At 44.9% G+C, this 70,509-nt stretch overlaps 3 protein-coding genes and 1 long non-coding RNA gene across 9 annotated transcripts; 2 read left to right on the top strand and 2 right to left on the bottom strand.

Moving 5' to 3' along the window:
* Nucleotides 1-28,190: 28,190 nt before the first annotated feature.
* On the bottom strand, nt 28,191-33,171 carry LOC122681357. Of its 2 annotated transcripts, XR_006336947.1 has the most exons (4): nt 32,940-33,171; nt 32,448-32,648; nt 30,788-31,080; nt 28,191-30,277 (listed from the first exon to the last, which is right to left on the bottom strand). It is a non-coding gene; the product is annotated as an uncharacterized LOC122681357 (long non-coding RNA). The 2 variants fall into 2 exon arrangements; XR_006336948.1 differs by lacking the exons at nt 32,448-32,648; nt 32,940-33,171 and adding an exon at nt 31,170-31,375.
* On the top strand, nt 30,477-41,313 carry FAM210B (family with sequence similarity 210 member B). The gene is made up of 3 exons (XM_043883356.1): nt 30,477-30,730; nt 38,495-38,670; nt 38,899-41,313. Exons 1-3 carry the CDS (start codon nt 30,545-30,547, stop codon nt 39,113-39,115), a joined length of 579 nt encoding a protein of 192 aa, XP_043739291.1. The 5' UTR covers nt 30,477-30,544; the 3' UTR covers nt 39,116-41,313.
* A 1,847-nt stretch (nt 41,314-43,160) lies between these two features.
* Nucleotides 43,161-58,440, bottom strand: AURKA (aurora kinase A). Of its 2 annotated transcripts, XM_043883354.1 has the most exons (9): nt 58,226-58,440; nt 54,936-54,979; nt 53,807-54,086; nt 52,304-52,358; nt 51,088-51,279; nt 50,205-50,343; nt 45,963-46,111; nt 43,955-44,129; nt 43,161-43,813 (listed from the first exon to the last, which is right to left on the bottom strand). In XM_043883354.1, exons 2-9 carry the CDS (start codon nt 54,972-54,974, stop codon nt 43,634-43,636), a joined length of 1,209 nt encoding a protein of 402 aa, XP_043739289.1. In that variant the 5' UTR covers nt 54,975-54,979; nt 58,226-58,440; the 3' UTR covers nt 43,161-43,633. The 2 variants fall into 2 exon arrangements, with proteins under 2 accessions (XP_043739289.1, XP_043739290.1); XM_043883355.1 differs by lacking the exons at nt 54,936-54,979; nt 58,226-58,440 and having other exon boundaries at nt 52,300-52,358; nt 53,807-53,944.
* Nucleotides 58,441-58,446: 6 nt separating this feature from the next.
* On the top strand, nt 58,447-69,406 carry CSTF1 (cleavage stimulation factor subunit 1). 4 transcript variants are annotated; one of them, XM_043883353.1, is made up of 7 exons: nt 58,468-58,582; nt 58,996-59,066; nt 61,125-61,325; nt 62,754-63,031; nt 63,135-63,332; nt 64,419-64,809; nt 67,221-69,406. In XM_043883353.1, the coding sequence occupies exons 3-7, from the start codon at nt 61,157-61,159 to the stop codon at nt 67,478-67,480; spliced, it is 1,296 nt and encodes a 431-aa protein (XP_043739288.1). In that variant the 5' UTR covers nt 58,468-58,582; nt 58,996-59,066; nt 61,125-61,156; the 3' UTR covers nt 67,481-69,406. The 4 variants fall into 4 exon arrangements, with proteins under 4 accessions (XP_043739286.1, XP_043739288.1, XP_043739285.1 ...); XM_043883352.1 differs by lacking the exon at nt 58,468-58,582 and adding an exon at nt 58,713-58,787; XM_043883351.1 differs by lacking the exon at nt 58,996-59,066 and having other exon boundaries at nt 58,447-58,582.
* Nucleotides 69,407-70,509: the final 1,103 nt, after the last annotated feature.

Raw genomic sequence — 70,509 nt, 5'->3', positions numbered from 1 at the left:
TCCTAATCACAAAAATGTCATGTGTTCAAGAGAAAAGAATGATAATTCAAGTAGCTTCCCGGATAGACTCACTAGAATAATAGGAAATGGACTTGAGGAGGGAATGCTGATGCCAAGGGCTTTTGGCAGCAGGCACTTTTCTAGAAGGGTTTTACTTTGATCACATGTAAGTAGCTGGGCCAGGCAATCGGACCCATGAGGTAAACTTAAGAATGAAAGGCCAGCATCTGTGAGTCTTAGTTTGGTTTACTTATTTTTCATTGCAGAATGCGGGATCTTTAGTGGGAGCATGTGAACCCTTAGTTTTGTCATGTGGGATCCAGTTCCCTGACCAGGGATGGAAGCCAGGACCTTTGCATTAGGAGCACGGGAGTCTTAGCCAGTGGACCACCAGGGAGGTCTCTCAATTCTTTGAATTAATAAAACATTACAGCTATAGCTAATGCCTCACTCCACACCCGTTCCTCAATGGATATGGGTTTGGGTGGACTCTGGGAGTTGGTGATGGACAAGGAGGCCTGGTGTGCTGTGGTTCATGGGGTCGCAAAGAGTCGGACATGACTGAGCGACTGAACTGAACTGAACACCCATTCCATCCCCACCTCCCTCAGAGATGACCACCAACATATGTGTCTGTGTGTGTCCTTTGAGGAAAGTTTACTCTGCTCATTTTACAAACATAGCAATCTTGATATCTCAGCTTTCTGCTTCAGGGAGGAAAAATGAGAAAACATTATGCTCTTACACTTTTCTTCTACAAAAAGAGGATTTGTGACATTAACTACCCTTTCCCTTTATCCATTTTTCCCCTTCTTTCTCTTGGTTTGCAAAACTATTTTAAGGTAAGAAATATGTGATCACTTTATTTTTAAACACCAGCCTCTTAAATCAAGGATATTTTGCTAGTTTCAATTTTTTGAGGAGAAAAAAATAACGTTTTTTTGTTTTAGTTTTAGATTTTAGTGAAACCCCTATTTAGCTTCTGTTCTAATCCTCACATGGCCTTCTATGAGCTGGGTAACCTTGACCAATGTTCCTCACCTTTTTGTGCTTCAGCTCTCCTACATATCACTCAAGGTCCAGGATGAATAAAATGGCACACTCGAGAGAGACCACTGAAAAGAATTTCATAAACAATCAACTTACAGGGGCACAGGCATGACTAAGAGAAATCAATAACAAGGAGCTGATAACTGCAGAAAACTGTCATCAGCCTGGACCAGAGGGGCAAGGGGAGGTGGTAGGGGCCAGAATCCAGGTAGACCCCCAGCTGGAGGAGAGGACCACTTGCTAGGAACTGTGGCTTAGGTGAGGAACTCAGCCTCTGCCCTCCTCTGACATTATGGCTTAACCTTCAATCTCCCGATGGCTCCACTGGACAAACTCAACTGGAATCCAGAGGACAAAGGAACATGGTGGATGCAGCTCACAGACCATCCTGCCAGGGCACCAAGCGTGGTGAGGAAGACCTGAAAATCTAGCACACAGAAAATCTAGCACAGCCCATCTATACAACCAGGGTAATAACTGCACCGTTGTTGCAGAACTATTTTGATGATTATATATATATATATATATATATATATATTCCTGTGTGTATATGTATGTACATATAAAACATACATAGACTTCCCTGGTGGTACAGTGAATGGGAATTTGCCTGCTAATACAGGGCACATGGGTTCAGTCCTTGGTCCAGGAGGATTCCATAACCTTAGAGCAACTGAGCCTGTGAGCCACAACTAGTGAGCCTGCATGCTGCAACTACTGAAGTCCATGTGCCTACAGCTTGTGCTCCACAGTGAGAGAAGCCTGTGCATCGCAACTAGAGAGTACTGCTTGCTCTCTGCATCTAGAGGAAGTCCATGTTCAGCAACAAAGACCCAGTGCAGCCAAAAATAAATAACAAATATTAAAAAACATACAAAAGACAGTTTCTGGCACATATAAAAGCTCCATAAACGTTACCTTATAGCAAGATTATTAATTACTCCATATAATCAAACTGCCCCTGAAGTACTGAATATGCCTACTGATGTTAAATAACTATAGGAGTGAATTCTTTCTGAAAACCCATCTTATCAGAGCCTGGCAGGTTTGCATTCATTTATCTATATGTTTACTTGTCTACTTATGTAGTTGTAGCAAGAAATTTGCCGAAGAAGTCATTTCCAAGCTGAATGTTTTCACCACACCCTCAAAAAGAAAATCTTCATTTATTTTCACAAGGTCTGTGCCGCTCAGGAAAAAAAAAAAAAAAGCTCTTACAAAATGGAAATGATTTTTCTTCAAAGAAATAGCCACTCCAGATTGGTTGAAAGTGATTCAATATCTGGTTCAATATTTATCCCCACACCTGTGTCGAAATCTGGTCAAAAGAGAAGTTTCAGGTTTAACTATGGCCTGAGGAATGCAGTGCTGAGAAGCATTTCAGTATAAAGGATTCCTGCAGGAAATTTCACTTGGTCTTCTCCCCTTGAAAGCCAAGGATGAGTTTTCAAAAACCAAAATACTGATCAAAATCCAAACTCTAAAATGCAAAATGGAAGACTGCTATCAATATCAATATACTGTGTTATACTATCTATACAAATATACAAAATCTATAATCCAGTATGTATTATATCTTGTTGTTATCTTAGTCACTAACTCGTGTCTGACTCTTTGTGACCCCATGGACTGTAGCCCATCAGACTCCTCTGTCCATGGAATTTTTTTCCATGCAAGAATACTGGAGTGGGTTGCCATTTCCTCCTCCAGGAAATCTTCCTGACCCAGAGATCGAACCCACATCTCCTGCACCAGGGCAGGAAATTCTTTACCAGCTGAGCCACTGGAGAAGCCCATATATAATACAAAATCCATATTAAATATTGGAGGTTCTTCTTTTCTTATGGCCAATACCTTCGTACTAGGGATAACCAGTAATTTGCGTAAGCCTTTGGCAATTCTGGTTATACAGCAAGAGTGTGAGAGAAATTCCTAGCACTCAAACTCTACTTGCATAACTTTCCTAAGTCTGTTCTTGTCCTTGGGCAAACTACTGCAATTCTCTGCACCTCCCTCCAGATCAGGGTGCCCACTTCAAACTGTAGTTCTACCACTTATTAATTAAGTGAGCTAGAAAATTATTTAAATTTGAAATGTGCATAAAAGAGGAATTGGAAGGATTCTGAGGGCTTTGTCCTGAATAAATAAAAGCATGGTGCTGCCCTTTCCTGGGTCAATGAGTCACAGGCCTATCCTTTTTTATTAGCTCACAGTGAAAACTTTCAGGCCTTGATCTGAACTCTCATCTAATGCCAAAGCCAGTGCACTTTGGTTCTTTACAGTCCATTGAGGGCTTCAATAGTTGTGGTGCCCAGGGTTAGTTGCCCTGCAGCATGTGGAATCTTCCTGGACAAGGGATCAAACCCATGTCTCCTGCCTTGGCAGGTGGATTTTTAACCACTGGATCAGCAGGGAAGTCCAAAGGAATTTTTAATATTTTCCCATAAAGAAAACACTGCCCTGGATAACCTTGAGCATCCGTGTTTGTGCTCATTTCAGAGTATACCTGTAGTGAAAGCTACTGGAAGTGGGATTGAGAGCCCAAGGGCATGTGCATTTTTACTTTATTAGATTTTCCAAGTTGCCCTCCAAAGGGATTTTACCAATTCAGTCTTACCCACAAAATTACAGAGTATTTTAATAACACTGCCACATTTTCCCCAGGACTGGAAGTATTAATTTTTCAATTTAAAAAGGAAATCCAGGACATGAGATGCTTCCTGGCTTCTCTTGATGAGTTCAAATTATTCCACAAATTATTCTCAAGAACAAAACAAATAATCTAACCCATACGTTCACATTTAGTTCAGGCCATTAAGCAAAGGCAAGCCACGGATAAGCCTTCAGAACACTTACCTATTAATGTGGGACTCTTTTTTGATAACAACCCTTTCCATCCCATAACTAGCAGATAGACAGAGCCAACGTCTTATCAGAATCAAAGTCTGTTTCAGCTCCAAAGGAAGCTCATATGAACAACTTAGAACAGAGAGAAAAAAATTTAAAAGATCAAAATCCCCAGGGAAATTAAACGAAAAAAGTTCAAGGCCAGACTCCATTCTCATTTCAGTTAGTTTCAGCAAAGAAGGACTGAATCAGAGTTCCCAGCGCTGAGAAGGAATTGCTCATTAAGGCAAATTGAGAGGAGGCTCAACCTTGCCTGTTTCCCCTTCATTCCGAGCAGACTGTCCCCTGCTTTCAGAACTGGACATATGGTACCAACTACGTTTAAAAATGAACAAGAAATTCTTTTAAGGTACAAGATGGGGGAGAAAAATCAAACTGGAAACTGAATATATGGGCCAAGATTCTGTCCATGAGGTGGAAGGGACTGAAGCTTATACTGAAGAAAAAGGAGAAAAAGTTAAAAAACTCAGAAAGAGAATGCCCCCTTCAACCCTTCATTAAGGCCCTCTGACATTGCATTGTTCCCCAGTGGGGTTTACGACTTCCTGTCTTGTCTCAAGTTTCCTTCCCTGGGATCCCTCCCGCCACGTGCCAGCCTAGTGGGACACACGCTCAGCTACCTTCCGCAGCCTCTTCTTGACCCGCTGCCAATCTGCATTGAGTTCCTCCAAGCTCAGCAAATACAGGCAGCTTCCTCAGCTGCCCTTTCTTCCCAACTCCCTGCTACTTGGAAATGCTCTAGGCAGCCCCTGCCTTCAGGCTCCTCCAGACCAGAGAGACACACCAGTCCACGCATCCAAAAGCCCACATAGCAAACTCTCCAAAATCCTCAGTCATGCTCTGCTCCAGCAGCATTCTGGGGGTTGGGGGGAATGAGGGTGATCTACAGGTTTGATTTTCTTAGGCTCCAAAATCACAGTGAACAGTGAGTGCAGTCCTGAAATTAAAAGATACTTGCTTTCTGGAAGAAAATCTATGACAGACCTAGACAGTGTATTAAAAAGCAGAGATATCACTTTGCCAACAAAGGTCTGTATAGGCAAAGCTATGGTTTTTTCCAGTAGTCATGTATGGATATGAACGTTGGACCATAAAGAAGGCTGAGCGCGGAAGGATGGATGCTTTTGAACTGTGGTGCTGGAGAAGACTCTTTAGAGTCCCTTGGACAGCAAGGAGACCAAACCAGTCAATCCTAAAGGAAATCAACCCCGAGCATTCATTGGAAGGACTGATACTGAAGCTGAAGCCCCTATACTCTGGCCGCCTGAAGTGAACAGCCAACTTACCGGAAAAGACCCTGATGGTGGGAAAAATTCAGGGCAGGAGGAGAAGGGGGCGACAGAGGATGAGATGGTTGGATGGCATTACTGACTCAATGGACATGAGTTTGAGCAAACTCTAGGAGATAGTGAAGGACAGGGGAGCCTGGCATGTTGCAGTGCGTGAGGTCGCAAAGAGTCAGACATGACTTAGTAACTCAACAAAACGACAGGTTTGAAAGCTCAGCAAGCATCCGGCGAAAATGAGATGCCTCCAGCTTCCCCCAGGATGCTCCGTTTGGCAGCTACTGTCAGTGTCCTGCATACTGCCACCCGCCTCAGCATTCCCAGATCTATGCTCTCTGGCATGACTTCCAATGACACACACGCCAAGTCTTTTCTGTGGCCATCAGAGCTTGCTCAGCCTGCACACGGCACGCTGGAAATTTATTGAAGAATTAACATCTCCAGCCTGGATCCAGGAAGGGAGTTTGGCTTGGCACCGGGGCCAGTGGGGGTGGGGGGGGTGTGGTGGTGGGGCTGGGAGGCGTGAATGCAGACATGTATATGTATGCCTGAGTCCCTTTGCTGTGCATCTGAAACTATCATAACACTGTTAATTGGCTATACCCCAATATAAAATAAAAAGTTAAAAAAAAAAAAGAATTAACATCCCTAGGAAGCAGATGCCAAGCAACTGACCGATAGGGTTTGGTGGAAAAATACCCCAGCCCCCTCAACCCTCGGGTCGATAACTCTGAGCTGCATAGTCTGGACTATCTTCCCACACTGCCCCGGAGGGTAACCTGCTTGATGATTCGCCCTGTTTTGACTGTCTTTTCTTCCTTGCTCTACCTCCCACCCCCTACCAGTGTTTTCTGAAATCACCTCTCCAACAAACTACTTGTACTTGAATCTGTGCCTGGGGGGTCTGCCTCTAGTAGAGCTGAAGCCAGGAAATTAAAACTTTCCCAGAAGACTTCATAAGTAGAATTCTGCTGATAGTATCTGAGTGCTTACAGTAGCCAGTCCCTGCCTAGCCTGGGTGGAGGAGAAGAGGGTAGAGAAATCTGGCTGGAAGAAATCTGAGGAGGTTCCAAGGCAACAGGCAGAGGAGTTCCCTCCAGAGAAAAGTGCTCCCTGAAGACTGTGGGCTCCACAGACACCAGCTTGGTCTTGTTCATGGCTGCGCCTCCAAACCTAAGAATAGTGCCTGATATGTGGTGGAAAGTGTTAGTCACTCAGTCGTGTCCGACTCTTTGCGACCCCATGGACGTTAGCCTGCCAGGCTCCTCAGTCCCTGTTATTCTCCAGGCAAGAATAATGGAGTGGGTGACCCTTCCTTTCTCCAGGGGATCTTCCTGACTCGGGGATCAAACCCAGGTCTCCTGCACTGCAGGTGGATTCTTTACTGGTCTGAGCCACCAGAGTATGTGGTAGACATTCAATAAATATGGTTGAAAGAATTTAAAATGCTGATATCAAAATGTCACAGGAGTTTACAAGTAGATACATAGCAAGGGTCTTAACTTGAGTCGAGCAGGCTTGACAAACATCTCAGTTGTGTCGGGGTTTCTCAACCTGGACGCTGTGGACACATGGGTCATTTTCTGTCGTGGGGGCTGCCCTGTGCACTATAGGAAGCTGGCAGCATCCCTGGCCTTTATGTTAGAGGCCAGCAACCCTCCCCCGCCTAGCTGTAACAACCACAATGTCTCCAGACTTTCCGAAACGTCCCCTCAGTGGGCACAACCACCTTCCTAACTCATGAGAATCACTGAGTCATATGCAGCTGAGCCTAGGCCTTACTGAAATGTGGGCTCACACATTGGATGCATGAGACAAGTGCTCGGACCTGGTGCACTGGGAAGACCCAGAGGGATCGGGTAGAGAGGGAAGTGGGAGGGGGGATCGGGATGGGGAATACATGTAAATCCATGGCTAACTCATGTCAATGTATGACAAAAACCACTACAATATTGTAAAGTAATTAGCCTCCAACTAATAAAAATAAATGAAAAAAAAAAAAGAAATGTGGGCTCAGAATCACAGAGGTTTTTGCCAGAACAAGGAAATAAGCTACCAGGGTGCTCAGCTTGCCTTTCTTTCTTATGTAAAGCTGACAAACTCTGTTACAGGAGAAATAAGGGGATGGAATTCAGAAGACCCTGCAGGTCACCATGAGGCAGTTCTGACTCCAGACACTGCTGGGGCTGGTGGAGGGGCTTGGAGCTGCAATCACGTTGGTTCCTGGAGAAGCTGCCAAGTTTAATTTTCCAAGTGTATGGCTAGGTAACATGTGGACTTGATGTGAAATGAGGTTTAACTGCCTTCACTCACCTTGGGATTTTTCAGCCCAAATTGGAGTATCTAACACTTGAAATGAGAGATTCTGGAACAGGAGTAAGTCACACCACAACCACAAAAAGATACTGGGATGGTGGTGGATTTTCCAGGCGGTCCAGTTGTTAAGACTCTGCACTTCAATTCAGAGGGACACGGGTTCGATCCCTGGTTGGGGAACTAAGGTTCCACATGCTACACAGCATGGCCAAAAAATTAAAAAATAAAATAAGATGTAATTTTTAAAAGATACTGGGAGGGGGATACTTCCTCCATCAGAAACGTGGCTGAATTAAACAGAACTACAGATCACAGCCTCTCTTACTTTGGGTGTGTGATCTTTCTAGGAATAAGCAGTGCAGAAAACAGACATAAGTTAAAGAATTTTCCAAGTGGCACATAAAAGGTCTGTACACTAAGCTTCTCATTCCCCCAAGAGTTTCTTACCTGAATTTTTAAATACACTAATCAGTCTAGCAGAACTGACACCACCTTCCTCGTGAGCCTTGAGTTACAGCACAGAATTTGAGTCCCAGACAGACTTTCCCACCTGCCCTTCCTCCACTCTTTCAAACACAAAGAGGAGTGAAGATGTTTTCATCTTAAATGTCAGGCCTGCTCCATGGGGGCATCTCCTCGCAGGACATCTGAGGAAAGGCCAGTCACAGGAGGGTTTTCTATTCCCGGCTGTGAAAGAAAAGTTCAGATTGGAGTTCAGGGCTCATTTTGCTTAAACGTGACCTATTATTACAGATAAGGGAGCAAGTGGGGGTTAGAAGGCTCTAGAGTGATTTTTAAAATAGGCTTCTAATACCTGGAACCTTTTCTTCTGGTAAAATCTTAAGGAGGTTCTCGATAAAAAGCAAGAGGAGACTTTGGGACTTGCCTGGTGGTCCAGTGGTTAGGACTCCATGCTTCCAATACAGGGGCCATGGTTCTGATCCCTATTCGGGGAGGAAATGAGCCTTTTTCAGAGAAATAGAAGGTCTAGCAATCCACCCAGGCAACACTCTGCCCTTGAAGCTGCCCCAAAACCTCACCATGACCTGCCTAGACAACCTGGAGCTCTCTGCTCTAGGGGACTGGGCTTTCCCTTTGCTCCAAAAATTTCCGTTGAACTGTCCTTGCATCTTCTCTGTCCACATGCTCGGTGGCCTGCGAGGTGATTCGAGGGACTGGCTTCCCAAAGCCCGTTTTGCTGTGGCCAATGTGAGCACCAATAGGAAGTCCAAGGGCAGCAGGAGGGAGTAGTCAGGACATTTCTTCCCCATGGGCTCCCAGGATCGGTCAGCTTGGGCTGGGATCTAACCCCGATTTTCTGAGTCTGTTTCCATTTCACACAGCCTGGTTGGGATCAGGGCTGAGAAATGTGGTACCTAATATATGTGTGGTGTGCGCGCGCGCGCGCGTGCACACACTCGCGTGCTTAGTTGTGTCCGACTTTTTGTGACCCCATGGGCGGAGGCCTGCCAGGCTCCTCTGTCCATGAAATTTTCCAGCAAGAATAATAGAATGGGTTGCCATTTCCTCCTCCAGGAGATCTTCCCAACTCAGGGATCGCACTTGCGTCTCTTGTGTCGCCTGCATTTGAAGGTGGATTCTTTACTACCGCCCCACTGGGGAAGGCCCTGATATAAAGGTCCCTGATACAAATGTGCCTTAAGTTCATTCCTTCCCTGAAGAACAGTCACTTTTTTTTTTTTTAAACCAGGAAGTGGAGTCTAGTTTGTTGGTTGCCTGAGAGACAAAATGCACTACTTTGTACCATTTAAATGTTAAGAGGGCTCAGATATTTTTCTGCAAAAAAGCCTATTTAGCCGGCACTGAGTTCCCCAGGTCTCACAGTTTCACAGGTTAGGGAGTTCTCTTTCATTAGAAAGTTCTTTAGAAAATGTTAGAGTTGGATTTCATTTTTATCAATTTCTTGCTGTGCTTTCTACTAAATTCCAAATTAATGCCAACCCTGGGTTTAATAGATCAGAGCCCCGAGGTCACTGTGACTTTAGCTTACATTAAGCCTGATTGCTATTAACTGAGCACTAGTTCTGTGTTAGGCATGTTCCATTCATCATCCTAATCCTTTTAAAGCCCCCAAGGTAAGCAGCATTCTTCTCAATGGAAAAACCGAGGCTTTGGAATAAGTGGAGTCACTTAGGAGAGCTAGAATTTGAACATTTATGGTCCCAAAGCCCAAACCTTCGTGCATCTGGAGAATGTCTGTAAAGGAGTACGAGGGTTCTCTAGGGGGTGATGAAAATATTCTGAAATCAGATCATGGTAATGACTGTACAACTTTCTACACAGATGAAAACCACTGAATTATACACTTTAAAAGACTAAATTTTATGGCATATGAATTATATCTCCAAAAAATATTTTGAACAGCACTTAGAATAATGCTTGGCTAAGTGCTAAAGAGTGGTCATTAAATAAAATAAATTGAAAAATAATAAATTATTAGGTCATATTTTTTAATCTTTATTCATCAAATCCTTTGGCCATCCCACCACATGAGTTTTTTCACAACCCTCTTCAATCCTGCAGAGCCTTCATCCTTGTCCCCAATTCTCCATATTTTCTCCTATCCGGCCCCTCCCAATTGCCTCCTTTCCAACCCAAATTTCCCTCATTCTGTTACATAAATAAATTCTCCTTTATGAAAGTTGGTGCAGCCACTGTGGAAAATAGTATGGAGGGTCCTCAGAAAACTAAATCTAGAATTACAATATGATCCAGCAATCCCACTCCTGGGCATATAACAAGACAAAACTATAATTCAAAAAAAATACATGCACCCCTATGTCCCAGCAGCACTGTTAACAAAAGCCAAGATGTGGAAAGAATCTAAATGCCCATTGACAGATGAATGGATAAAGAAGACGTGGTCCATACACAGAATGCAGAACTAGTCAATCATAAAAAAAAATAATGCCATTGGCTGCAACATGGATGCAACTAGAGATGATCATACTAAGTGAAGAAAGCCAGAAAGAGAAAGACAATTACCATATGATAACACTTATATGTGGAATCGAAAAGATGACACAAGTGAACTTATCTATGAAATAGAAACAGAATCACAGACATAGAGAGGAGATGGATGGTTGAGAAGGGGGAGAGGATTGGAGAAAGAATGAAGTGGGAGGTTGGGGTCAGCAGGTGTAAGCTTTTATATATAGAATGGATAAACAACAAGGTCCTACTGCATACCACAGAGAACTAGATTCAATATCCTGTGATAAATCACAATGGGAAAGAATATTTTTAAAAGAAATGTATATATATATAAAATATGTATAACTGAATCACCTTGCTGTATAGCAGAAATTAACACATTTTAAATCAACAATACTCAGATTAAAAATTTTTTAATTAAAAAAAAGAAATCCTGTTTTCCTGAGGTGCTTTGCTCCACTCCAGTACCACATTCATTTTTTTGTGTGTTCCCAAACCAAGAATCACAATGCTTTCCATTTAACAATATTCTACTCAGATTAAAAGGCAATTATGATTTATGTTTTTTTCTTTTTCTTACACAAGTTACTGTGATAGCAACAATACATGTCTTTTCCTTTTTGTAAGAATTCAGAGGATAGAGTGGTCAAGGAAAAATTGGTCGATAAGCCAACACTATCTTTCCTCTCCATCAATGACAGATTTCAGACACACTTTGGCCTCAGGCCTTTGAATATACTCTACCCAGATCTCCTGCATTGCAAACCAATTCTTTACCATCTGAGACACTGGGGAAGTCCCTGGTGTATATACTGTTCCCTTTAAATAGAGTGGACTTCCCAGGTGGCGTAGTGGTAAAGAATTTGCCTGCCAGTGCAGGAGACGCAGGAGATCCAGGTTAGATCCTTGGGTCAGGAAGATCCCCTGGAGAAGGAAATGGCAACCCATTCCAGTATTCTTTTTTTTTTTTCATTCCAGTATTCTTACCTGGAAAATCCCATGGACAGAGGAGCCTGGTGGGCTACAGTCCCTGGGGCTGCAAAGAGTCAGACACGACTGTGCACAGAGCACATACAATATTCTACATAGAATGTTTCTCCTGAAGGACACTACCTGCTTCATTACCATACTTCACTCAGATCTCTGATCAAATGTCCCCACTTTGTGACATTCCCAGGGTGCCCCAACTCCCAAGTGTTGCATCACATCTCATCCCTGACACCCATACTCCCTCTTCCCTGCCTTCCTTACTCTCCATAGCTTGTATTATCATTTGCCCTCCCGTATATTTCAGTATTTACTTGTCTAGGGTCTTCCCACTAAAATGTCAGCTCCCTCAAGGCAGTATTTTGTCTTTCATATTCACAGCAGTCATACACACAGCACCTAGAACACTGTCTGGTACATAGCAAGATGCCCAGTAAATATTTGTTGGGTGAATGAATGAATAAACAAATAGATGAACAACACAAGAGACTAATTTTGGACAGGTGTTCTAGACAAGGGGTCATATTTTGCATAGATGGCAGGTATTACTCTATTCTGGGTGGTATTCCAATTCATCTCTATTATTTCCTTGGGTACCATGGCGACTTCTAAGAAGCCATTGTTCTGAAATAAAATTACAGAGGAAAATTAGTCATTTAATTCAAAAGCATTCATGTTTCTGTATAATAATAGTTCGTTGTGAAAAGAAAGATGTGGAAAGGTATTAGTCCCATTGTTAGCAGCCTTTTTTTCCTTTAGGTTTATAAAAATCAAGCCTCTGTACTTGTCTTGTCACTTCATCCATCTGACTGAGAACTCCCCAAGGAAAAGGCCTAGGGGGCGGGGGCTTCAGGACGATCCTGAGTGTCTGGGGAGGGGGTGGTTGTCAGGGTTCCCTGAGTTCTATGAGCTGTTCCAGCAAGTTGTCAAACCCAAGGTGGAGGTCATGGGAGCCTTGATTTACAGCCAGTTGGTCAGAAGCACAAGTGACAACCTGGGTCTTGCGATTTGGCATCTGAAGTAGGGTCAATCTTTCTTTTTTAACTTTTTATTTTATATTGGAGTATATGGGATTAACAATGTGAGTTTCAGGTGGACAGCAAAGGGACTCAGCCATATGTATACATGTATCCATTCTCTCCCAACTCTCTCCCCTCCCATCCAGGCTGCCATGTAACATTGAACAGAGTTCCTGTGCTATACAGTAGGTTCTTGCTGGTTATCCATTTTAAGGATGGCAGTGTGTACATGTCAATCCCAAGCTCTGAAGTGGGGCCAGTCTTGTGAGACTGAACCCTGAATGTGCGGGATCTGATATTGTCTCAGAACTGAGTTGAATTCCAGGACACCCAGTTGATTTTGGAGAATTGGCTGATGTGAGGGAAAAAATACCTACACTTCTGGACACAGATGGGCTTCCCTGGTGGCTCAGTGGTCAAGAATTTGCATGCCAAGCAGGAGACTCAGGTTTGATCCCTGGGTCAGGAAGATCCCCTGGAAGAGGAAATGACAACCCACTCCAGTATCCTTGCCTGGGAAATTTCAAGGACAGAGGAGCCTGGTGAGCTACAGTCCATGGGGTCGCAGAAGAGTTGGACACAACTTAGAAACTAAATATCAACAACTGGACACAGAAGTGAGTCATAGAAGAGAAATGAGATTTTTTTTTTTTTTCTCTCTCAGACCATCCAGGACTACTGAAGCTTCCAGAAACTAGGCACAGAACCCAGCAGTCACAAGCCCAACAGGTGACTCTGATACAAATTCAGATTTGAGACCACTGCCTGCTTCCCCCAGGAAGTCCTGGAAGAGTCTAACCCTCCTCTAGTTGGCCTAACATCTACGACTCCCTCAGGGCAGAATCATCGAGTCCGGGCTCACAGCACCAACCTCAAACAACCCCAGGGCTCACCTCCAGAGCTCAAATCATATGTGTGTACCATTATTCCTGACTGAGACAGCACATATTAGCTTCCCACCAACAGATCTTGGACCATAACTTCCCCTCTCCATCTCAATTTTCAATATTTATAGCTCTATTTTTTCATCCCTCTAGGGGACTCTTTGGGCTTTCCTGGTGGCTCAGATGGTAAAGAATCTGCCTGCAATATGGGAGACCTGGGTTCGATCCCTGGGTTGGGAAGATTGCCTGGAGGAGGGCATGGCAACCCACTCCAGTATTCTTGCCTGGAGAATCCCCATGGACAGAGGAGCCTGGTGGGCTACTGTCCATGGGGTCACAAATAGTTGGACATAACTGAGCAACTAAGTATGCACTGGGACTCTTTAGAACCTTAGATGGAGTGCTCAACCCTCTATGTGTTGTTCCACCCACTTCCTGCAGGAACCTGGACCCCCTGTTTTGTAAGGTGCTCCTTAGCTCCCATCCTTTCCCCTGCCCGTCTCCTCCCTCCAATCTACTCCACAGCTTCTGCCCAAGACTCCTTTACTTGTGTTTCTAGACAAATCTTGTTTATAGTTCCTTCTGAACTCATAAGCTAAGTCTAAATATAGAAAACTGGACTTCCCTGGTGGTCCAGTGGTTGAGAATCCATCTGCCAATGCAGGGGACACCGGTTCAAGCCCTGGTCAGGGAAAATCCCACATGCCAAGGGGTAACTAAGCCCATGAAGCACAATTACTGAGCCTGCATGCTCTAGAGCCCATGCTTCACAACGAGAGAAGTCACTGAAATGAAAAGTCAGCACAACTAGGGAATAGTCCCCACTTGCCACAACTAAAGAAAGCCCAAGCGTAGCAACAAAGACCTAGAGCAGCCAAAAATAAGTAAATAAAATTTTAAATACTGAAAACCAATAAATAGACGTTATATATCACTAGGAGATTATATGTGTAAAGAGCATGGTACAGTGTGTAGCACAGAGTAAGCCCTCCAGCCATAGTAGTTATTATTTTTATGACAAATATGATTCATGTTGGTAGCCAGCCTCCAAAGGGGTCCCCAGTGAGTCTCACCTCCTGGTTTAGTCGCCTCCTGCACTGAATAGGGCTGACCTGTTTGACAAATGGGATGTTGCAGAAGTGATAGCGTGGGGGACTTCCCTGGCGGTCCAGTGGTTAAGAGTCCGCCTTGCAGTGCAGGGAACGCGGGTTTTGTCCCTGGTTGCGGAACTAAGATCTTACATGCTGTGGAGCAGCTAAACCTGTCTGCTGCAACTGGAGAGCCTGTGTGCTGCCACTAGGACCCGATGAAGTCAAATAAATGAATATTTTTTTTAAAAAGAAGAGACTGTGTGTGATTTCCAAAGCCAGGCTGCAAAGAGGATCATAACGTCTGCCTTGTTCTCCCAGGATTTCTTGGGCTGGGGAAAGCCAGCCATCATGTTGGGAGGACCCTCAAGCTGCTCTGTGGAGAAGCCCTGTGGAGAGGAACTGCCGGCTACACACAACTGGCCTGCCATGTGAGTGAGTTACTTCGGAAGTGGATCACCCAGTCCCGGTCAGATCTTCACCTCCCGAGAGCCCTGGCCCATATATTGAGAGCAACCTCATGCAAAATTTTAAGCCAGAACCACCCATTTATGAATTCCTAATCCTCAGAAACTGTAAATGATAATAAGAATTTATTGTTTTAAGCCACTAGGTGTCGGGGTCATTTGTTATGCAGTAACAGATAATTACTAAACTCTACCTAGCCCTGGTAGTCAGCCATTGTACTGAAGGACCATATTTCACAGTACATGACTAGTCCCAAAGGGCACTATCCTAACTCAGATAAAAAGACGGGTCTCTCTTAACCAGAGGTCATTCTTGTAGCCCGTGCTAAGACATGGTTTTAATTTTCTACAAAATTCTTTCTTGATTCTAATGGCAAAAATCAAAGCCAGTTCTCTATTCTAAGCTACAGGTCAGCATCTCACTGAGGGCCTTCAGCTTTGACATTTTAACAAAGAGGAAGGCTGTCCAGAGTTCAGCCTTGTACCATACTCTAATGCTCCCTCCCATCTCTAATGCACTGCAGAAAATCACCTAAGCAGCTCGCTAAACTATAGATCCCTGGATCTCATCCCCAGGGGTTCTGAATTAGTGGTTTTATTCTGTAGCCAGGAAGCTGCTTTATAAGGAAGCCATCCCCAGGTAATCCCGATGCAGGTAGTCCTGCATCTACACTCTGAAAAGAGATGCTCTAAAGTCTGGTGCCTCCTCCCCCAACCCCCACCACCCCAATCCATTAGCTGAGTGATCAGTTTATGCGATGGGAATAACGTTGAAAGCATTTTCCAGCATCATTGAGTCAGACCTTCTCCAAGTCTGAAGTTGGGGGATGGCAAGCTGAGCTTCATTGTGTAAAACATATACAATCACAATCCTTTCTCTGTCTCACAAAAAAATCTGCCAGTAAACAACTCAGAGAAAAATCCCCCTGAAAGAATCAGTGGCCATTCCTACCTCCTGCAGAATTTTAATTTTCCTTCCCCGCTTTGCAAATCTGAAAGAACTACATCTGTTTCACTCTATCAGGTGTTCAGGACCAAGATTGCTTTTCAATGGCTCCTTAGAGTCTCATGGATTTCCATGTAGGCAAAATGATTTGGGAACCTTGAGAATCTGATGTGTGAAAGAAGAGTATTTCTTTCCTGCTGCCTCGATTACCTTTCTCAGGGATGTTGATTCAAAATAGTCTTTTCCTAGCCCTGGTCAATAGCCATTGATTATTCAGCACTGCAGTTATTAGAGAAGCTTGATGTGCAGAAACTAGAGCTCAGCTGGTGGCCAGGTTCACCACACAGGGTAATGAGATGAGGACTTTGTGTGCACCGAAGCATAAAGATTCTATTTTTAAACAAGGCCAGAGATGATCTTGAACAAAGAACCCATAGATACAACAGCTGAAAGTTCATACTCCAAGAGGCAAGCCCACAGAGATGCAGGTCCTTTTAGAGTTGTTGAAATAAATCATTCTCTACATTCACCTTCAATCAGTATCTATAAATTCACTAAGATTTACATGTGCCAAGATTCCTTCAAACAGCAAAACAAGATTTGTTTCTATTCCATGGTCTTTATCACATTGTATGCAAACTAGTGATTCCTGGGGCCCCATCTGGAGCTCAGAAATATTTGTCCACACCTACAGAAGTTCTTTGTTGGTTTATTTGAATACACTGTCAACATTTTCAGTTTAGTCACTCAGTTGTGTCTGACTCTTTGTGACCCCATGACTGCAGCACGCCAGGCTTCCCTGTCCATCACCAACTCCCGGAGATGCTCAAACTCATGTCCACCAAGTCGGTGATGCCATCCAACCATCTCATCTTCTGTCATCCCCTTCTCCTCCTGCCTTCAATTTTTCCCAACATCAGGGTCTTTTCCAATGAGCCAAAGTATGGCCATTCGCATCAGGTGACCAAAGCAATGGAGTTTCAGCTTCAGCATCAGTCCTTCCAATGAATATTCAGGACTGATTTCTTTTAGAATTGACTAGTTGGATCTCCTTGCAATCCAAGGGACTCTCAAGAATCTCTCCAATATTGCAATTCAAAAGCATCAGTTCTTCGGTGCTCAGATTTCTTTATAGTCCAACTCTTATATCTATACATGATTACTGGAAAAACCACAGCTTTGACTAGACAGACCTTTGTCGGCAAAATAATGTCTCTGCTTTTTAATATGCTATCTAGGTTGGTCATAGCTTTTCCTCCAAGGAGCAAACGTCTTTTGATTTCATGGCTGCAGTCACCATCTGCAGTGATTTTGGAGCCCAAGAAAATAAAGTCTGTCATTGTTTCTACTGTTTCCCCATCTATTTGCCATGAAGTTATGGGACTGGATGCCATGATCTTAGTTTTCTGAATGTTGAGCTTTAAGCCAACTTTTTCACTCTCCTCTTTCACTTTCAACAAGAGGCTCTTTAGTTCTTCCGATTTCTGCCATAAGGCTGGTGTCATCTGTGTATCTGAGGTTATTGATATTTCTCCCAGCAATCTTGATTCCAGCTTGTGCTTCATCCAGCCTGACATTTCGCATGACATACTCTACATAGAAGTTAAATAAGCAGGGTGACAACATATAGTCTTGACATACTTCTTTCCCAATCTGAAGCCAGTCCACTGTTCCATGTCCAATTCTAACTATTGCTTCTTGACCTGCATACAGATTTCTCAGGAAGCAGGTAAGGTTGTCTGGTATTCCCATCCCTTGAAGAATTTTCCACAGTTTGTTGTGATCCACACAGTCAAAAGTTTTGGCATAGTCAATAAAGCAGAAGCAGATATTTCTCTGGAACTCTCTTGCTTTTTCGATGACCCAACAGATGTTGGCAATTTGATCTCTGGTTCCTCTGCCTTTTCTAAATCCAGCTTGAACATCTGGAAGTTCACAATTCAAGTATTATTGAAGACTGGCTTGGAGAATTTTGAGCATTACTTTGCTAGTGTGTGAGATGAGAGCATTGTGCAGTAGTCTGAACATTCTTTGGCATTGCCTTTCTTAGGGATTGGAATGAAAACTGACCTTTTCCAATCCTGTGGCCACTGGTGAGTTTTCCAAATTTGCTGGCATATTGAGTGCAGCACTTTAACAGCATATCTTTTAGGACTCTCACCACTACTATTCAACATAGTTTTGGAAGTTTTGGCCACAGCAATCAGAGTAGAAAAAGAAATAAAAGAAATCCAGATAGGAAAAGAAGAAGAAAAAGTCAACATTTTAAGTCAGGAGATTTCACACTCTTTCATGGCAAGCCTTGGTCAGTTAGCATTTTCTGCATAATACCATTGATAGTCCTATGATTCTGGGGTTCAGAAACTTGGGCTGGGCTTAGCCAGGTGGCTCTCCTGGTCTGAGAAGTCTTGGCTGATCTCTGTCCAGGCTTGTTCGTGTGTTTGTGGTCAGCTGTCAGATCAGAGGGCGGCTGGCTTGTGGAGTGCAGCCTCAACTGGGACAACAGACTCTGTTCCATCAGGTCTCCTCCCCTAGGATGCTAGCCTGGGCTTGTTCACAAGGTGACCACGGGCTCTAAAAGCAAGAACAGGGTGTGCAAGTCTTCTTGAAGCCTGGGCTCAAAACTTACACATACTATTGCTTCTGCTGCATTCTACTGGCCAAAGCAACTTCACAGACCAGCCTAGATTCGAAGGATAGAAAAAGATTCCGTCTCTGGATAGGAGGGGAAGAACTTGTGGCCAATTTTGCAAATTTACAAACAGCTTATCTTAAAAAAAAGTCAGTAGGACTTCCCTGGTAGTCTAGTGGTTAAGAATCCACCTGCCAATGCAGGGGACATGGGTTTTATCCCCAGACAGGGAACGAAGATCTCACATGCCACGGAGCAACTAAGTCCATGGGCCACAGCTACTGAGCCTGTGCTCTAGAACCCGGGAGCCGCAACTACGGAGCCAACATGCTGCAACTACTGAAAGCAGCTTGGGGGCAACTAAGCCCTTGTGCCCTCGAGCCCGAGCTCTGCAACAAGAGAAGCCATTGCTGTGATGAGCCCAAACCCTGCAATGGAGAGTAGCCCCCTCTTGCTGCAACTAGTGAAAGTCTGCACACAGCAACGAAGACCCTGTGAGCCATAAATAAATAAATAAAAATATTAATTAATTTTAAAAAGACATCAACCAAAGTGAACACATTGTGCTCTAGAGCCTAGAGGAAGCTTCTCCCTATGAGGGCGATGTCAGCACCCCTTTGCACAAGCTGTGCCCTTGGGATTCATTTACACAATCATCTGGCCCTGAGGACCTGGCAGGGTTTGCTATTCCTGATCCTAGCATAAGTTCTGAACCAGTGTATCACAAAGACCCATCCCAGCCATGACTGCTATCTCTGTCAGGAATCACTGGAATTATATACCAAACGCTGGGGCCACTTTTCACTTCTCAGGAACATCTCCCTTCGGTCCATCCTGTCTCCCTCCCCCCAATAAATATCTCACTTCCCACTATGAGAATCAGTGAGGGATGGAGCTGTGTAAGAGGGAAGGAGATGACTCTTCAGCAGATGGAAGACCCAGGAAAGAGCAGCTTTGGCGCCAATGGACTTGGCTTCTCCTCAGACCTCAAGGACCGCCATTTATTTAGTCTCTCTAAGCCTGTTTCTCTCTGTAAAACAGTACCTGCTATGTTTGCATACTTCTCCTTGAAAATTAATTATGTTAAATGATCCAAACATTTTGCATAAATATGAACCTATTTTTAGTGTAACAGAAAGTTAGCCAAAGGAAAAAAAAAAGAAAGAAAGAAAGTAACATAAGCAATAACAACTCAGAAAAACACTCAGAGAAATAAGTGGTTAAGGTCATTTTCCTGCTCAGTTTACATCAGGCTCCCTACAACAACAACAACAATTCAAGACTCCGGTGCAGAAGTGATTTGCTGAAAGATCCGGAGACCTAAGGGCCCAGGGTGCTGTTTTAGGTCCTTGAATTTAAAAACTGTAACTTGCCCCAAACCTCAGAAACACCTGCAGTGCTTGCCGCGCCTCGGTTGGCCTTGGGAGAGCCTGCAGTGCCACCTGCTGGCCGAGAACGCCGGGGACAGGGTTATCCGCCTTGGGCAGAGCAGGGTTACTGAGCTAAGTCCAGGACAAGATCTGCACCCTAAGGGACCTGCAAGCATCACTCGTGGCAAGCCAGCAAAGCCGGGGTCCCCTAACACTCACTTCAGAGACCCAGCTCTGCAGCCCCTGCCCCCTTCAGAGCCCCCAAACACCTTCCCCTTAACCTCTCTAAGCCTCAGTTCCCTCATTTGCAAAATGGAAATGATGAGAATGTTGATCCCTTGAGGTGGCTGTTAGGCGCAAATACACAGACCCAGAAGAAACCCTCAAAGCCTGGCAGCAGAGTGTGCAACAAGCAGCAGCTATTGATGTTAGGCCTGAATTTCCACTGAATCAATTAACGGAACGGGAATAACCAATAGTGCCCCGCCATCCACCAGGAGTGAGATACCCAGGAATTACTTCGGCCAGGCTCCAAGACTCTTAGATGTACTGAACATTTTTAAACCTCATGTATTCCCATAAAGGCACTTTAAAGGTGGTGCTAGTGGTAAAGAACCTTCCTGCCAATGCAAGAGAAATAAGAGACGTGAGCTTGATACCTGGGTCAGGAAGTCTGCACACAGCAATGAAGACCCTGTGAGCCATAAATAAATAAATAAAAATATTAATTAATTTTAAAAAGACATCAACCCACTCTAGTACTCTTGCCTAGAGAATCCCATGAACAGAGGAGCCTGGCAGGCTATAGTCCACAGGGTCCATAGGCAAAGAGTCAGACATGATTGAAGCAAATTAACATGCATGTATGCACTTTCATAAAGTCAGTAACATTTCACAGATAAGGAAAGCTCAGGGAGATTAAGTAACTTGGTTGAGGACAGCTAGAAGCAAGTAGCAGGACCAAAATTCAAAAGCCAGCAACCTGTATCTAGAAGTAAGACAAATTTTCTTCCTGGATGGATATTGGCAGGTCAGATCTCCCTCACCACCCCCACACATTTTTTCCTGGATAATCTATTTAAAAAGGGAAACTAAGCGAATCAAAGAGTTGGACACAACTTAGCTACTGAACAACAGCAACAGAGCGAATCAAATAGTTTTGTTTTCCCCCAAAGATACTCCCCTACACTTTTACTACCGGACAAGTTCTTCAGCCACAGGGCCTGCAACTTGGCTCTGGGGCTCAAAAGCGCGGAGTTCCGGGGTGCGGTCTGAAACTGAACTGTGTGAACCGGGCCAGGTGAAGCCTCAGAGAAGCGTACCCTCCAGATGAGTGAGTGGAGCTTCCAAAATGCAGGGAAATTATGCACGAGGCTTGTAAGATGTAACAAGCTGTTCTCCGCCCCGCGCCCAAGAATCTTAAAGGTTTATGCAGAGGCTTTAGCAGGGTTCAGTCATCCAGACGGCCTGGACAACACATCGTTCTCAAGGGTACCTCCTTGAAATTGTTCCCACTGCCCTATGGTGGGCAGAAGGTACTTTTCCAGGACAGGGGAGGAGCCTCCAGTCCTCAGGGCTTAGTTTCAGAGTCCACCGGAGGTCAGATCCTCTCCTCCAGGCTACCCACTTCCCACACCTCCCAAGTCCTCCCACTCAGCTCCCCCAGGCGCCGCCTTCTTCCCATTTGCCTCCTCCACCCACATCTTCATGCTCCACAGTTTAACATGGTCATCAGATTGTGTCGCTCCCTTCACTGAAGATGAAGACCCTTCAATGCTTACCCACCGCAGCTAGAATAAAATCGGCTGATCTGCGCCGCACCCCTTCCACCCACCCCCCGCAACTTTTTCCAGGGCCCTTCAAGCCCCTCAGTCCTTGCAGTCCCAGCCACTCAGGCCTCCTCTGAACTCCCCGACCCCAATCCACCACTTACATTGCTCTCTTCCTCCTTGGGACCTGCACCCAGCCCTCCCTCGACTTGGTGCCTTTTCCCCCAGAAGCTCTGTGTCTGCTCCTTGACACCTTTCAGTTGTCCGATGCCTCCTTCTCCTGGAAGACTTTCTGATCACCCCTTGCCCACCACGGAGTCACGATGCTGTCCTCCACTGGCGACCTGTTCTCTGTCCATCAGCCCCACCTAACTCTAAGCTCCCTAAAGGCAGGGACCATTTCCAAGCCATTCACCTGCATGATCTGGCAAATGAGAGGGCAGAAAAGTATTTGAGGAAGGAAGGGAAGGAATGAGACAACAGACACAGCCTTCATGGGTAATCAATCAGTGATTATTAACGTAATTTGTAATGATAACAGCTGATGTGATAACCAGGATGGGCCTGCTCTAAGCTCTGCACTGTTCAAACTTCATGTGTCAATGCATTTAATCTCACATTGTGCCCCCAGTATAGTATCCCCATCTTGCACGTGCAGAAACTGAGGCTCAGGTTAAGTTGCCCAATGTCTTCAGGAAGCAAGTGGTGTGCCTTGAACATGAACCTGGGCTTCCCTCCAAAGTTCATGCTCTCACCCCCCACAAAGGGGGCCCTAGATGTCCATCTCATGAGGAAAAGGACACCCCCTCTGCAGGGAATACAAGGCAGCTACTTAAAGAAGGATTTCTGTGTTTACTGACATGGACAGATGTCCTTGATGGAACAGTGGGTGAAAAAAGCAAATGACGGGCATGAGTAATGGTATATTTCCTGCCAAATCGGTGAATAAGAGATGTTACAATCATCAGCAGTTGCAGCCACCACCAATGATGAGCTGGTGAGCCCTGAAGGAACTCAGAAAGGAAAGAATACCTGCCATCTAGCCTGGTAGGCTGCCGTCTATGGGGTCGCACAGAGTCGGACATGACTGACGTGACTTAGCAGCAGCAGCAGCACCATCAGACTGCAGCCACTCCCCACAGTGAGCCCTAAGGAAATACAGGATGTGAAAACAAGGCATGTTGGCCCCAGAAAGTGGAGGTGCATATCAATGGAATGATTTCAGTGAGCCCAGACTCTTCCATCTTCCTATACAAAGAAAAGTGCCCAATTCTTTGAGATATCTGGTTTTCTTTAACAACAATATTTTCACATTCAGACTATCTGCCCTTTGATGCAAAATTTCAGTATAACCTGGCTCTTCCCCTTGCCTCCTTGAAGCAATTCTCTCAGGATTACTTGAGATGCTGACTTCCAAGTGTGAAGTCCTAAAAATTCCTGCCAAATGAAACACAGCTCTCAACTTTTAGGTGGTGAATATTTTTTAAGTCAACAAACACATGTTATAATCCCATTTTTTGGAAAACATCAAACACAACAACCACCAGATGTGATTGTTCATACATAGAAAGGTGACTGAAAGGACACGCAAACCTGGCCACTGCAGGGAGGGCATCCCCATTGTCTTACTCCAGGCTCTGGGCACATGGAATTCTCTGAGACCTAGCAAGGCTGTCTTATCCAGTCACAGCACCCAACTCCCCAGTCCCTTACTTGACTAACACCATAGGGCTCACTTATTTGTTTAATGCCTGTCTCTGTAAAGACATAAAACAATTAAGAATAAATTGAAAAAAGTTGATTTTCCCTGGTGCCAAAAAAAAAAAAAAAAAAAGATGAGAACCTTCTCATCCCCACTCTCCTTTTCTTAAAGCATTTAACTCTTCCTCTGCCCCTTTGAGTTATATGCAAATGTTTTAAAGGCAACCTAAGGCAATGGCACCCCACTCCAGTACTCTTGCCTGGAAAATCACATGGATGGAGGAGCCTGGTAGGCTGCAGTCCATTGGGTCGCTAAGAGTTGGACACGACTGAGCAACTTCATTTTCACTTTTCACTTTCATGCGTTGGAGAAGGAGATGGCAACCCACTCCAGTGTTCTTGCCTTGAGAATCCCAGGGACGGGGGAGCCTGATGGAATGCCGTCTATGGGGTTGCACAGAGTCGGACACGACTGAAGCAATTTAGCAGTAGCAGCAGCAAGCCACATGCCAGTTTTTACAACCCAGGAAAATGTTAGTTAAGAGTCTGAGAGCTGGCAGTTCTCCTGGGTTCCCTTACCTACTGCTCTCCACCTGGGTGCCCTTTCCCAATAAAATCTCTTGCTTTGTCAGCATGTGTCTCCTCAGACAATTCATTTCCGAGTGTTAGACAAGAGCCCAGTTTCGGGCCCTGGAAGGGGTCCCCCTTCCTGCAACAAATGGCGACTCTGGTGGGACTCTTCTTTGCTGAGACTGACATCCTGACCACTTGGGGTACTCAGGGTCCAGCTTGCCTGCCAATGGCCCAGACCCAGCGGCCGCAACTGGGACCCTTTTGTCCCTGGTCTCCTCCTGATGCAGACAACTGGCCAGAGTGCCCAGAGCGGTAAGAAACAAGAGACTTTATTGACCTCTCTCCCCTTCCCTCTCTCTTTCCTCTCCTTAGCCCTTCCTATCCTTCCCGTTTTTCTAGTCCCCCGGTCCTGGACACAGGAATCTGGTCAAAGGGCCTCAGCTTGAGCTGAGGATTGGAGACTGATCACCTCCTCTTGGCAGAGAACTCGAATTCTGGTTCTGTTCTGGTGGGGCCGAGTTCCAGTCCTCCCTTTTCTGGAAGCCCAGGGAAAAGTCCCGTAACGCCTGGGTGTCTGCAGGTGGCAGGAGACGTCTGTAAGGCCACCCCTTTTGCCCCCCTTTCCCGCCTCCTCCTCCTTCTTCTTTCAACCTGGCTTCCTTTCCTCCTTCTGAAATCTTTGAAGACATCTGAAGTTCTGTGTCTCTATAGAAGGTTTTCTGAGAGATTGTATTCTTATATTTAAGGGAGTGTCTGATGGGGACTGCCAGGTTTACACGTGTGTGTTTTAACTCTGTTCTGTGTTGTGATTTGTGACGGCCATTTTGCTTTGTCTGGCCACCATTTGGTTTAGACCTGCCACCATTTTGTTAGAACTTGATTTTCTTTCCCTGTGCCTTGAGACCAGGGCTCTCAGGAACACTTATCTAGACCATCTCTAACTCCTGAGACTGAGGGAAAAAGGGAAAAAGCCTTTAAAAATTTTATTTATTTCAACTTTTTTTATAAGCTAGTAAATTTTATATTGTAATATCTAATTCATGACCAAACTTAGAAAATGAAGCTAGATCTTGCACTGTGTCTGTCTAAATATGTCTTGGTATGTCTTTGTCTCTGGGTAATATTTTTTAGGTTAATTTGTAAATGAGCTCTATTTAATTGGCTTAAAGAAAGGTAAGCGCTTACAAATCAAATAATTCTAAATTAAATAATAAATTCCAGGTTCAGGTGAACTGGGAAACATTCAGTATTAAATAACCTGATATTAATGTTTGTTTGTTGACCTATCTAATATAAACATGTCTTAGAGTAATTAACATCAAGTAGAATATTTTCATTGTAGCTAGGTTTAATATAAGTTAAATATTATATCTGTTACAAGTTTGTCAACAAGGAAATTACCTCGAGTGAAGAAACTTCCAAAAAATGTAAATGAGATATGAGTTTGTATATAAATTCTATTAAGAATAATTATTCTTTAGGAATATCTGTCTACAATAGTCTCTCCAGATTGGTGTAACTTGAATTTCTAAGGGTTGTGCTAAACTAAGTATTGGAAGTCTATTGAATAATTAGGTCATTTCCAAATAAAATAAGATTTTGAAACATTTACTACTAAGCATTGATTTCCTTTTACAGAAAAACTAAAGAGATTTGGGACTATAAATGAATAATGTTTGATGCCATCCTAAAATGTTTTAAGAAAGCAAGGGTTTTATAAATTATCACTGGTATTTATGCTCACCAATCTATAAAATGCTAATATAAAATTTAGCTCTTGGTTGCTAAAGGAAAGCAGGAAGTGTGCTTTCAGTAAAAAAAAAAAAAGGAGTCTGAGAGCTGTCTCTTTGAAATGGGAATATCGAGGAAGACAGAGCCTATCTCCTAGTACAGGTGGGGGTTTAACTTCAGTGGCCAGCTCTGTGTTATGATTTCGTGTTTGTCATAGAGATGGGAGAAGTGTCTATTTCTTTGGATAGACAATTAGCAAGGACAAACGACCTCCCCAGTTACCAGTGGATTTGGGGTGAGCTGTGTGTGTGACAAATAGCCGTTAAGTCCTCTTACCTGAGAACTAGTTATTTTTTGTCTTCAGATGAAGCATAGATTCAGCTGCATAAAAGGAGGAACTTTCTTCTCATCTTGCAATCTCTAGTGAATTGCCTGCGATCTGCATCACATTCTACTATACTCTATTATTCTATTCTATAATAACTTGATGTTTATTCAATAATAAAACTCTTGTTTCTCTTATCCTTTTGTGAAAAGGTTTCTGTGTCAGCAGATTTTGTCTTGAATTCTTCCCACCACTCTTCCCTCTTGGCATCTCTTCCCTGATGCAACATAAGCTCTGTGGGACCTTGTCTTCCTACTTCACTGTTGTGTGCCCGGCACTTAGGAGGTGCTCAAAATGTATTTATTGAATGAATAAATGATGTTGCTGGCTGTGTCCTTTGAGCTTTATTTTCTACAATGAGCAAATGTTACCCATTACAATAACTAATGTATTCTTAATTATTAATTAATAACTAAGTATTCTTGCCTGGAAAATCCTATGGACAGAGGAGCCTGGTAGGCTACAGTCCATGGGGTCGCAAAGAGTCAAACATGACTGAACAACTTCATTTTCACTTTCTTTTCTTTACACTTTCTTTTGTTTTAATTAAAACAAAAACAAACAATAAAGCCTTTAAAGACTCCATAGTTGCCCATAGAACAGGCAGCAGCTGGTTTGCTTTACGGATATTGATTTTATTTCCTGTTAATCCCCATGCTTCTCAGACATGAGTCAGTAATCTTTAAATCGTTCTTACAAAGTACTTCAGGAGTTCTTATTAGCAACCCTCTAGACATCGAACAAACAAAAAGGAATCTTCAGGCATCATGGTTCCAACTAATTCAGACCTTACCCGAGTACTGAGAAGTGATCATTTCTATCTCGAAGGCAGTAGAGGGGAGATTCCTAGAAAACCAGCAACTCCATCCTCTACAGCTATTGCTTTTCTCAGTGGTGGTGTTATAAGTCGCATCTCTCTCCCCAGGTGGCCTCATTGGACTGGACAGCTCAGGTCCCACACCCTGTGCCCCCCCCACACACTCAAAGCCTTTAGTTGTGTCCAGCCCACACCATTCATCCTCTTCTTGGAATGAATGAATGAAGAGAAACAGTAATAATAATAATGATGGCCACTGTGCTTACCACGATCAGCTTTCAGGAAGGCACTGTGCCGAGCACACAACTACATGAAATTTCTCTTCTTCATAACAGCTGTGCGATATGGTTGCTATTATTATTCCCAGCTTACAGATAAGAAAACTGAGGTTCCGAGATGTTGAGTGATTTACCAGTTACATGGTCAGTGCACCTTAAAGAGGGGGACACCCCCGCCAGGCAATCTGACCCCAAGGCCCCAGCTCTTGGCCCCAAGCCATAAAATGCTATTTGTTTCCAAACAGGCTTCTGGAGGTTGGAGGTCTGATGGCAGCATGGTCAAGTTCTGCTGAGAATTCTCTTCCTGGCTTGTGAACTTCCTACTTGCTCTGCCCTCTTGCTGCAGAGAGACTGAGAGACTGGTGGCTCTTCCACTTCCTATAAGGGCACTAATACCATTACATGGACCTAACCCTTACGACCTAACCTAACGGTATTTACCTCCCAAAGGGCCCATCTCCAAACAATATTGTATTGAGGGTAAGTGCTTTAACATACGAATTTGGGGAAAGATTCCTTCGGTCTATAACATTCCTTACCAGGACATTGGATTAAATATGCCATGGAGCATCTATAGACAGAATGTTCTACAGCTTTTAAATAATATTCCACAATTATGGTTCCAACAGGAAAGACATTAATGAGAGATTAAGTGAAAAAGTCATATTATGATGTATATGCTCATCATGACCCCATTTTTACCAGTACAAGGGGTAAGGATCTCAAATCCATCCTCTGACCAGAGGGCTACTGACCACTAAGATTCATACAAACTACAGTAGAGAGGGACAGGCATCCTTATTAGAAAGAGAGAGCTGGGTAGACAAAAAAGAAAGAAACACCAGCCACATTTCCATGTCTTGAGTCTTCACTGTGCCAGACTCAGTTCTGCAAGTACTGAAATATATCTCCTTCGCAGTAACCCTTTGAGATAGGTGTTATTACTCCCACTTCTTACAAGTGAGGAAACCACCAGCTTAGACAGTTGGAATCACTTAACAGAGATTCTAAACCAGGTCTGCACCGCATCAAAGTTGTGATGCTAACCACCAGCTCACGAAACAACAGAATCTTATTTTCACTGTATAGGCACTGTTGGAACATGGCAGGTGTTCAGAATAATGAATGCTGATTGGAAATGAACAGAGAGGAGGCATGAAGCCATACGTGGGAATGAGTAGTTTGGTTTGGTTTGGAAAAGGGGACTGAAGCAGGAGGTGGAGGATGGTGGAGGGAAACAAGGAGGTGGGCTGGAGCCATTGGTTAAGACCAGGCTTCCCCTGAGAGGTAGGAGGCAAGGGTGTGTGCCAAGAGAGAAAGGCATCAGGGAAGGAGGGAGGACCCCAGGTGGGCAGAAAATGTTTAGAATAGGCACTGCAGAATCTGACAGAGAAAGAGAACTGGAATAAATACACAGGTACAATCAGAATATGTAATTGGAGAAAATGAGGCAATTTGTCCTAAATATTGTCCACTTTTTATTTTAACACAGTCTGTCTGCCAGATCTACCTTCCCACATTCCTACAGAAATGAGCCACAGTGAGTAACTCTGAGGCCCTGGACCCCCAGGCAGATTCTCCTGGAAACTGGGGCAGAGTAATTCCTCCATCAGAAGGGAAAAATCCTTTCTTCTTCCTCCAGCATTCCAGCCCCCTTTCCATTTCAACCCCCTCACATACACACACTGACTTGTTCCCCTTCGCCCTGGTACACGTGCACTTCCCATGTGACACTCACCACCATGCATGGGCACACAGCCCCATCCACTTTCTGGAATTACCATTCCCCCATACCATCCCCCCAGCCATCCTCCTCTACCTCCCTGCCAATAGAATCCCAACTGTGTTCAGGAGGACAGTGTACCTGCTCTGATCTAAGCCAAGTCTGTTTCTTTGCAGGATCCTCAAATTCCAGACTTCCCTGCAGCTAACAGTATCATGTGACTCAGTTCTACCCAGTGAGACAAGGTGGGGGCAGGTTAGAGGGCGGTCTCGGGGTACTGAATTTGGGCACATGCATTCCCATCCCTTTCTTGTGCACCTTCTGGTCAGAATGGCTATAATTTTCCTTTGCAGCTAGGTTTCTGGGTACTAATTTCTTTCTGTTAACTGGATGCACTCATAAAATATTTTGAAGGCAGAGGCATCCTCCTGTGGCTTGGGTTGTTTGCTGCTGGTCAACAAGTTGGCAGAGATGTGGGGTTTTCTGCAGCAGAATCCAGGTGTCCTGTTGCCAGCCCACGAGTGTGGACGGTTAGTGGTGACAGAAGCCTCAGCCTGACCCTGCCTTCTGGTGTCCAGTGGCCTGTTTTGTGGAAGGCAGCTGCAGTGGCAGCTTTCTGATCCTGGGGTCACTGTCTCTGGCAATGTGCTCTAAAATTCATTCTTTTCACTAGTTTGCCCCTGACACTTATCTTCCCGCTGGTGACTGAGGGGCCACTCCCCTTGCCCGCTGGTGTTGCTCTTTCCTGGGGGCCCGGTCTAATGTCCACTCCTCCACCTTTTCCAGTGGTTTTCCAAGCAACAATTCTCCATGCTATTTTTTTTTTCCCCTGCTTAAAAATAGCAAAGATCTAGAAACACTTTGGATCCTTGAAGTGAAGTATGAAGTGACTCAGTCGTGTCCAACTCTTTGCAACTCCATGGACTGTAGCCCACCAGGCTCCTCTGTCCATGGGATTCTCCAGGCAGGAATACTGGAGTGGGTTGCCATTTCCTTCTCCAGGGGATCTTCCCAACCCAGGGATCGAACCCAGGTCTCCCGCATTGCAGGCAGACGCTTTATTCTCTGAGTGCTACCAGGGGGTCAGGCAGGAGAAGAGGATGAGGATAAGAGGCCTCGGGGAAGGCTTCGTTTCTGTAAGCCTCAGTTTCTTTTTCTGCAGAATGGAGACCAAAGATTAGTATCTTTATTGCATTTAACAGTCGAAAACTGTTGTAGATTGCCGTTTCTAAAGATGGTCACAATATTTCCCACTCCACAAGCCCCGCCACCCGTGCCCTTGCCACTTCCCATCAAGTCGGAGAAATCTAACCCCTTCACTCTTGAATCTGGGCTGAGCTGGGCTGGCCTCCGACTCGCTGGAGACCAACATGATGAGTCAAGGTCCTAGGGGCTGGAATTAACCCGGTGTCAGACAGAGCTCGCGTCTCCAGCTCTCTCTTTGGGCGCTGGGTTCCAGCTCCGGCCCCGCCCACTCCGCGCGCGGCTCCAGCCCCGCCCTCGCCGCCCTCGCTGCAGCGGGGGGTAGGTGGGCGGGGCCTAGGACGGGGCACGACTCCGGCCCCGCCCCGCCGCTCCGGGCTCAGGCGCCCGCCGGCCCCGCCCACCGCGCCGCTTCCCCTGCGGTCTGCTGCCAGGGCAGCGCCCGGCTCTGCGCACCATGGCCGGGCTGCTGGCGCTGCTGAGCCCCGCGGGCCGGGTGGGCGCCCGGGTTCGATGCCGCGCCACCTGGCTCCTGGGCGCTGCTGCCCCCTGTGTCCCGCCGCCGGGGTTCCTGCCGCGGCTCGGGCCCAGGCCCGACGCCCAGCTGCTGCGCGCCGCCCGCGGGAACTACCAGGGCCGCCAGGTAAGCCTCCCCACCCCCACCCGGATCCCCGGGCACCCGGATAGCGGGTCCACCTACCTGAGAGCTTTACACGCGCAACTGCTGAGACCGAGCACCTCCAGGTCCCCAGACCCCAAATCTCTTCAAACCAAGGAAGCGATCTCCCAGTTAACAGCCGGGGAAACTGAGGCTCAGGGGGGCGTGGCGAATGCCCAAGGTCACAGCCTCCAACGGATCCCAGGTGCCCAAAGCTGGGCCTGCGCTGTGGTGGCGGCCGAGAGTATTGGAGGTGGGGCTGGACTTGGTATCGACGTTGTCATCCGGCGCTTAGAGTTGTTCCCTTTGAAGTCACGCTGGGGCCCCTCGCTGGGCTGAGGAGGAAGGCTCGGTGGGTGCTGCTGTCTCTAACACCACCAGCACCACCACCTGCCCCCGCACCCCCCCACCCCCACCCCCGTACCTCCTGCCACTCCCTTTTTATCTAACTGCGAGGAGAGGAGGCCTCCCAGTCAGACTGCGGGCGAGACTCGCGCCTGAAACGCAGGGTTACTTCTTTGTGTATATCTTCACTTGCCTTCTATGCATGGTAAGTGAAAACTGGTTTTCATTCAGAATGCAAATGCAGACTGCTCCTTTCTGTAAATATGTTTCAGTTTGATTTTGAAGTGGGTCTCCTTAAAGAAAACAGGTGGTGAGCAGTGCCTTCTGGAGATGCAGAACTCAGTTGGAAGGAGCGGTGCCTGGAGCTTTGCCGCTCTGGTCCAGCCTGCCTGCGTCCACTCACCAGGGTTGCTGTCCCACCCTGTGCTCAAGGTCTCTGAGGCCTGGTTGCTGACCTTTCAGGGGGCTAAAAATAACACCTTCCCAATAATAGTTTGGGGGACCATTCCATGAGCTGATGCAAGCCTGAGCATGGTGCCACTGGGAGCCAGTGCTTCTTGAATGTTCCATAGGCCTTTGACTCATGACCTTACCATGCCTCCACCACAGATGGAGAAACTTCCTTCTCTGCCTTGTGCTGGGCCATCTGGCAGGCAATAGATCTTGTCTTTGCCTCCTGAGCCCAGCTTGGGGATGTTCACATGTCTAGCACCCTCTGCATACACCCAGCTGTCTCCTGGTGATTCTCCATACATCAGCCTAGTGGTCCCTTCCTCCTGGAAGCCTCCCCTGACCACCAGTGATGCCTTGGAAGTCTCCACTGGCCTCTCCTCAGCCTCGTGGTAGTACATCTTCTATGCTCTCCTCATATGGAATGTCCCCCTGATTTGATCATCTGTCTTGTTAGCCTGGCACTGGTAGGGTGTGTGTGTGTGTGTGTGTGTGTAGGTTTGCTGTGTAGGGGTGTGTGTGTGTGTGTGTGTGTGTGTGTGTGTGTGTGTGTGTGTGTGTGTGTGTGTGTAGGTTTGCTGCCCTCCCCCCGTCCCCAACCCCAGCCACCACTCCTGTATTTATTAAAGTAAGGAGGCTGTATGAGAAGAGTCGAGAAGTTTTGAGGAATGAGCCAGACATCTTGCTTAAAAGGTCAGATTGTTAAGAGTGACACCTATTTTCATTCATGCGATAAATAATATTGATAAACACTATATTGTGTTTACTTTGCAACAGGCACTATTCTGAGTACTTTGAAAATATCAATTCATGTAATCCTCACAACAACCCTGAGACATAAGCAATACTATTATCTTTACGTAAGCCCAGAGAGGTTGAGTAACTCTCTGAGAAACACAGTGATTACCTGTCAGAACTGGGATCCAAACCAGTCTGGTTCCAAGGCTTTTGCTCTTAAGAACTGTTCTTCACTTCTTTGTGAGTGCTGCTCTGGGTTGGCACCGCTCTGACTCGCTGAAAGGCAGCATGTGAGGGGGAACTGGGAGATGAGGAGAAGGCTGGGGCTCGGAGAGCCAAGTCATCCACAAGTATATGAAAGCACTTTTATCTAAAAAACAGACACCAGGGGAGGTACGAAGTTATTTGCAACCAGGGCAGCAACTAAGAGTATATCACAGGTTTTTAAGGTGATATCTCAGCAAGAAATGAATGTTTGAAAGATTCCTATTCCTTGCAGGTCACCTCTTCATAAATTCCTTTTATTTTAACCTCTTTCATCTCCTCCAGGCTTAGGAAGAAAAATACATGATTCACAATGATTAAAGAGATTTCCAAAATAAAAGGAAGTAAATTGTCCATGTTGAAAAAAAAATCTAACTCTAGAAAGTTAAAAACTAACCTTGTCACCAGCCAACAGGAAATTGCCCATGTGTCTGAATATTTTGTCCCTCCCGTTGTCTGGCAATAGATACTTGTTATTCTGTAGCTGGAAGTCTGGCTGCCTTTTTATTTTTCTTTTTTGGCCAAAAGGCCATTTGCCAAAACAGAGGTTGCACAGAAGAGGGAGGGAGAGAGAGAGAGTGGCAGCTCCGCCCCGTCCTGTGAGTGGACAGATGGGGCGGAATGAGGTTCTGTCAGGCCAAGTGTCGGGGTGGGAATGAAAAGGGCTTCCACCCATCGTCATCCGCCCCAGGACATGGTTGGGCTCTGGGAGCCATCCTATCAGCGCCCGGCAGTCCTCCCATCTGGGGCACTTCCTCCGCAGCCAAAAGGCGGGTGGGGACCTGTTTATCAGAAAGAGCCTGAGCTCCCAGCGGCCATTCCGGCTGGTGAACGTTGGAGAACTGGGAGCGTGGGTGCTGGCCCAACAAGGGAGGCTGAAGACAGTTTTCCTTCTCCCCTGCAGAGTCCTGAGGTTCTGAAACAGACTTTTCCTCTAGGAATGTTCAACTCTTGGGGGACAAGAAGGGGAGTCTGTAGTGCAGAACCCAGTCTGGGCACTGCCAGCCAGCTCGCAGCTTCACCCCAAAGCCCCGGTCTCCCATCTGTCAAAGTAGAAGTGACAGAGGTACCCACATCATGAGGTCGTGAGGGTTTTTATAAAACCTTTAAAGTGCTAAGCTCGGTGGCTGGCTCAACAGAAGTGGCCTCTCCTGAGGACACTCATGGTTTTCCTAAAACCTTTCAAAACATGATAGGCTTTCCTGCCTATCAGAATCAGTATCTGGGACTCCATAAACGAATACTGGCTCAGCGGTAAAGAATCTGCCTGCAATGCAGGAGACCTAGGATTTGATACCTAGGTCAGAAAGATCTCCTGGAGGAGGAAACAGCAACCTGCTCCAGTATTCTTGCCTAGAGAAACCCATGGACAGAGAAGCCTGGCAAGCTACAGTCCATGGGGTTGCAGAAGTCAGACATAACTGAGTGACCAAACCACCCACCACCACCCCTTTTTTTAAGTGTTTGTTTTCATAAGTCTGAAAACCCCCCGCAGAAGTCAAAGCTAAAGGCTGTGAGAAAATACAGTTCATCCTTACCCTTAAGGCCTTAACGCTTAATTCCCAGGGACAGAACAGCCTTTAATGGTACTGAAATTTAATTCCAGGGTGAAAGCTTCCAGGTGTTTGGGGGGGCGCGTGTGCGAGAGTGTGTGTGTGTGTATGTGTGTGTGTTTTCAGTCCTAACTGCAGTTTGGGAAGAAAAGAGATGCTCTTTCAATTGGGAGGTAGTGAAAAGACTCTTAACTCATAAATCTGAGTTTTGTACCAGCTTTTGGGAGAAGGGGGGCAAATGAGTAGCTGTTGCGTATGATTATAAATCAAGGATGACTCTGGGCAAATTTTGTTTTCTTTTGGCCGCATGACTTGAAGGATCTTAGTTCCCCAACCAGGGATTAAGCCCTCCCCCTCAGCAGTAAAAGCAAGGTGTCCTAACCCCTGGGCCACCAGGGAAGTCCCAATTCTGAGCAAGTTTCAATCCAAGACTGAATTCCACCGCCTCATTGCCGTGCCCAGAATGTGGCTCTTCACTGAACCTTCCTTCCTTCCTCTGGGGACAATAAGATGGCCTGCTTTTGTACCTTACCTTCCACAAACCTGCAGCATGTACACTTTGTCATTCTGGCAGCTGACCCAGAGCCAGGCCCTCCTGTCCTGCATGAAGCCAGGGTGAGAGCCTGCCCCAGAGGTTTCCAGGCACAACAACACACCCAGACACAGCAGACATTCTTTGTAGAGCAAAAATGTGCTATGGCTCCTAGCTTAGCCCGCAGGCTAAATTTTAGAATCCGTACTTTGTATTTCAATTGAATCAAATTCTACTTCATAAAAAGGAATGAAGTTGGATACCTGCTACAATGTGGATGACCCTTGAAAATATGATGATAAGTGGAAAAAGCTGCGGTAGTCTGTTCAGGCTGCTATAACAAAAATACCATAGACTGGGCGGCTTAAGGGCTTCCCAGGTGGTGCTAGTGGTAAAGAACCCGCCTGCCAGTGGAGGAGACATAAGAGATAGGGGTTCGATCCCTGGGTTGGGAAGATCCCCTGAAGGAGGAATTGGCAACCCACTCCAATATTCTTGCCTGGCAAATCCCAGGGCCAGTGGAACCTGGCAGGTTACAGACCATAGGGTCGCAAAGCATCAGACATGACTGAAGTGACTGAGCACGCAAGCACAGGTGGCTTAAACAGCAAACATTCATTTCTCACAGCCCAGGAGGCTGGAAACCCAAGGTCAAGACACACAGATTCAGTGTCTGGTGAGGGTGTGCTTCCTGGTTCATTGCCAACTGTCTTCTGTCCTCTTGCCGTGTCCTCACATGTTAGAAGGGATAAAGTAGCCCTCTGGGGTCTATTTTATAAGAGCCCTGATTGCATTCATGAGGGCTTCACTCTCCTGACCTAGTCACCTCCCACCTCCAAATACCATCAGGGTGGGGATTCGGTTTCATTGTATGAATTTGGTGGAGGGGAGGTGAATTCCACAAACATTCAGTCTGTAGTGGAAGCCAGTCACAAAAGGCCCGTGTTGCATGATCCTGTTCACAATAAAAACATCCAGAATGGGCAAATCCATAGACAGAAAGGAGCTTGGGGTCTCCATTCCCCGCTGGCAAGATGGGGGAGAGGGGAATGGGGAGTAACTGCAGTCGAGTGGCGAAAATCTTCCAGAATTAGACCCTGGTGATGACTGCACAATGGCAGACACATGTTTGAACCATGCAACTGTATACTTCAAACGTTAAGGTGGACTTAACAGTTTGTAATTTCCATGTGGGCAAAACCATTTCCAAAGTGGATGGGCCCCTCCCTGGGGAGGAAGAGGAAATGCATGATGAAGTCAGGATGGAGGGAAACGCACAGGAACCACAGGCTGAGGGGCTCTTGGTTTTAAAGAGAGCAGTTCAGGAGGGCCTCCCTGCAGTGGTGCTGGATAAAGATCTGGAGGCAGCGCCATGAGGCCCTCTGGGGAAAAACTTCCTGGCAGATGGAGCAGCAGATGCCAGGGCCTGTCGGGCCTGGCCTGTCCTCCTTAAAGCAGCAAAGAAGCTAGGCAGCTGGAATGGGACGCAGGAAGGAGAAGGGTGGTGGTGGTGGGGGTTGGTGTCTGGAGGGCCAGGGGGGCTAGTGCACAGACTACTTTAGCTTCCAGGAGGCCTCTGAGGCGGGGCGGTGCTGTAATCCCACCCTGGATTTCACAGATTCTCTCTGGCCACTCTGTTGAGGGGTCAAAGGTGGGATTGGGGGACAGCTGGGAGGAAGCCATCGCAGTCACCCAGGGGTGAGGCTAGAAGCTTGGGCCAGGGTGATAGGAATGTTGGGTGGGGAGTGGAGGGGAGGGGAGGTGGGTTGAGTTTGGACTTGGTGGGGTGGGCTGATGGCTGGTTGTCGGGTGTAAACAGGGGAGTCAGTGACTTGGGTTTCGGGCAGAGCATCCGGGAGGATGAGGTTTGCTGAAACAGGGACAGCTGTGACCTGAAGAGGAGCACGTGGGTGGGAGTGGGTCAGGAACTCGTCCAGACGTGTTGTGGATGTGTGACCGTGGACATCACGGCCAAGGCAGATGCGCCAGCTCTGAGTTCAGGGAGACACACATCTGGGTCACCACCCGAGGTGAGGTGTCAGCAGGGCCCAGCTGATGTCATGCGGGGGTTTGGACCACTTCTCGCTCCCAGTGCCCTCCCTTGGACACACAGGCTGACCAGAGAGGAAACCCGGCGGCCACCTATGCCTCCAGGGCAGGGGCTGGGAGGACCGCTGCCTCGTTCGGTTTGGAGGCTGCTTCTTTGGATATCTGGGTATCCAGACATTAATTTCATTCCTGGGGTCTCCGTGATGCATGTCATTGTCCCTACCCCCCAACCCCTGCCTTGCCAGCTTTTGAGGTATGCCTGAGCCCCCGCATGTTCTAAAAATATAAGGAAATGGCCTCCACTTCAAAGTCCATAACTGGAGCTGACTGACCCAGATCCTGTCCTTGAGAAGAGCTCTGTGAGGTCTGTCGTGAGAACTGAAGCAATCCTTTGATGAAAAAGCACTCTCCACGTGGAGGAGGAGTTTTGTCTTTTTAATCCAATATTGTTGTTTTTGTTTCTCTTAAACTTTCCAGGCCTTGTAGATGCTCAATAAATGTTAATGGACACCCTACACAGTAAATAATTTCTCTGCAAACCCCCAATGCTGCATTTATGGCCTGGGAACTAGCCCTCTCCCTTTATCCATTCAGATCTCAGGGGTAAATCTTGATTCCAAAAGTAGCTTCATAGCTTCTGCTCTCATTTATTTCACACCCACTGTCTTGTAGAGTCTAGCCTGGTTGTCATGTGCATAAGACAACACCCATTTGTTTTCTTACAGTCAAGGAGGTCAGAAGCCCATGAGGTCTCATGGGGGCTAAACTCAGTGCATCAGCGGGGCTGGGTCCTTCCAACTGCTCTGGTGGTGGTGGTGTAGTCCCTAAGTCATGTCTGACTCTTGTGACCCCATGGACTCTATGTAGCCCACCAGGCTTCTCTCTGTCTATGAGATTTTCCAGGCAAGAATATTGGGTTGCCATTTCTTCTCCAGAGGATCTTCCTGACCCAGGGATTGAACCTGGGTCTTCTGCATTGCAGGCAGATTCTTTACTATCTGAGTCGCCAGGAAAGCCATTTCCTGTCTTTTCCAGCTTCTAGAGGTGCCTGCATCCCTTGGCTTGCCCCTTTCCTCCATCTTCAGAGGGAGTACCACCAACCTCTGCACATCTGACTCTGCTTCTGTCTTCATGTCAGCTTCTCTGACCCTGCTGTCTCCCTCCCTCCACTTACAAGGACCCTTGTGATCACATTGGTCCCACTCAGAAGATCCAGGATGATTTGCCCATCTTAGGATCCTTAACTGAATCCTACCTGCAAAACCGTTTTGCCACATAAGGTCACATATTCACAGGTTCCGGGGACTAGGAACTTGACATCTTTGGGGCCATCGTTTTGCCCATCACATGTGGTACCCAGCCCTTCAGTGCACTCAGTGGCGTAGCATTTGCCTCAGCTGATGCAGAAGGCAGTGGCACCCCACTCCAGTACTCTTGCCTGGCAAATCCCATGGATGGAGGAGCCTAGTGGGCTGCAGTCCATGGGGTCACTAAGAGTCAGACACGACTGAGCAACTTCACTTTCACTTTTCACTTTCATGCATTGGAGAAGGAAATGACAGCCCACTCCAGTGTTGCTGCCTGGAGAATGCCAGGGACGGCGGGGCCTGGTGGGCTGCCGTCTATGGGGTCGCACAGAGTCAGACACGACTGATGCAACTTAGCAGCAGTAGCAGTAGATGAAGAAAGAGAGGAACTCATCTCTCATTACAAGAAAGAGCAGAATATCGCGTGATTCTGAAGTTGGTGATGTGGTGATGACCACTTACATCCTTGCTCCTGCCCTCAAGTGTCTCCCTTTCTTTGGTGTGTGTGCAGGACCCCAGCAAAATCACTGCAACCACAGGCAGCAACATCAAGGGCACAGAGGAGAAAAAGCTAAGCAAGTCGCAGCAGCTGAAAAAGATTTTTCAAGAATATGGTGCCGTGGGAGTGTCACTGCACATTGGAATCTCATTAATCTCCTTGGGAATGTTTTACATGGTTATTTCAAGGTAAGATTGGGACAGTAATAGGTATTTGTTTTTTTGCTATCATGTAAGTCTTTGGGAATAAGAACTTTCTTCCTAAAACTTAGTATTCACCTAGCTACTTTTATTACATTAAAAAAAAAAAAAAACACTGTAAATCTCATAGCCAAATTGAGTGCTTAACTTAGTCTCTTGCTGTAGTAAATATCTTTTGTGTTTCTGTGTTTGTCTGTCTGCCTCTCTCCCCTCCAGTGGTGTGGACATGTCAACCGTCCTGCTTAAACTCGGCTTTAAAGAGTCACTGGTCCAGTCGAAAATGGCAGCCGGTACAAGCACGTTTGTGGTGGCCTATGCCATCCACAAGCTGTTCGCACCCGTGAGGATCAGTATTACCTTAGTTTCTGTGCCCTTGATTGTCAGATACTTTCGGAAAGTGGGAATTTTTAAACCTCCAGCGGCAAAGCCTTGATGAACTCGTCAACTGTGGGCCTGAAAACCTATTTCTTTTAAATGACACATGCTAGATTGGTTTTAGGATGTAGGTTTTGTGGTGGGTGGGTAGCAGGGGCTAATTGTTGCATTCTCATGAATAGGATTTACTTTTGCCAGCAAAAATTCAGGGTTTCAAATCATTGTAGTTTCTCTGCTTTAAAGTTTGGGTAATGCTATTCATCACAGGGCTTGTCTGCATACTCAAAAAATGTCAGCAGAACACCACCAATGAGTTGTCATCTCAGACAAAACTGTCAGCCAGGAAATGTTCCTTCCAGAAGACCATTGGTGAGGGTCTGCCTGCAAGAGCCTCAGGGGTTCCTCTTTGCTCAAATTCTGAAAGGGTAGTGATTCATTACGCTGATTTTTAAAATTCCCCTTCCTCCCATACTTGTCAGGCTGCCTGCAGTTTAATATGCAATACTGTGCAAAACGGAGTCCAGTGCTACAATTAATGGAGCAGAATTGAGGACTTCCAAACGTGTCATCAGGATCTAAGTTAGCATCAACACTTTGACATTCATTACACTTGTTTGGGGAAAAGGAACAAACAAGTATTTCTGGTATGTTTCATTGATTCCCAAACATCTTCAAATCTGGACAAGTAGAGCCTGCCTCAGCTGGTTTTTCGCAAATTTCATAATTAAAGTAGGTCAGAATCATTTGTCTCTTTAGGTAAAAAACGGAAACTTTGCCCAATTGTAATGGCATCAGTTGGCTCCGCTGCATATATACGGAAAGCTGAGACAGTCTTGGCCTAACTCACCCTGTCTCAGACTTCAGACATTCCTGAATCACTGTCACAATGTTTACACTGAGTTACTACTTCTGTTTTTTAATTGAGTTAAAATTATGTGTATAAAAAAAGATTTTGTATCACTAAAAAGGAAAGTTACTAGCAGTTGCTGTAAATAAGGCAACTACAAAATATATAATACAGTAATAATACAAGTGGGGGAGGGATGGAGCCAGTTTACCAGATAAAGGGGGTGTGACCTGAGACCCCACAGTCTCTGTTAGGGACATTTAAGAATAGAAATCAAAAAAAAAAAAAAAGAATAGAAATCAAAGCGCACACACTCAAATTGAGACTTTCTCTGCGGAATAGTCAGAAGCAGGCAACAGAGAAGCAATGTCTTCTGGTAGGCTTCAGCATCCCTGACAGCTGCCCCCCCCAGGCCAGGTTCCTGCAGGGCACCTGCTCCAAGCCCAGGAACCCCAGTGTAACCGGTCTGTCCCTCTGCCATGGATGAGGGGTTGTGTTTATCTTTCTAGCTCCCAGATTTTATTTTAGTTTTTTGGTTTGATTAACTACACTTGTGACAATCAGAAAACTAAAGCAACTGTAAACTGATCATCCTGGTTTTACTGAGCTCTGACTATTGACATTTTCCCAGTTAGACCTTAGTAATCCACATCAATCAGTTATTTCAGTTAACTTTTAAAAGTATCTTCATGGGACAGAGTCTCCAGTTGCAAGGTCTTTAAAGTGTATCGGATGTTTTCTCCCCTTTTAAAGCAATTAGCCCATTGCCAAGAAGTTTTAGCCATTTAAAGTTGGAACTGTCTTTCTGGGGCCTAATTCCAAAGACCATGGACACAGTAGAACAAAATGAAGACGCCAGGGCTAGGTAATTCCTTTTGAGGGCAGGACCAGCACTTCTGTGTTGCTGTCTCTATGGGAACAGTTAGCTTTGGGCTCCTAACCACCTTCCACATCGGCCTCCCTACCCATTCAGATCCTGAGTAATGCCTATGCAAAACAGCCCGCAGGGATTCCTCCAAGTTTAAGGGCTTAAATCTCAAACTTTGATTCTGTGTTTGGAGAAATGAGAGTGGACTGAAAGGGCAAGCAATAAATTATCATACCAAATAGCCATAGCGTTCACTTCTAAGCCCCAACGCCACTCCACTCCTGTGGCCAGTGGTCAAAACAGAACAGAGTAACTAGAGGAGAGAAAGTCAAAGGATCAGGGAACTAGAGCATTATGTGAATTCACCAGCAAGATGTACAGATCGCTTGTATTTACCTTGTTTTTATGGAACTAGGGGAATAGAACTGATGATCTATTTTAGAAATGTAAGCCATTGTTCACCTCTAATTTTTTAATCTGACAAAATGAGCAGCTTAAATTCCACGAAACAAATAAACATATTTGTAAAGTTTGTGCAGAACCTGTTACTCCTCTTGTGGTAAGCCATCACCGCTGCCAGTGACAACCCAGCACTGCATGTGACTAGTTTGCTAATGCAGCCCTGTTCCAGTGAGCTCTTTTCTGGGACTGTGTGGGATTGTCTGGGGGAAATGTGGCTTAGCTAATAGCCCTGGTGGGGTTAGTCATGTCATGTTGACCGCCACTGGGGTAGATGGATGAACTACTACTTTGGGATATAAAGCTCAAGACTATGGGAACTGGAAGTTCCTTTGTCCCAAGGCAATCAGACACTGCAGTTTTACCCACTTGTTTTGATGTTTCTATGACTACTTTGCCAACTCTGCCCTGGAAGTGTATAGCACTTCTTTCTGTGTGGACATTCCTGATCTCTGCCTGCCTCTTGCGTTGAAAATAGGCCACAAAATCTTATTTCCTTTCCTAGTTCTCAGTAAGTTCAACACTTCCACCTTTGTCTTCATCATGATCAAATTCACCATCTTGGTTGACACACAGGTGTTGGCAGCTAGAAATACATAATTTTACGTGATAGGAGCACATAGAACCTGAGACCAAAAATGGGAGAGACCAGCTCCTCACGGCAACTCATTTCTAGGCTGAGACTGAACAGCTGGTGAAAAGAATTACCCGTGGACTGCAAGCAGACTTATCTGTAGACGGGTTTCAAGTTGACACAGATGCCTGAACTCTAGGGTGTCCCATGGGGACCAGGTGACCAGGGTAAGGGGAAGCTCTAGCCAGCTGTACTGAGGGGGCAGCAGTGTCCACTTGTATGAACCACTTTAAACACTGGCAGCACCCAGACCCCAGTTCAGCTAGGGAGGGGGTCCGGCTGGGTGAACACTTCGACCACAGAATCAAGACTGAGGGCCATACTGGCAAAATTAGGTTGCCAAGAGCTGGCTCACCCAACACGTGGAACTCCTCACCATGCTGTCGAGAACACGGTCAGAGCCCAGAAGTGGGCGGGTGTGGACATGGATGGTTGACCCCTCCCCTCTGTCCAGCCAGACCACCTGCAGCTCTAGTGAACCCCCAGCAGCCCCCATGCCGTGCTGGGACCACTCACTTCTGTGAGCTGTTGCCGACTGGGCAGGTGACTCCCCAGGATGAGGACTCCAGGGGGCTGTGGTCATGCACAAGGGTGAATGTCCACTGCCCAGGACGGGGACCAAGGCCCGGGGGCACCAGGGACAGTGGAGGGTGCTGGCTGCCCTCACACCTACTCCTGGTGTTCCCCAGCAGAGCACCCCACTTCCAGTTCCCCCCACCAATGGGCCACATTTCCTGCAGGCCCCTCCCTCAGGCTGCAAGGACCTCTAGCCACACCTGCCTCTAAACTTTAAATCCTGTCTTTCAAGCCCAACTGAGATGCTCCTTCCCCTGGGCCCTGCTCCGCTTTTCTGTTCCCTAACCCATCACAACGTGCCTGCTGCTTGACTCTTCCTCCCTCCCCTGCCCCCAGGAGTGTAGGAGGAGGGATGAAGGAAGGAAGGGAATGCAGGAAGGCCCATATATCTGTATGCCTTCCAATCTCCCCCCTCCCCACCACCACCTAGTGATTAGCCCGGCATTTCTCAAAGTGTCTGTCAAATGTGAACTCCTGGGAGATGCACTGTAATGTCAAGGTTACACATGTGAGAACTTTATAAAAACACCAACACCATGAGAGAAAATAAGGCTTTACCATTTAGAAAGGGCTGAGACACCCCTGTGCCCTAAGACTGAGGCGAGCCCATGCTCCTGCCTCAATCTCACCAGATGAGTGACTGAGGACCCACAAGCAGGCCAAGTTGGGGTGCTGGACAGACACCGAACAGTCTTGAAGGGATGCTGTGGAGGTAAAGATGCAAGTCTATACAAAAGTCTTTATTTTAACATTTAAAAGGAAGAATCACATGTTCATTCTGACAGCGTTACCAGACTGGGCCACCCGATAAGTTACACACACACAGGACTGGGAAGGTTATTGCACAGTGTTTCAAGGGTCGAGGCAGGACTAGGCATGACCCCCTTCCCCACAGCCAGGCTCTGAGTCTGTCTTCCACAAGGACGCCTTACTCCAAACAGGCTGCGGGGTGGCTGCCCTCAAACCTTGCCTCCAGATTGATTCTATAACCAGTGAAGTTATTAGCACGATTTCTCATGGCTGCTCCCACTGCTAGAGAGTGTCGTGTCTATGGAAGTGGGACTCCAAGCACTGCCTGCTCATCAGCAGCATGTCCTTTAGAGTCTCGATGGCGGGCAGGCCACAGGGAGACACTCCAGCAGCCTGCTCCAGGACAAGGCAGCCCTGGCCTAAGGATCTCTGCCTGCAAAGATTAAGACTGTTTGCTAGTTGATTCTTTTTTCTGACAACTTGATGGTTTTGAGTTGGCTGTGATCCAGGGGTGTTCAAGTACTTCTTTGAGGGTGGGCCTCTGGCTGGGGTTGTGCTTCAAAAGTCTTGAAATGAGGTCCCTGGCTCCCTCGGGCACACAGTCAGGGAATGTGAATTCCACCTGGATGAGTACACAAAGTGACAAGAGTCACCAACGTGGCTCAGAGAGAACACGAGAAATACTCAGATCATAGCCTCCTGTCAAGGTTGATAAGGAAGGAATTCTAACAGAACGATGGGTCCCTTTGTAGTGAGACCTTACCCGTGATATTCTTCTGTAGGTCTCCTGGTATGTGTCTGCCTCAAAAGGAGGCTTGCCGACGAGGAACTCATAGCAAAGCACCCCAAGGCTCCAGAGGTCCACTTTCTCATCATGCATCCGGCCCTCAATCATCTCAGGGGGCAGATAGTCCAGCGTGCCGCAGAGGGTGGTCCTCCTGAAAACAGGCAGGCTCAGGTTGACGTGCTACTGTTTCTGTTATCACAACAGCTGCTCAAAGTCACCAACCATTCCTCTAACACTGAGCGCTTTTCCTAGGCTAGCTCCTGTGCTACAAAGCAGGTGGTATTATAAATCCGTTTTTAGACGGGGTGCTGTACCAGACCTCACAGCTAGCAATCATGTGGCACCCCAAATATGTCTAATTCCAGAACTTCCTTAAATGATATATAAGATTTAAAGTATCACCACTATAAAACTGTATGAACAACTAGGGAAATTTGAACATGGACGAAATAGTAGATATTAACAAGACTGGGTTTCTTCGGTGTGATAATGGTTGTGATTATACAGGACAATGTCCTTATTTTTAGGACGTGCCTACTACTGAAGCACTCAAAGGATGAAGCATGCTGTCTGTCACTTATTTTTGAAGGTTCACCAAAACGTAGACACACTCAACATGGTAAAATGTTAACAACTGTTGGGAGTGTAGGCACTGAATAGGCAGGTGATCAATTCAGCGTGTCTGTTTTTATAACAGAGGTTGGAAACAGACATCAAAACAGGAGCAAAGGCTAGGCAGATTTTGCTGCCTTGTACTAGTTATTCTTTGACGCCGCTGGTGCCCAGCAAACGCACAAATGTTCACTCGCCTAAAGGAGCTGCTGCTGTAGACTCCTAGCCTCTCATCACCACTGGATTCGGGAGAAGGCCCAGATCAAGAGCCTCAAAAGACAGCACAGTAATCTGAGAGCTCCTACAGTTAACCAGTATGGGAAGCCGGGCCAAGTGACCAACATTTTATATAATATCCTCTTTAGAAAAGGATCAACCATCTTTCCTGTTGTGATGACACCACTGGGTGGGCCAAGGTCCAGCTCAGCCCTGTGAGGCTACAGCCATTGCTGTTTGCCTCACCAGAGGCCAACAGCTCCCACTTGTGACAACCAGATTTTTTTTCCCCAAAAAACAAAAAGAGACTGCAACAGCAGATTCAGTGCCTTGCTGGAAACAATTAGGAGTGATCTGTATCAAAAACAAATCTCACACTCAACAGTACCCATTCTGGACTACACAGTTTTTTTTAACTGGCTTTAAAGTAATCTGGTTATAATTTTTTTAAGACCTACCCCAAAGCTGACAAACTCTTAGCAGTAGATGTATGCTTTGAATTGCCCTACTTCACACATGGTTTCAAAAGCTCATTGAAACCCAACTTAAAAACAGGAGAAAATTTTAGCTCTGTTTGCAAAGTTCACTTAAATTGTTTCATTAGGTTGATCTCTCTTCTTTAAGAGGGGATAGGAAAGGACTGCTCTGTTGACAGGAGCAGACCAAAAAATCTTTAACCACCACCCTGAAAGTTCCATCCAAACTAGTTTGGTTCCTTTAAGCTCTCAGTTCTAGAGCTCTGCAGGTGCTGCCCTCAGAACTTGTAGAACTCGTGTCTCCTGGCCCAGGAAGCGGTGGCGTTTCCCTCCCACAGTCAGTGAGGTATTATTCCCCCTCTGCACACTGCATTTCATCCTGTGATACACCTGTCATATCTTTTGCCTATTTGTCCCCTTCACTGGCCTCTAAGGATAGTATGCATCTTTAACCCCAGGATCAACATCCACAAATGGCTGCACAGTAAAAATGATCTTGAAGACACTAGTTTCCTGCCTGGCCTAAATTACTACAAAGCATGTGTGTCAGTTACCTGACCCAACTGCCCACAACATCTATGCTTATGTTTACTTATGGTAAACATTTTACTTATTCAGCTCATTAGCCCCCAGGCTTTTGCTAAACCAAGCAAACAAGTTCCATCCCTGAAGTTACATACCTGGAGGATGGGGCATGTACCGACCACCCAAAATCTGCGATCTTAAGCTCTCCAGCTGATCCAAGGAGCAGGTTCTCTGGCTTAATGTCTCTGTGAATAACTCTCTTGGAATGACAGTAAGACAAGGCATTTGCCAATTCTGTGATATACTATTAAAACAAAAAATATTGGAAACCTGTTTTACATTTATATAACACAAGTTAATTTTAGACATCTCTTCTAAAAGGAAACTCAACATAGATTTTAACATGTTTTGTAGATTTGAAAGCAAAAACTAGAGACAGTGGATGACTCCACGAGAAAACAAACCAATTTAGTGTTCAGCATGAAGTACAAGTGACTCTGTGCTAGGTTATTTGCTAACATAGCAGGTGCGACACCAAAAGAATGCAGACCAGCAAGGTACCACTACATCCCCACCTGGCAATCTATGGCCCGGAAGCCATGAATTATGACAATATTGAAAAACTGGTACAAATGAGGGAGTCAGAGCTGTGAACAATTTTTAACATTCTTAAAAAAGAAAAACTAATTTAAAGTATAGGACCATTAAAGTATAGTCCATTCCCATTTTTAAAACTAAGGCAAAATTACAACAAAAGGGTTTGTTTGAAGCTATAAACTTACTCTCTAAGAGCATCAGAGGAAAATAATCCTGAACAATAAACTAAAAGCAGATGTTCTGGCATGTTAAGTAGCGGGTTAAGTTAAGGGGCACACAATATACTAATTCATTCGTCAGGTTCAGGTACACAAGCCAGTCAGTCCTTTCATTCGTTCTGTTTCCATTTCAATTAAAAGATCTGGCAAGCAAGCCCAGGATTTGCTTTAACATGTAAATGAGAATTGCTTTCTAGTATGTTGAAAGAATATATTTAGTTCTGACTGACATTTGAGAAGTGTTGGTTTCTCAAAAAGTAATTCTAAACAGGACTGAACATTATGTTATACCAAAAAGGTTTACCAAATGAAGGGGTAGAAACCAGATATTATCATCAGAAAGGACATTTTTCATTGCTTTCAGCCAAAAGGCAGAGACCAAAATTTAGACCATACACTTAAATAAACTATAAATAAACTGAAAGCAAAGGCAAAGAAAGCTCGTCTCCTGCACCAAAGTGGGTGATACAGTACGATTCCAGAGGACAACAGGCTGCCCCTGCTCAAACCCGGCAGGAACCAGCGCTCTCTGCATCCACCCCCTCCACACACCCACATTAAGATTACGGATTATGTATAAAGGTCCCTAACACTTCTCCAGAACTAGTTTTAATTAACCAGGAAAGAAAAACAGGTGTGTGTGTGTGTGTGTGTGTGTGTGTGTGTGTATAAACTATTAAGGAATCTAGAAAGAACCAATCTTTTACTTCCTTTCAAGCAGCTATCTGTTTATATCAAAGTAAACTCCACTGGATTGAAGAAAACTGACTACAAACATTACTTGCCAATCAAATAAGAAACTAGCTTGGCTGGTTAATATTTAAAAAGCAAATAAAATAGATTTCTACTTATCCAAAGGGCAAATATTTAAGTTGAAATAGTATGTCCTCATTGCACAGATATGACCAGAGGGGTCATTCACCAACAGTGCTGTGAATTCAGCAGAAGATAAAACTAAAACCACTTGAATTTAATGCCATTTAGATCAATGCCAAAAAGATAAGTGTACATACTACCCAGAGACCTACACCAAGAAACAAAACAATGTAACCACCATTCTACAGGCCCTTCATCTGCTAATTCAACAAAAAACAGTCCAAATTAAGACAACTTCTTCAAACAGTTTTCACATTAATAAAGAAGAGTACAATCCATGGGAAAAAAAGAAAAAGGCAAAACAAAAACCTGACATGTTGGATTTTAAGATTAAAAAATGCCTGCCCTTGAAAGACAGTTAAGAGAAGGAAAGAACAAGCCACAAACTGGGAGAAAATGTTTGTAAAACATGTGATAAAGGACTCATATCACAAATACACCGGAATTCTTAAAACTCAGTAAGACAACAACAACAACAAAATTTTTAATGGGCCAAAGGTCTGAACCTGGGTTCGATCCCTGGATTGGGAAGATCCCCTGGAGAAGGGAAGGCTACCTACTCCAGTATTCTGGCCTGGAGAATTCCATGGACTATACAGAACAGTCTACTATATTGTATAGTCCACGGAGTCGCAGAGTCGGACATGACTGAGTGACTTTCACTTTCAAAGGTCTGAACAGACCTCAGAGATGCTATAGAGATGGAAAGTAAACACCTGAAAAGATGCTGAACCTTGTAGGTCATTAGAGAACTGCAAATTAAAGCGATGAGACAGCACTGTACACCTACTGGGAAGACTGAAAAAAGCGGAACAGCACCACTTGCTGCCACGCATGGCACTCTCATGCGTGGGTGGGAATGCACAGATGGTAGGCATCCCCACTGCAGAAGACTGCTGACAGTTTCTACAAAGCTAAACGTAGACTCACCAGACAAGCCAGCAAGCACACCCCTAGGTATTTACCCAGCAGATATGAAAACTTGTGTCCCACAAAAAGCCGCATGCAACTGTTTATAGCAGCTTTACTCGTAATCAAAGACTAGAAGCAACCAAGACGCCCTTCAACAGATGAAGCAATAAACCAAGGTAGAGCCATATGATGGAGAATTATTCACCAGTAGAGAGAAATGAACCATCAGACCCTGAGAGGATACAGATGAACCTCAAATGCATACGGTTGTTTCCCACGGGAGTAACTGGTTAACAATTCTGACACCACTACACATGAACACTGGAATTGGATAAACGGATGGCCTATGCTGGAATCCAAGTTTCTTGGTGTTGGAGTGGAGGTTACGATAAGCAAGGGAGGAAGGTAAAATGATCCATGTGATAACGGACTCATGTTTACTATAGATACAGATGGATAATTATAAATACTTTTAGATACATGCAAATACCGAGGTTACAATACACATATCTCAATGCTCTCTTTCAGCTGAAAGCCCAGAAGTAGTAACAGTAGCAATGAGCACATCCAGCACCCAGATCAAGGCTTCTAATAACATTTTCCAATAAAAGGAAGCAAAGCTCCTTGGAGAAATAATGAATTCTAAGACTTAGAAAATGTATAAGACGAAACTGGAGCATCTTATAGCACCGACAAACAGAAAGTGCTTTTAAAGAAAACACAGGCCCACACTCCCCACATTGATGGGGGCAAGTCAGAAGGACACAGGCCCTGTGTAAAAGAGCACCCGTGGCCAAATCTGGAACGAACAATGAAAGCAAAGTGCTATTAGATTATCCTCAAAGTATAACATATCTGAGCCCATATTCATAAATATTTGAGTAAATCAATAAGGGTGAAAAGAGAGCTCTGTGGTACAAAGTTCCAAATAATGTATGTCGATACCCTGCCCTGTAGGAGAGCTGTTCCTCTGAAAAGGGAGAGAGAGTAACTCTACAGAGGAGACGCCTGACAAACACTACCCCAGCCAGGTGGTCAAGACCAACACCTGGAGATGAGTCAGGTCAGCAGCTTGTATCCTTAGAGAATGCATTTCACCTCTTACCTTCCTCCCCAAACCCATGACCCTAATCTAATCATGAGAAACAAAGGAAATCTGAATGTACGTGTGGATTTCAGTCAATAGTTATGTACTAGTGGTCCATTAGTTATAACAGTTGTACCACACAGATACAAAATAGTAATAGAAGTCAGATGTGCATGGGAAAAGTAAGTCTGCACTGTCTTCAATTGTTCTGTAAATCTAAAACTAATAAAAAATACATTCTTCTCTTTTTAAACAGGGTAACTATTTATATATATTTCCAAAGAAACAGCTGTTAAAACCAACCACAAGATTTCATTTGGTACTTGATTTTATCTGTATATAAGGTACACCTAAGCTACTCTGATTTTCCCATTTCAAATATTTGATCCTATGAAGCCAGTGGTCCCCAACCTTTTTGGCACCAGGGACCAATTTTGTGGAAGATAATTTTTCCACAGACCTGGGGTAGGGCAGATGGTTTCAGGATGATTCAAGGGTATTACATTTATTGTGTGCTTTATTTCTATTATTATTACATCAGCCTGACCCCAGATCATCAGGCATTAGATCCCAGAGGTTAGGGACCCCTGTATTAAGCTAGATTTCCATGGAACAAAGCCCCCTCTATTATATAATGAAAGGTATAGCGCTATGTAGGACAGGTGTAGAGTAAACAGAATTAGTCTGGACAGTAAATGAAAACTCACCGTGGCAGTTCTCTGCTCATCAAACTTTGACAGTTTCTGAAGTTCTCTATAGACAGCTCCGAGGGGTGCATATTCCAAAATTAAGTAGACTCTGGTAGCATCATGGAAATAACCATACAGTCTGAGAATATTTGGATGTCTGCAATGAAAGACAGACACCTGGTGTGGGAGTTCATCTGTACTGAGTATCAGATCCCTCATATGAAACCAGTGGTGAGAACTGCTGCTGGTCACAGATCCCACCTTCCATTCCCCTTGAAAATGTGAAACTATGAACCCACTGTAAGAAAAAGACGCACATTGCTGTCAATTTACATGCATTTCAAGGTATTAATGAACCTCAGGTTTAGTTTAGATTATTTCCTTCCCTTGGACCATTTATATTCTTAGGGGGAAAGAATTCAGCTAAATATTAAGTCTCCGCAAATTGAAAGAAAAAAAAAAAAAAGACATGCCATTTCCACAGTAGTTTGAAACTCAAATACCATGAGACAGACAACACAGACCATGTTCAATAACGGCAGGAGATGTGCTGTGGAGGACTTTGGACAGCTGAGCACAGGCTAGCTGAGATTTTTTTTAAATTCACTGAAAACAAAAAGACCCAAAGTCAACCTGTAGGCTGCCAGTGTGCAACCTGAACTCAAAATAAGAGGTATCATTCCTTTAATTATCCACCAAAACAAAACTCATCCAGTAAATTACTCCATTAACAAGACAAACCTTCAAGCAATTTTTCCGAACCACAGCAGTGAAGTCTAGATAAATCTTTGAAAAAATGATGAATTTGCAGTACTATGAAGCCAGCCTTCCACAAGAAGTTCACAAACACTGAAGTCCGAGTTCTGCCCCCCACTCCCCCGGACATCATCTGAAGGCTTACCTGAGATGCGACTGTATTTCTACTTCTCTTCTCAGCTGATGCTCAACGCCTGCCTTCTCCAGCTGAGCTTTGAATAATACTTTAAGAGCCAGAATAAACTTGCTTTGTTTTTCTCTCGCCAAGTAAACATTACCAAACTTTCCTTTACCCAGTGGGCGACCAATTTCAAAATCTTCCAAAGCCCACTGCCTTCTGGGGAAGAATTGAACATTTTAAAGTGTGAAGAAAACACATCCTTTCTAATGAGGTATATTAATGAGTAGCAGACATCCCAGGCCTACAAATAATTCTATACTCAAAGTTGTCTTCAGCACGTATCCTCGGCAAGACCCAAACCACAGCCTCCTCTGAATGAGTCTGTGACAGGGAAAAATCTGGATTTCTGGAGCTGAGGCACTTGCTGGCAAGTGTCCTGAGACAGTACTATGCTCTGAGCACAGACCTATTAGCAACGATGCTAAGGCCATAAGGAGGATTAGATGAGGATCTGGAGAAGAAAGAAGGCTCCAGAAACAACTGGGAGCCTCTTTCAAATGGCCTCCTCTAGCCGTGGAGACACTACCACTCTCTGGGGTGGAGAACTGCTCTGGGAAAGCGAGCAGGATGGAGCCTACAGGACAATGGGCTGAGAACCACTGGATGAGACTCTCAGAAAGTTTCTGGTAGGCAGCTACAGCAAAAATGGCTGTGGGTTTATTCCTGTTACTTTCTATTACATGCTACAGTCTAGACAGTTCAGAGACTGAGAGCAAGGGAAAATACAGCCAAGCTTTATTATGAAGAATATAGTAACTGTATCAATACTTCCAAAATACTCTACAGTCAAGTATTTGTCCATAGGGCTGCAAGAGGACCACATTTTGTTGCTTAACTTCCACCTTTATTAGAAGTAGTTGAGAAGTATACATAAACTGTATGTAGTAGTTACTTCTGAGGGTAGAGAGGTAGTTTTACTTGATTTCTGTAACAGATTCTAAGTCAAATATGTCTTTTCTAAGTGTGAAAAGCAGTAAGAAAAACTTGAGTCCCTCATAAACATCATTAAAATTCCTTCTCTCTTTGAAGATTTAGAAAATACAGATGTTTCAAATTTCCAAGTGAAAATACAAAGGCCTATTTTTAACAAGTGTTCCTATAACTAAATTTGCAATTAAATGACATTAGTATGTTCTAGTAGAATGATGGTACAGAACTTTGTACATAAGATAAAACTTACTTTTTTGATTCTTCATTTTTTTGTTTTGATGCCACTTCCTTCTCAGGATTATTTCCTAAATAGAATAAGTTAACAATCTTTGATTAGAGATGAATCAAAGAGTGGTCACCAAAATATCAATGGTATGCCCAGAATGACAGATCTGGACTATTTTTGGTTTTCTTTATTTTAAAAAGGAAAAAAAAGACGAGTACACTGTAACCTGAGTCCTTCCATCTGAAGTCTGTATAGAGCTTTGAGAGTAAAGATAAGTAGATACATCATAGGCCCCCAGATAATCTAAAAACTCAAGGCTGTGTAGATTCTCCCTGGAACCTCAGTTTCTAAATGAAGAGCTTCTAAAGCAGAGTTACCAGTCTCCCATCCATAACAACTCATCACCTCTTCCCCAGGAGGTGGGTCAGCATCAGACAATGTGCAGCAAAACATGAGCCAACCACTACCCTCCTTCCACTGTTACACTGGGGAAGTTACAAGGGGAAGTTACACTGGACATTTCTACTTGCGTATTTCCAGCAGTTCAACCTCCAACAGTAGCACAGTTTGCTCTGGTGAGATATTTGAATTCAGGTCTAAACTGTAGTCTTTCCTTCCACGGTTCATAATCTCCGTTTAATGATTTAATGCCACCAGTGTAACCACCACCCCCATGTCTGGCTTACTGCCCCATTCTATCAAGTTGGCATCCTAAGTGAGCTCTCAGATCTGTCTGAATCACTCTGCCCTGGCTGTGTTTGAATAAGTTAATGCTTCGAAGTCTTAGCTTCCTCCTCCACAAAATCGAGGTAGAAACTACGGTTGCCTCTGTAGAGTGCTTACGAGGACAGAATGACACAATGTGGATGAAGGAAGCCCGCTATGGAGCACTCAACAATTGGTAAAATTTAATAACTATTAACACCGACCCAGCTCAGGCCCCTGCAATATTGGACCCGAACCCCAGTGGCCTCCCTCCTACCTGGTACCCCTGGGTCCAGCATTGCTACTCTTCAGTTCACCCCACACATCCAGATAAGCTTTCTCTAAGAGGCAAGTCAGCCCCTCCTCTGCCCAAAAACCTTTCAGCAGCTTCCCAGCACATAGGGGATGAAGCCCTGCTCCCCGAGGCTGGCAGTGCCCACCCCGACATCGCCCTGCCTGCCTCAGTCCACTCACTCTCCCAACCCCCAGCACCTCCCTCCACGCTCCAGAACCTTGGAATTTTTCAGTTCCAAGTGTACTTGCTAAAAGAACCCCCTCTGCCCCAATAAGCAATCCAAAGAATACGGGGCTGCTGCTGTGTCTTCCCTGACTGCCCACCTCTTTCAGGAGGGTGGGAGTCAGGCCTGGCCCATAGGAGACTTGTTACTTCACCCCGACATCAGATCCTCTCCCCATCCTCAGTAGAAATGACATAAAAGCTAGGGTTACAAACAGTAAACATGCATCTGTATAGTGGGGTGTTTTTTTTTTTTTTAGCAAATAAAAGAATGGCTCGTCAATGAGCCTAAGAAGACTGCTTACCAGGTGCTGGCGGCTGGGGTTGTTTGCTCTTCAGGGTGTTACTTGGCGGCCTGGGGACAGGACGAGGGGCGCTGGCTGCCTGCGGGGGCTTCTGCTTCAGGGTCTGTACTGGTTTCTGGATGGAGACGAGCTTCTGTGCTTGTGAAGGAACACGCTGCGAGGAATTTGTGGGACACAGGACGCGCTGAGCCTGGCCGCTGTTCGCAGACACCAGATTCTGAGAGGGACACTGCTGAGCCACTGGAACGCGTTTTGGGCCATCACTCAGTGGAACTGCAGTCTAGATTGGGGAGGAAAAAGGAACGTTATGGTCTTCATGAAGGAAAGCTGAGTATCTTGAGAGTATTCCAAAAGGTCTATCTTCCAGTACCGCAATATAATGACTGTCACTGGTAACAGATGGACAGGGAAACTGACTGGAATCAGCACTTGCAGAGGATTCAGTTAGTATACGGCTGAATTACCTGAATGACTCCTCCTACCCGCTCCCCAACACCCTACCCCTAAAAGTCATGTTCCCATTAAAAAAATGTTCATTAACTATACTTTTATCTAAAAAGGGAGGCATTAAACACTTCCTAAGAATTCTCAGTGACTTGGGAATTATTCTTTAGCAAGAAGCTACAATTCAGAAACTTTATACCAAAACCCCAATTCCATTGAGATTTCTTCAACAATACTTGTATTTTTTCAGTCTTTTCTCTAAACATATCAAATAGTCAATAGTGATTATCTTTGCATGAAGTTTTGCATTTGCCACATGTTCCACAAAAAGCTAATTATATATATATAATTTTTAAATAATGATGAGCACAGTTTTAATAGTCTCAAAAGCTAATTACTATTGATTTACTAGTGTTTCAGTTTCCAAGTACTCACAAAACGGATCTGAGGCAAAAGAGGAAACAAACACAGGCTCTTCAAAAAGTTAAGAGCAAAATAAAAGTTACAGTGAGAAAAGCAACAGAGCCTTGTTGAATGCTGAGAAAAGCAACGAGTTCCCACCCAGGGACGCAGTGGAGGAACCATAGTCATATCTCAAAGGAAAGGTGAGAACAACTCTAGACTCAAACTCAACTTCCTTTGGGTTTTATAAAAGGGATCTGAGATTCCAGATTACTCAATTTACCTTAGGCCCTGAGATGCAGTTTTCTTTACATCTGTCCATGATGCCTGAAAAGAAAAAAGAACCCCCTTTAATTTGTAAAAATTCATTGGCTTCAAAGTGTCACACTGGATCAGGGTTAAAAATTCTGATGAAAAAGCCTCAGCATCACACAGAATTTTACATGGTTTGTTGTCCAGTGAAGGCTGATAAGGGAGCAGCATTTTCTCCTGTGATAGAGCACAAGCATGGGGCTTAGACCAGGTTCAGGTGTGGGGCCTTTCTCTCCCCTCACACACTGCATCCCATCCTCTCCCCTCCCTGACACTCCAACCCCACTCCTCAACTGCATTGCCCCTCTCTCCCATCATCTCTCTAATGAATCCCTTCCACCAGTCTATAGGCTGGCTTCCTTAAGTGATGCCTTAAAAAAAAAAAGTCCTCTTTACCCTTACATTGACTCAAACTATGACCACATCTCTGGCCTCCCCTTTCAGCAGCAGAACTGGGCAACAGTTGTCTCTATCACTTCCCTCATTGGGCTGCAGGCTCCCTCCCACAGGGTTTTCATCCCCACCAGACTCTAGGCCGACCTCACTAGTTGCCAGACCCAAAGGTCAATTCTCAGCCTCCCTCTCAGGAGCATTCCTGGCATTCCAGGGGGTCCTGCACTCTATTCCTGCACGGACCTGTCTCCTGCCTTACTAGCTGTCCCAACGCAAACACCTTTGCCGATGAGCCTCACCTGTGCCACCAATCTCAGTGTCTAGGGTAACCGTGGAAGGGATTCCCCACTCTCTGTCTACATCTTCCTAGGGCCCCAGAGCTCTAAACATCTCTATTAGGAGAATGTGAATAGGTGCCTTCTGCCCTCTCCTCTCCTGCCAGGCTCTCTATCATCTGCTGAGGATGCCCCAGGAAAGCCTGCCAGGCATCTCAACCCAACACACCAAATGAAACCTCTTCTTCCCAGGCTTTCAATACCATCCTCAGGCTGAAGACCCCCAAATTTCCATCTTGAGTCCAAAGCTCTCCTCTGAACTCCTACCACCTGGTAATCTGAATGGCATCTCAATCTTAACCTGTCCCCAACTGGCGTCCAGCTTCCTCCCAACCCGCATTCCCCTTAACCTACTCTCTCCATCCTGCCAGTTGCTCAAGTCTAAAGTCTTATAATCTTTTACATGGTTCTCCCTCAAACCCTGTATCTAAGCCATCAGCAAATGCTACAGGCTTTATTTGGAAAATCACTGCTCACAACCTTTCCTACTCCCACATGGTCAAACCACAATTTTCTCTCCCTTCAATTATTTGTAAAAAGCTCCCAGTGGTCACTCTGCTTCCACCTTTGCCCCATTATGGTCCATTTGCAACACTGTACCCAGTGATCCCTCTAACAAGTCAGATATATGGATCCTTGCGCCAGAGAAACCTTTATCCATTTCTCTTGCTCCCTAAATTCTAGAATCCAATCAGAAAGCACTCTTCAGACCCCAACTTTCACATCCACTTTATAAGCAAACAAACAACTACACCTGCAAGAGGAGACCAGACTAAAGAATCTGGAGTCCTTATATCAAACAGCCATTTGGAAATAGACAAGAAAAGGAAATACATTCTCATATCATGTGATCGGTAACTTCACCTATGCTGTGGTGCCTTCTTCACTCTCCCTGACAGTTACAAGCAGCTGACTCATAAGATCACATGGCTCTACAGACACTGGTTCTACAGAAGCTACCAATGTTCATTCACTCCAGGTAACACTTTTCCTTCTCAGGAAGAATAATGGAACAGAATGGACTAAGTCTCTGATTCAGAATTCTGCAGAGAGCCACAGGAAGACAGTGTCTCAGGTGATTCTGGACTCCAGCCAAGTTCGAGTGTCTCATGTCCAGACGACCTGCATAAGATCCCTGCACCTCAAACTGGAGATCCTACTTGTCTACATAGGAAAGCAGATTTAATAGCACTGTGGATGGAGACTTTTCCTTCCTTCATCAAACCTGCAAATTATCTGCACATATGAAAGAGTGGAGAGGAAATGAGTATGCTGCTGAAAAACGTTTAATTCAAACAACAAGGAAGGTTAAGGATGATAAGAAAACAGTGAAAGTCAAGGATGGTAGACACATTTACATCAGAAGGACAACTGTTAGAAATGCAGACTTTGGAGCCCAACTCTAGACCTAACAAATTAAGATCCCGCATTTCAAAGACATCCCCAGATGACCAGTATACCCCGGGCATACACTAGTTCTCAATGAAACATCAGAATCACCTGCAGAGCTTGATAAAAATACAAACACCTGAGTCCTACACCCAAGCATTTCTGATCCCTTGCCTGCATGGGTCGAGTCTAACTCTGTGCAACCCTATGGACTGTAGCCCACCAGACTTCTCTGTCTATGGGATTCTCCAGGCAAGAATACTGGAGTGGGTTGCCATGCCCTCCTCCAGGGATCGAACCTGAGTCGCTTCCAATTCCTGAGGGTTCTTTACCACTAGCGCCACCTGGGAAGCCCCTCTGATCCCTTGCTGCTAAGTCACTTCAGTTGTGTCCGACTCTGTGCGACCCCAAGGACCGCAGCCTACCAGGCTCCTCCGTCCATGGGATTTTCCAGGCAAGAGTACTGGAATGGGGTGCCATTGCCTTCTCCGTCTGATCCCTTAGGTGGGTTCATATTTTTAACTAGAACGCTCAAGTAATCCCGATAAAGGTAGTCCGGGGTCTACGGTTTGAGAAGCACTGGCTTCCAGGTTTATTTATTCACCCACTCATCCATCCTGCCCGGACAAGGGCCTTTCCTGGCTAGTCTATTCAAACTAGCCCACTTCCTAGTACAACCTTATCGGAAGTTATCTTGCTAGTTTATCGTCTGTCTCCGCACCCCCCACCCCTAGAACGTAAATTCCAAGACGGCAAAAAAACATTCTGCATTCTTTCTTACCCAGGTGCTCACTTAACATGAGAATCCCATTAGAAAGCAACCCCCCCACCCCCACCCCAACAGCCCCATTCACACTGCAGGTGTTCAATAAACACCAGGCGGCACGTTATAGGGCAAATCGGCATCCGAGCACAGAAGGGAGGGTGCAGGGAAAGCGCGGGGGGCGAGGGAGGGGGCGCAGGGAGGAACGGGGCGGGAGCGGGGGGGAAGGAAGCTCCCTGCGCCCCGACCTCCCCTCGTTGACCCAGCAGTCCCCAAGACCGCTTCCCTCCCACCAACCTGCAAAGGCCACCATGCATCCGCCTGCTTGCCCGCCTGCCTGCCTGCCAGCCAGCCTCACAGAGATGCCCCAGGTCTACGCACCTGTGGACTCCCACCTCCGATGCAAGGAAACCAAGTCCTCCCGAGAGCTCAGCCGTTAAGATTCAAAGATTTCATTTTAAATAGGAGTTAAACCCTCTATTCCGAAGGCTGATTGGTCGGGGCTAGAGAGGCGCTGCCTTTTCATTGGTTCAAAGCTAACTCTGGCTTGTGTCCCAGGCAGGCGGAGAAGGCGCGCAGGCGCACTTGCTCTGTAAGGCCCCGGAAGTGGTGGAGCCAACGGCCCGGCACGCCCGTGGCCGTTCTAGCGCCCGCGGTGTTCTCTGGATCTGATATTTGTCCGTAAAGCACCAGTTCCTTGGCGTCAGGGTTGTCGCAGAGTAGATAAAGTTGAAGGAGGTGAGCGAGTCTTTCTATCGTGCCCGTAAGTAAGATGGCGAGAAGGGCAGGCGCAAGTTGAGGGGTGCGGATCGATAGCGCAGCGCTCGGCGCGACGCCCTTTGCGCGTGCTCAGTGAACGTGCGCACGGAGCGATTGATCGGGCAGGATTGGCGCCTCCATTTTTCTAAGAGAGAGCGGGAGACCGAGAGAGCGGGACCAGCGGGTATGGAGAGCCAGGGTTGCGTGGAGAGTGGCTGGTGCGGTCGGCTGGGACCTTTAGGGGACCATCGTGAGGACCAGGGCGGGGCGGGAAGGGTCATTAGTGAGCGGGGTGGCGTGCGCCCTGAGTTGCTGGGCTTGGCCTGCACTGTCCCTCCTTTTCCATAATGGCCTTGCTCACACTCTCCCTTCCATCCTTCGTTGGCCTCTAGGTCGGGGTCATAGCGGAGCGTTCGGTGAGGGGGCGTCTGTGTTCTCGCCTTGGTCCTTCTTCCAGCTCCAGGTACAACTTGTCCTGCACTGGGCTCTTCCTGCCCTCGGGCTGTAGCCCCTTCATCTGCCAATTTGGGGATGGTAATTACCTACTTACTAGCCCAGCGAGCCAAAGTTCTATGGGAGTTAAGCGGGGTTCGTCCTCTCATTTCTTATTTAATCTCTTGGTACGCCGGGTGATGCGCCTAACATAAGTGAAGAGACAGGATGACAAAGCCACATTTCCCTTGCAGTGTTCACTGATTTCTTTGAGCGGCTTCATCATCTCTGTTGTGCCCTAGTGTTTACACAGCATGGATTTATGTGTATCTGCTCAGCCCCCATCAGTACAGCACAGTAAGAGGACAGGCTCTGGGTTAGGATCCAGGCTCTGCTATTTACATACAACCTGTTGAATCCTGGGTGAGTTAACCTTTCTGGGCCTCCAGTTGCCCACCTCTAAAATGGGATTAAATGAAGGTTGAATGAGGTATGCATATTTGTTGCTTACACCATGTGTATTACGTACTGTGGCTTAGTCACGTCGGACTCTTGTGACCCCATGGACTATAGCCTGCCAGGCTCCTCTGTCCATGGGATTTCCCAGGCAAGCATACTGGAGTGGGTTGCCATTTCCTCCTCCAGAGGATCTTCCTGACTCAGGGATTCAACCTGGCAGGCGGGTTCCTTACCAGTGTTGCCACCTGGTTATATGCTATACAGAATGTCTAAGGAATTTTAGCTAGCTTTATTAATATCATTAAGGGTTTAAGGAATAGTACAAGCAGTGGTTAGTAACAACACAGTCTCTAGAGTCAAACCTACATTCCAATCCTGATTCCTCCCAGTTCTGAGACCTTGGGCAGGTTATATCCCCTCCTCACCTGTAAACAAGATTATTGGATCTCTTTTGCAGGATGTAGTTGAGGTTTGAGATGAAACATGGTCAGCACCCAATAAATGTTAACTGTTCTTATGATCAGTAGCCTCAGTAATTCTCCAGAGGGCATTGTGTAGTTAAAAACATTGTTCCCCACTGCTTTACTACAATCTCCCACTTTCAGAATTACCCCTGTGTAGTGCAGCAGTACCAGGAGGTACTGGTGTTAATAGACCGCTGACCAACCTTATTATTCTTATCTCTCCTGTGGTCTTTCAGTTTTCTTCTCTGCCACAGCCACCTGTCTGCCAATGACTTATTCTTTATTGTTGTTTCCCATCTCCAGTGTCTACAGACCTACACATATGTACAAACGTAGATTTTTATAATCAAATTATCTAATCATGTTCACCAGTTGGAGTTCTTTTTTTTTCCCCCATAAACTCAAAAACCAACCATTATTTACAATTTTCTCTTTTGCTTTCTTGAGACTGAGAATTTGTAAATCAAAGTGCACAGTCCTTCCAATTTTTCCATTTTTTTTAAGTAGTTGTTTTCACCATATCCTGTTCACAAATATTTTATTAAGCAATGCTCTCCAAAGCATTCAACTTGACTTAGTTTTCATTGCATGATAGCTTTTTTGCCCTAATGTTTTGATTTACTGTCTAATTAAATTTTGTAACATAACAAGCTCCATTGTCTTAAAAAGTGTTTTTAAAAAAAAAAAAAAGTGTTTTAAGAATAACCATAACTGACCTTAATAAATGTAACAGCTTAGGCTGGTGGAAACAGTAGTGTCTGGGCATCCACAATAGCAGCTTTCTGACCTATTGCAACATTACCAGTGTTTTATTAGCAGAAGAAATGGAAGATTCTGGGGATTGCAGTGAAGAATTAAAGTCGAGGGTGGCTAATTTGGCAAGGAAGCAATGATGAAGAGAGGTCTAGCTGTAAATGTTGGCTGACACGTTTTGAGCTGTTTGTGTGCCACTGTGCACAAAAGAATCTACATGTACCATCATGTTTAACCTTCACTGACTTTTGAGAGCTGAGGCCCCTGATCTCAGAGAAACATAGTTGCCAACCAAAGAGAATGCTGGTAGAGCTGAGATTTAAACCCTGAAAAGTCTGACCAGATTCCTGTGTTGCTTCTGTGGTTTACTCCTGCTTTTGCCCTTCATTATCACCTGTTTTCTCTTGTTCCAGCTGGCAGAAAAATTCTCTTCCTCTTCTCCAAGATGTACAGAACCAAAGTGGGCTTGAAGGACCGCCAGCAGCTCTACAAGCTGATCATCAGCCAGCTGCTCTATGACGGCTATATCAGCATTGCCAATGGCCTCATCAATGAAATCAAGCCTCAGTCTGTGTGCGCGCCCTCGGAGCAGCTCCTGCATCTCATCAAACTTGGTAACTTGTGAATGCCAACTCTTCATTGAGCCCATGACAGTTTCAGATGTTTTTCAAGATGATTGCCCTTTCATTTTAGTGCTAGTATGTATCAAGTACAGTGCTAGATATTGGAGGAGTAAACAAAGTCCAGATTGTGAAGGTTTTGAGCTGATTCTGTCTAGCCTCTGGATCTTTATATGAATTATCTGGTGCTTTCTGCTGTTCTACTTATTATTGCTTCAAATCTCAACTCAAATGTCATCTCAGAGTCTTCCTCATCTCTTCTAAAATAACTTGAACATCTTCCCCATATGTCCCCATTTGCTCTGAAATAACAGTCCTATTTCCCTCATTATAGAATCACTGTCTGAAATTTTCTTTATTGTTTAGAGTTGTTGTTTCCCTCACAATCCTTACCATCCACCGAAAGACTGAAAGTTTAATAAAAACCTTGAACCTTGTCTTGTTCAACAGTGTATCCTGGTGCATGCCTGTGTCATAGGAAGCAATAAGAATTACCATACATATTTAAAAAAAAAAAAAAATTACTATACATGTTTATACCCTTTGACTTGGCAATGTAAATTGTGATTAGCCTGGGGAAATAGAATGATTTCCACTGAAATGCCCAACAATATGGAATTGGTTATAAAGGTTCTCGTATCCATAAAATTGGGTCCAACAGTGTGATGTGGATGAACATTTATTACACTGACCAGGTGTTTGTTCTGTATGGTTAAATGACCGAGTAAGTCACACCATGTTATATGGTGTGGTTTTATTTTTGTTTTAAGAAATGAAACAACCGTGTGCGTGGAGAAAGGCTCAGAAGAATTCATATCACCATGTTAACAGTAATTATCTCTGGGTGATATATCATACAAAGTTATGTTTATTTTTTGGTTCATCTGCATTTCTGATTTTTTCTATACTAGTCAACACTGTACAATGTCAAGTTATTTTTCAATTCAAAATGCAAATTCTTGATTGACTTTATTCACAGCTTAACACTTTTTTCAAAGGTGTTTCACTAGTGCTACTACTCACACTATGTCTGACTTAATGAGCTTCAAAGCTGCTAATGACAGCTCTTGACATGCAAAATATTAAAATTCAGAACGGGAAAAAGTGGGTGATTTAACTGCAGAAGTGCTTTTTTTCAGCTTGTGTAGTTGTGGTTAAAGTAGAACATTTCAGAGGCAAGTATCTGGGGAGAGGACTTCACCTAGTGGAGCCTAACTTCCCACAACCCATATTGCCTTACAGTCTTGTCACTGTGTGTGCTCCCAGCTCAAAATACGTAATTCTGTACAGTATTAAGTGTCATGTGGCTACAAGAACTAATACCTTGACATTGGCAAATAGCATTCCCAGTTTGGATCAAGAACTCTGCCTTGTCCTTTTAAAATAATGTTTTTCCATGCCTTTCATTTTTACTGCTTCCAGGAATGGAAAATGATGACACTGCAGTTCAGTATGCAATTGGTCGGTCAGACACAGTTGCCCCTGGCACAGGAATTGACCTGGAGTTTGATGCAGATGTCCAGACTATGTCCCCAGAAGCGTCAGAGTACGAAACCTGCTACGTCACATCCCACAAAGGACCCTGTCGCGTAGCTACCTATAGTAGAGATGGGCAGCTAATAGCTACTGGATCTGCTGATGCGTCCATAAAAATCCTGGACACGGAAAGAATGCTGGCCAAAAGCGCCATGCCGATTGAGGTGAAGATCCCAGTCACATCTTACCATTTATCTTCTGTTGTCCCTTCTTAGAGGAATGAGGGTGAGTCCACTTAGAGTTTCTCTTCTTTCCTTGTTGGCCTAGGTCATGATGAACGAGACTGCACAGCAGAACATGGAAAACCACCCAGTGATTCGAACTCTTTACGACCACGTGGATGAAGTCACGTGTCTCGCCTTCCACCCAACAGAACAGATTCTCGCCTCTGGTTCAAGGGATTATACTCTTAAATTATTTGATTATTCCAAACCGTCTGCAAAAAGAGCCTTCAAATACATCCAGGTGAGGAATGTCTGGAAAGGAGCTTCTGTTTTTCTTCTTAAATACAGTGAGCTGATGTGTGACTCTTCTCTTTCTCAAAGTTGTCTCCGTGGTCATCCTATAAACAAGGAGGCTGCATTGCCTGCCACAGATGGCACGGCTCTCGGGCTGTCAGGCGCCAACTTCCTCTGGCCACTCAGGGCAGCTGGTGGGCAGAGATACGGTTCAGAATTCACATCACTCTTTAAAGGTTGCAGGTTCTTGCTTAAAGACAAAACATAACCAACTTCTCTACAGTGTAACTTATGGGAATTACAAAATTATTTAGTTGGGACACTCAGGTATTTGCCGAAAAAGCAACATTTGGTTGCCTTATTTTGCAAACGCAGTTCAGACCTTCTGGTGTTTTAATAGTGACTTCCACCTCCATATTTGGAGCCCTGGGACAAAGAAGCTATTCTTTTGGGGGGCGATCTTAGTTCTCTGACCAGGGATCAAATCTGTGCCCCTGCAGTGGAAGCACAGAGTCTTAACCACTGGACTGCTAAGGAAGTCCTAAGGAGCTATTCTTAAAGTACAGTTTTTTTATCTTTATTCACTAATTGTATATGAAGGTATCATGTGTGTGTGTTAGTCTCTCAGTCATGTCCATTTCTTTGCAACCCCATGGATTATAAATATAACCCATCAGGGTCCTCTGTCCATGGAATCTCTAGGGCAAGAGTGCTGGAGCAGGTTGCCATTCCCTTCTTTGGGAGATCTTCCCGACCCAGGGATTGAACATGGGTCTCCCGCATTGCAGGCAGATTCTTTATGGTCTGAGTCACCAGGGAAGCCCCACAAATGTATCATAGAGTGATGATATTCCATTCTGAGTTCACCCATTGTTTATTTGAAAATAATGAAGCTCACTTCTGTGTTCTTTGGAATAGTCTCACCAGTAAATAGTTTTGGAAATCTTTGTTTAAATGATTCTCTCATTAAGTTCTTTGTTCTTCTCATGCCTGTGTAATATCTGGTCATTGTTTTATGGTTTCTGTGCATTGGCCAGATATTCTCCATAGTTCCTCTAGGCTTAATAGTGGTTCCCCTGCTCTCTCCCGACAGGAGGCTGAAATGTTACGCTCCATCTCCTTTCATCCTTCCGGAGACTTTATACTTGTGGGGACTCAGCATCCGACACTTCGACTTTATGACATCAACACATTTCAGTGCTTTGTCTCTTGCAACCCTCAAGATCAGCACACCGATGCCATATGTTCAGTGAATTACAATCCTAGTGCTAATATGTATGTGACTGGTAGCAAGGATGGCTGCATCAAATTATGGGATGGCGTCTCAAATCGATGCATCACAACGTTTGAGAAAGCACATGATGGCGCAGAAGTTTGTTCTGCCATCTTTTCGAAAAATTCTAAATATATTCTGTCAAGTGGAAAAGACTCCGTAGCTAAACTTTGGGAAATATCAACAGGACGAACGCTAGTCAGATACACAGGTATGTGAGAGGTTGATATCAATTCACATTTCTGAGGTGTTTTATTTTCCAGAACTCTTGAAACAGATCCACACAGTAAATCCCCATGTGAATCAAACAAGAGGCAGAGCTGGAAGTAGAAGCCACAGTTTCTTAACTTGGCTCATCTCAGTATGTTAACAGCTAAAATTAGATCTGATTCTACGCAAGTAACACTTGAGAGTTTGGAGGTTCATTTGTATACCCATGGCCTGCCTGTTGCCCACAAAAACATGAACATAGTGCAGAGAAAACCCTCAGTGAGTGAGAGGGAAGATCTTGGCTTGTACCTGAAGAGAGGAGGCCCCCGCAAAGAGACCCCAAGTGTTCTGGACCTGTATAAATACTCAATGATGTTAGTCTGATTCTCTGATTAATTCACATTGGTCTCTGGTTGTAACAGTTGTGCCAGAGCTCTTTTTACGAGATCCATTTAAATGGATCCTATCCCTGGCAGTCAGTGTTAAGGTCTAATTATTTGATAGTAAGTGTTAAAATATTGTGTTTCATTCTTTTGATCCTCATAGCAGCAAAGGCTGTTTGGTAGAAAACCAGCTAGTTTCCTCTGTTGTGAGCTGTTTGCGTAGACACTGAAATTACTGTGACCAGAACTTAAAGCTCATAAGAAAACAACACTATTGTAAGGGATCTCCTGGGTTGTTAGTAAGTGAAGATTGGAGAGTTAGTGACCTGGGAACCGCTAGGGTGCAGCATAACCTACCTTAGGATTATCTCATAGTGACCAAAGTCAGCTTCCTCTCTGGCTTCCACTGTAGCTGGTGCAGCATGGAGGAGTCATTTTTGTTTTAGGAATGTTTGGAACATTTTTGTGGTTATATGTGATTGATTGGTTTGTTTTGCTAGAGAATTGGGATTTGGTTTTTAAATGAGAGTATACTGAATTTATATGCAAATTCCCTTTTTTCCTAATTCACAGTTTAAGACTCCTTCATGTCAGAACTTTTGGATCTGTTTTTCCAGTTTTAATGTTTAGTTAAAATTCAAAGGGCTCTTGAAATAATGAAAGAGAAGGGAAAACTATCAAGTAAATATGAGACATTTTGATGTTAAAAGTTAACTTAAAACACTGTAAACAAAATTAAAATGCTGGACTTGGGAGGAAATATCCATAGCATATGTAATACACATGTCAGATATTGGTCAGTGAACCCAAGAAAAGATGACCAACTTCACCAAAAACCTAAGAAACAAAAATGGAAGTATCCTTTTCTTGCTCATCATATTTTAGGAATTTAAAAGATTGGTATTACCTAGTATCAATAAACATCTCAGGAAATCACATATTGTTAGGAATATTGATTGGGAAAATATTTCTGAAGGGCAACTTGGTGTCATAGATCAAATTTTTAAATATACATATATTTTTGATGTGCTATACTCACTGTTAGAAATTTAAGAAGAGTCTCGGGAAGCATGCACACACACTCATAGTAATGTTTGTTGAACACTGAGCCTGCCAAGTGGACTGGACATCATACCTCCTTTTAATCCCCACAGCATCCTGAGGACGAGTGCTCTGATTATCACAGGACAGATGAGGCCCGGGGATGTTAAGTCATTCGTTCAGGGTCACATCCAGAATAAGTACTGAGTCCAGATCCAACACCACAGTGTGTATTTTTCCCCATTGAACTATATTGCCCTGTTTGTAGGTCTCCACCACATACAGTATGCTGTGACTTGGATAAATTACAAATGAGTGTACAATGCACAGAGATATTTGGAAAAGTTGCTCATCAAAATGTTAACCCTAGGTATAAGGTTATCAGATAGATTTTTTTTTTAATAGTTTATGTAATACTTTAAACATAAAATACAATTTTTTATTCATGGTCATTAAAAAGCATAAAACTTCCTTCTGGAGAGTGGCTGCTCATACAACCCAGTGCTTCTAGTGCTGGGAATTTTATCCCAATGAAATATCTCCAGCAAGGATGTTTATCACAGCATGCCAATTGGATACAAACTACATGCGTGGCAAGAAAAGGATCATTAAGTAATGGTGCTTCCAAACAGTGGGCTACTTTGCAGCTAGGAAAAAAGCATGGAGAAGTGTGCCCAACATGAAATTAGATAATGTGGCACTACTTGTATATTCTTTTTCTTTTTAAGGTGTTTTTATGCCTGAAAATCATCAGAATATTAACAGAGTTGTATTAGGAGGTGGGCCCAAAAGCGATGTTCTTTTTTCATATATGTATATTTTTTAAGAGTTTCCAGAATTGCACAATAAATGTGTATTACTTCAACGATTAATGCTGTGGTTATATCAGTACAGCTAATAACAAAAGTAGAGCAGTCGGGTGTCTAAGATGTGAACTTGGAAAGCCGGCCCTGGCGCCCAGGCCCCTAACCTCTCGGTCTCTGTGCAGGCGCTGGCTTGAGCGGGCGGCAGGTGCACCGGACGCAGGCCGTCTTCAACCACACGGAGGACTACGTGCTGCTGCCGGACGAGAGGACCATCAGCCTCTGCTGCTGGGACTCGAGGACGGCCGAGCGCCGGAACCTGCTCTCGCTGGGCCACAACAACATCGTGCGCTGCATCGTGCACTCGCCCACCAACCCCGGCTTCATGACCTGCAGCGATGACTTCCGGGCGCGATTTTGGTACCGGAGGTCAACCACGGACTAGAGCTGCCTGCGCCCAGCAGGGTTCTTTCCAAGAGGACTCTGCCCTCTTCACCAACCCCCCTCCTGTGTCCGTCACCAGCCTCAGTAGTAAGTCATCGCTCCATCTCCAGCGGTTGTGCTGCCACCTCTACATCCTTCTGGGATTTGTATGAAAGAATCTTTTTTTACCTTGATGGAGAATCATGGTGGAAAAAGTTGGAAACACAGATCTGTGCGGTTGTTCTGCACTCACTGATTATTACAGTGTGATTTTCATCAGTTTTGTAAATACAGGACTTACTATTTCTCTAGACTCTTGATCATTTGATGGATAGGGTATTAAAGTGCTTTCTGGATCCCACGTGGATCTGTCATGAGGAACGTGCATCCGGATATTTTTGTCAGCTTCTGTGCCTGTTCTGCATCCTCCTTGTATATTTCCAAAACACATTTCGGCATATACATAGGCATATAGCTCTGAAAGTCAAAGAGTTTTATGCCTTATTAGGTTCATTTAAGAAAATCTATCAATTCTATCCTAAAATGACATCATTCTGATAATAAAGATCAGATCTGCAACTTTACTGTCAACACACGTTTCACTTCAGTAAAATGAGTGGCCGGCTTTTCCTGAAGATTCGTAGGAAGTGTGTGTCCCAGCACGCTTCCCTCATAGTCCTTTCACAACCTAAAACGCTTGTCTTCAGTAAGATGACCTTGTTACCCTTTGATGGGAAACATTGACAGTATAGTCGATCTAATCAAAATTAGGTGAACCGGCTACTGCTGTCAGGTGTTGCTCATCGTCAGGAATGATCTCTATCAATTGACTTTCTCCTCATGTGATTTTAAATCTTAGCTTTGAGTGCTCTTCAGCATGTACCATGACTGCTCATCTTGGATGCACCCAGCAGCGGTGTTCTCAGAATTTTTTTCCTTTTTTTTTTTTTTTTTGCAATTAACCAAATAATACAGGTTTTCTTATTCTTAGAATTTTTTATATAGTGACAATACTTCTCTGGATTCAATTCTAGCCTCATCAGAGAGCCCTGAGCTCCTGTTACAGATAGATGTTCTGGTTTATCATTATCCCCCAATACAGATACCTCATGATCTGAGTAGGAGTTGCTAGAAATACAATCCGGGATCATTTGATAAAGATACTAAATAGACTTAATTGTTTTATGTTATAGGAATTAATATTATAGTCTTCTGAAGTTTACTGTTTAAAGCTTCTGTTTTAGACATCATCTTTAAGGATCATTTAAACTCTTTGATCTATAAAACCATTTTCATGTTAAGTCACAGGTTTATAGTTCAGGTTTCCAAAGAGCTATATATTTGGGTCCGTAGTGAGTGTAAATTTTATTTTGTGTCCTGATTCTCCAATACTTGAGCTTGGCCACCTGTGGGTGCCGTTTTTATAAGACTGAAAGAAACCTGCTGAGTAGAATAAAGGATAACCAGTTCTACCCAAGAAATTACCAGCCAAAACTACCCACATTTTCCGACTTTCAGCCTTCGAAACGGTAAAGTCAAGGTCTAACTTTTCTGCTGCTTCTCTCTGAGATGCACTGGGATGAGCACACTACACTCGATACTGGTTCCGTTGGACCTTTTTAACCGTTCATGAATTGAAATGATAATGCCTACTTTTTTCCAGCTTTTGGAATAGTCTCAGCAATGTGTCTGTAGTTTCAGGACTTCTGTTTACAAGATCAAGATGCTTCCAAGTGTTTCCAAAATAACTTCTTTTTAAAATTTTTCTTTTAAAACTCACATTCATGTTTCGAACTAGTGTAAAGGGACTTGGTTTCCTCGCATCACTAATTATACCACAGAACACCCTGACATGACACCCTAACATTCAGTCAAGATCAGAACTTAAAACTTCAATGTTATTTTTTTTAAAGATATGTGATTTCTAAAATAAACTTTTTGTATATAATGATCATTTAAAGCTAGTTCATTTTTGGGGTGGAGTTCTCTTGCATGTTTCTGTTACAACATAAGGTCTTGAACAGCCATTGTGAGCTTGGATGGATACTTCCCTCGGCTTCTTTAGTGTTTTGTTCTGGAAACCAGATTTAGTCACCTGTAGATGTGTATCTTTGCTCTTCTATGAATTTAAAATTTTGAGTATAATCCGTTTTTTTAGATCATTCAGAGAAATCTACCTTTTGTCTTAAGCTTTGGTTTCCCTTGCATGCATGCCTGCATTCTCAGTTGCTCAGTCATGCCCAACTCTTGGGGACCCCATGGACTGTAGTCCACCAGACTCTGTCCATGGGATTTTCCAGGCAAGAAGACTGGCGTGGGTTGCCATTTCCTTCTCCAGGGGATCTTCCCGACCCAGGGATCAAACCCCAGTCTCCTGCATTGGCAGGCAGATTCCTTATCACTGAACCACCCAAAAGAAGAGATTGTTGGGGGGAATCCCAAGTCTCAGCTCTTTTAAGAGAAATCAATTCTCTTCCAGGCAATAGTGTCCTTTTCTGTGATTGAAGAGCTTATCAAAATCATCCCCAACGTGCACTTCCATCAGTGAAGCTCCTTTTTTAAAAACACATCATGATGTAAACAGAATTGGGGGAGGGGGAAGACACTGACTTCTGGGGGAAACTTCTGCTTTGGAAAGAAACAGCGGGCCAGGACCCTCTGAGAACCATGTACAAACCAGAACAGATTTCGTGTTTAATCACTAAGTAGATAGCTGAGCTAGCAAGAGAGTGCGGGAGCTCCTGAGGCAGACCCCACCACACAGCCCGCATCCAGAGCACTAACAGTGACGGCTGCTGGTAACACCACGGACATTGGCAGTCCCTTGTAGTCTAGACTCCTTGAGCTCTTGAGTCTTCACAAGGTAGGAACTTTGATCAAAGACCCAGGAAGAAAACCCAGAACCCAAAAGGTGCTTACCCCCACGAGCTAAAAGGTGATGTTGACAAAATCCCCACCTCAGAGAAAGAGGAATCCTACCTACAGCACTGGCTCAGGTTTGGGCCTGAGGAAGAGGGTCTGTGGTGTTGGCACGGGGGAAGGCTGTTGAGA

Source organism: Cervus elaphus, chromosome 23, assembly GCF_910594005.1.
Source record: "Cervus elaphus chromosome 23, mCerEla1.1, whole genome shotgun sequence".
NCBI classification, from domain to species: Eukaryota; Metazoa; Chordata; class Mammalia; order Artiodactyla; family Cervidae; genus Cervus; species Cervus elaphus.
This window is presented reverse-complemented; position numbering and strand designations above follow the sequence as displayed.

Coding starts and splice junctions, on each gene's coding strand:
- FAM210B (XM_043883356.1), top strand. CDS start 30,545: ATGGCCGGGCTGCTGGCGCTGCTGAGCCCCGCGGGCCGGGTGGGCGCC. Junction 30,731..38,494: donor GGAACTACCAGGGCCGCCAG/GTAAGCCTCCCC, acceptor GTGTGTGTGCAG/GACCCCAGCAAAATCACTGC. Junction 38,671..38,898: donor TTTTACATGGTTATTTCAAG/GTAAGATTGGGA, acceptor TCTCCCCTCCAG/TGGTGTGGACATGTCAACCG.
- AURKA (XM_043883354.1), bottom strand. CDS start 54,974: ATGGACAGATGTAAAGAAAACTGCATCTCAGGGCCTAAG. Junction 54,087..54,935: donor ACTGCATCTCAGGGCCTAAG/GTAAATTGAGTA, acceptor TCCCCAATCTAG/ACTGCAGTTCCACTGAGTGA. Junction 44,130..45,962: donor GTACATGCCCCATCCTCCAG/GTATGTAACTTC, acceptor GCCTGTTTTCAG/GAGGACCACCCTCTGCGGCA.
- CSTF1 (XM_043883351.1), top strand. CDS start 61,157: ATGTACAGAACCAAAGTGGGCTTGAAGGACCGCCAGCAGCTCTACAAG. Junction 61,326..62,753: donor CCTGCATCTCATCAAACTTG/GTAACTTGTGAA, acceptor TACTGCTTCCAG/GAATGGAAAATGATGACACT. Junction 64,810..67,220: donor AACGCTAGTCAGATACACAG/GTATGTGAGAGG, acceptor GTCTCTGTGCAG/GCGCTGGCTTGAGCGGGCGG.